This window comes from Lonchura striata, chromosome 2, assembly GCF_050655825.1.
Source record: "Lonchura striata isolate lonStrDom1 chromosome 2, ASM5065582v1, whole genome shotgun sequence".
Taxonomy (NCBI): domain Eukaryota; kingdom Metazoa; phylum Chordata; class Aves; order Passeriformes; family Estrildidae; genus Lonchura; species Lonchura striata.
This window is the reverse complement of record NC_140704.1, coordinates 133,749,875-133,806,138: the sequence shown is the minus strand read 5'-3', so window position 1 is coordinate 133,806,138 and position 56,264 is coordinate 133,749,875. Positions and strand designations below refer to the sequence as shown.

General features: G+C 39.6%; 2 protein-coding genes and 1 long non-coding RNA gene across 5 annotated transcripts; 1 reads left to right on the top strand and 2 right to left on the bottom strand.

The window, feature by feature from the left end:
- Nucleotides 1–3,108: 3,108 nt before the first annotated feature.
- Nucleotides 3,109–23,678, bottom strand: PLEKHF2 (pleckstrin homology and FYVE domain containing 2). Of its 2 annotated transcripts, none has more exons than XM_021543238.3 (2): nt 23,544–23,678; nt 3,109–6,466 (listed from the first exon to the last, which is right to left on the bottom strand). In XM_021543238.3, exon 2 carries the CDS (start codon nt 6,450–6,452, stop codon nt 5,703–5,705), a length of 750 nt encoding a protein of 249 aa, XP_021398913.1. In that variant the 5' UTR covers nt 6,453–6,466; nt 23,544–23,678; the 3' UTR covers nt 3,109–5,702. The 2 variants fall into 2 exon arrangements, with proteins under 2 accessions (XP_021398913.1, XP_021398912.1); XM_021543237.3 differs by lacking the exon at nt 23,544–23,678 and adding an exon at nt 23,150–23,403.
- Nucleotides 23,679–23,845: 167 nt separating this feature from the next.
- Nucleotides 23,846–28,303, top strand: LOC146768433 (uncharacterized). 2 transcript variants are annotated; one of them, XR_014953006.1, is made up of 3 exons: nt 23,846–24,976; nt 27,420–27,590; nt 27,926–28,303. It is a non-coding gene; the product is annotated as an uncharacterized LOC146768433 (long non-coding RNA). The 2 variants fall into 2 exon arrangements; XR_014953005.1 differs by lacking the exon at nt 27,420–27,590.
- A 9,857-nt stretch (nt 28,304–38,160) lies between these two features.
- On the bottom strand, nt 38,161–56,001 carry NDUFAF6 (NADH:ubiquinone oxidoreductase complex assembly factor 6). The gene is made up of 9 exons (XM_031504049.3): nt 55,820–56,001; nt 52,361–52,460; nt 51,326–51,448; nt 49,279–49,335; nt 47,636–47,738; nt 44,714–44,847; nt 42,812–42,913; nt 38,811–38,867; nt 38,161–38,315 (listed from the first exon to the last, which is right to left on the bottom strand). Exons 1-9 carry the CDS (start codon nt 55,999–56,001, stop codon nt 38,187–38,189), a joined length of 987 nt encoding a protein of 328 aa, XP_031359909.3. The 3' UTR covers nt 38,161–38,186.
- Nucleotides 56,002–56,264: the final 263 nt, after the last annotated feature.

Below are 56,264 nucleotides of genomic sequence, written 5' to 3'. Positions count from 1 at the left end.
AATAGACTTTTTCATGCGCTCCCTCTCATATGCTCTTGTTTCAGTGCTGTTAAGAACATTACACAACACTCTTGTTTAAAAGCCAGGTTGATCCTTCCAATCTTAAGCCCATCTATTAAAAAAATCAAGTTATTATAAGTAACTTTCAGGTCAGAAGCATATAATACTTTCACAGACCTATTACAGACTTTTTTTTTCTTTTAATAGTAACTTTAGTCTCCAGACTGCAGAACCTCTAAAGCCCATTCCCACTGAAGCTGGTTGTCTTTCCTTCTGCATCTGGCAGTAAGCACCACAGCATTTTACATGCTCTCAGTAGACTGAGAGGCCAGGTCTTTCCTGACAGTGTTTATTTTCCTCAGTGTAGCTCTTAGCTCTGTTGTCTTCCTCATTCCCAGCACAGTGTACATATCCCACAGCCTGCCGTAACACCGCAGGAGCACTCACATTGTCCTGGTCACACCGGAGAGGCAGGCTCAGCCCTCAGTCATTTAAAAGCAAGTATGATAAAGTAAGTATGCAGCAAGCCAGGTGGGGAAGGCAGGAAATTACCTATATATTTACACAGATGAAAGCAGATATCCCAACTCATTTTGGAGTTGTCATTCTGGAGACAGCATAAGCCTGGAGTGGGGCAAACAGGTACCAGAAGGAACTGACTGCTATTTCCAACAGACACAGCACATCCCCTTCCTTTGCTGCTGGACACATTTCTCAGATACTGCTGATGTTATGCAAATCTGATACAAACCCAGAGATTAGAAGTGCTCAACAGTAGCACCAGGCTCTATAAATAAAATAGGCAGCAACACAGCCTATGATTGAATTTGCATAAAGGCAACAGCTTCTGGAGACAAAAATCTGAATCATTAGTCTAGCAGCCAGATGCTAAAATGAATCAGCAGCAAGACACTCACACCTATAACAGAGCTGAACACATCTACTTTTCATCAGCAAAAACGACTACCTAAGAAAGGTCAACAAATGCTCTTGAAGATCTGACAGCTGAAAGATTTAAGTCTTTGAACTCATTAGCATTATGCCTCAGAATATCTGAATAAAATAATCTCTTGCTTTCTGCCTTAACACTTATTTAGTGTGGGGGGTATCATCTTGTCTAAACGGATTTGTAAAGGAGGCTCCTTTTAGAGAAGTTCTTACCATTTAATCCAGTTAGCTTCTGTGTAACTGAGAATGACCCTGAACAGGGCAGAGGGAGAGGCTGTGAGTGCAATCAGGCCTCCTGGCATCACCTTGGCCTTTGCTGCTGTTGCTGTTATGTGTTAGCCTTTTACACTTGCAGAAATTAACCTGAGATGGAACTTTTAAAACTACTATGTACAAGTAACTGTGAGTTTCACAAATGTAAAACTTCATCTCAAGGGACAGATTCATTGACTTAGATAGGAAAAGTTAGACACACTAAGTGACTAAGGAGCCTTCTGCTCCTTAGCATATTATTTCACTGTCAACTCAACTGATTCACTCTGTTAGTTTTTATCCTAAATGTGTCCAAGTACAGTTGAAACATCTTGGTTTTTAATCTGGGCACATGCGGTATTTCACAGACAATTAGAAGTTTACAGAGCAACTAAATTTTATTCCAAAGACTACGGTTCAAATTTCTTACTCATGAATTAGTTTCAGAGAATGTTCAGGTTGGTGCAGGACAGCAGACCCAGAACTCCCAAGCAGCTCCCAACTCCATCACGGCAAGGGAACAGAGCAGAGATTCTTCCCAGTGCTGGGAGAGACCCGATGAGTCACAGGAGCCAGCTCTGGCCAAGAGACCAACTGCAGGCACAAACAAGTAGCTCAGATTTCATCAAATGAAATGCAATAGAGAGCCAAAAGAATTTCCAATATTTACTATAATAATTTGCTATTGGAGGGGAAAGGGGCGACATCAATACTCTTTTCTGTCTGTATCTGCTAACAGAACCAGGCATGCTTCTCTCAGTTCAGGGCTTAGTGGAAAATACAAAAATCATAATACAATCCATAATCTGCTTCCACACAAACATTAACCAGCAACTATGAAAATCACCATTTCATTTGCATCAAGAGATTAGTTTAAGCGTATCCCCTGGGGGGAAAGCCTCACATAAATACAAGGTTTCTGAATGTGATTTTCATAATCTGCCTGTTAGAGGCAGGACCTTAAAAGCCCCACTGCACACTCAGCACTCATTAATCCACTCTCCCATTTTGTTAAACTTTGTTTCAACTGAGTAGCAGTGCTTGACCCTCAGATTACAGCTACAGCAAATTCAGCTGCATAAAATCTGAACAGAGAACAGCTGAATTTATCTTAATGGCAGTTTAGGTGCAAAAACTAAAACTAGTAGTGTTCAACTAAAGTCTTTAAAAGAAAGACTTTTCCCTTTCCTTTAATATTTCCAGTAAATGAACTATGAAGCACTGGTAAAGAGGAAAAAAAAAGTGAACTCAGCTAAAGCAAGCATTTCTTTCTCCAATACAGAATCTTCAATAAAGCAGAAACTGACTGCAGAGTCTTGCAAGAGACATGCACACTGTTGCTTTTATTTCACTGAATTTGGGAAAAAAAAAAAATAAAGAGGTTAAAACTACTGCTACCAAAAAGTACATAAAATACAAAGACTGCCCATATGTAATCACTATTTTATAATCTGGAGAGTGCAGAAGTTTTGGGAAAAGTACCAAGTACCTCTCCTGTTGGATACCCTAAAAAGTCTTGTCCCCAGGGGTGGTCTGACAGGGCCAAGAACAGACCTGTAGCTTTGGAGCTGGGCCACTCCAAATGCAGGGCCCCCCAGCCTCTTCCAGTGATTAGAACTGTCAGTTCCAGCAACCAACACCACTCCAGCAAAACACAAATTTTGCAATGTGCTTGGTCATACTTCTTTTAAATCATTCCTTAAATGTGTAAGTAGCTTCTAAACACATAACCACACTTATTTCAAAATTAGTCTTAAAACTCCTTCTGCAGGTTTATGCTCCCAGTTTACTGATATCTCCTAACAATGAATAAACCTGCTGTTAAACTATATGCCAATATAAAAAACCAGCTGCCCTATTTTCTCCCACCTTTGAAGGACTACAGTTAAAGAAAATTAAAACACAGGCTTGGAGCTATGCCATGTATTTGTAAATAAAATAACTTGACAGAACAAGATTACAAAGTATGAAATGAGCCCTTTCAGAATGTTTTAAGTAGAAGAGAAGTCAATGTTCAGTCCATTTTGTAAAGTTTTAAACAAATATCACTGAGGAATGGGATATTTCCATAAAACACATTTTTTAATGCTTTTTAAAAAGCTTGGACCATATACAACAATTTCAGATGAAAAATTCCACATGCACGCATTGGTTTGGTTACAGCTTCAGGGGTCAGTGCAGCACAGTGCAAGTTTCATTCACAGATAAAAAGACATATGAAGTAGGTACAAGTACATTCTCAAAATACAGATGTGATCTAACTCTCAGAAATCCTTTTCCCACCACCAAAAGATGCTGAAAAGCAAAACATACGGAAAAACAAGGGGAAAGTACACAAGGAGATGGACTCTGTAAGACAAGTTAATATTTGACAATTTATGAAAGAGGAAACAATTGGATAAGGAAGAAAACAATTGTTAGTCATTGGAAAGTATGTACAAGGGAGGTTTGGACTTTGATTCTGTAGAAAAACTGAAGCTAGCAAGTCTCTATTCCCAAAATAGAAATACCAAAAGGTACAAAAAGTAAGCACTATTAGCGCAAAATGCCTTCTCAGAATAGCCCATCTTCCCTGCTGCAGGGTCACCACTCCCTCGTCTTTCAAGGAAAAAGTATATGCAACTCTTTATTTCCACTAGGCCTTCAATATATACAATCTGGCAATTTTACAGAATCTTCCTGGTCCCAAGTCTGTATCAAAGTGTTTTTCCCTTTGTATTTATTTCCAAGTAGAGAAAATACTCCTCAGTGCTTCTAAAGAAAGCCTTATTTTGAGAAAATGTCTAGGCTAAAAATACTGATACAATTTTCACCTGAAGCAATGTCTTGCAAAGTATGAATGTAGAGTGCCTCTCCATAGATGCTAAGTGCATCTTTAGCTACCAGAAATCTCACAGAGGGATACAGCTCTGAAGTACTCTGCTAAATTTTATAAAAAAAAATCTGACTGACACTTTTCAGCATACAGAATGGGAGACTAGTGCAACATGCAGCATTGATTGTTTATTCAATAAATACTTAACCCAATTATTGCCAACCAAGGCAAACAGTGCAGAAATTGTCATTTATAGATACAAAAGTTAAACATTTTTTTGTATAAAGTCAGTTGCTACTATATCCATACAACTATTTCAAAGAGGTTTTTCTGCTTCAAAATTGAGGTTATCATTATAAAAATACAGGAACATATATTTAGGGGTTTAACATGTCTTTGCAAGTGGAAATTCTGCATTTATATGGGAACATGACACTTCTGTATTCAAGAAATTAAAGTGAACACTATGATAGAGACATTTTCTGCACTGACAATTTCATGATAGTCCTTAGATACATGTTTCTTGGTCCTGGGTACACATTTAAAATGAAGTAACTTGCATCTCACATTTATCCTGAGGTCAGCTGTGTAAAAAGGAAAGCTAGTTTTACAAGGATACTTGCAGGCTTCTTGTTCAAAATATGAGGTTATTTTTAAACAAGCCAATAAAACTCCTGGGGGAAAGAAAAACCCTAGTACTCTCACCAGTGTTTTAAGAAAAAAAATTGTGACATCTTTGGGAATTACTTCCAAAAATATGTAAGCTAGCACACCCAAATGCTGTTATCACCCAACTAGAATTTCTGTACACATTTACCAAATTTTAAACTTAGTAACTGTTCTGAAAATAAAGTCTATAAATCCCCATGAAGAATCTCCCTAAGTTTCTCATCTCAAGATCCCAACCTACAACACAACTTCTGCAAGGAAAAAGTTGCTGAAGCTTGTGGGAATCTGCAGAGTCCATAGGTGAGGACATACCATTTGGGACTCCGTCATCCACTATGGGGTGCAGTTATGACCTTGTCAAAGCTCCACTTTGTACACAGCAGTTATTTTCAATAGCACCAACAATCTCTCAGATACCAGCATTTAGGCAAGTACAGACATAAAATAGGTTTGTTTCATCCTGAATCAGCACAATTGGTACAAGGCACTGCTTGGCATAGGAAGTCATAAGTAACAGCAAAACAAGAGTTTCCAAGTTTTGTGACATTTAGGTTTGTGCATTGGATGACCTTGTAATTAATTATATATCATGGCTAGAAAAATAAGACCGTCTACAGGATTAACAAAAACATCATCATCCCGTGCATGCTCACAGTTTTCCTCCCTAGTTCTGAAAAAAACCCACCTAACATACCAATGTGAAACACTAGAAAGTATGGGTTGTCAAATTAAGAAAGTACATTCCATTCTCCAATCTTCCACAAAAGTCTAACTTAAACACAACTCAAGTAAATTAAGTTGGAAAATATTCTAATAACATTTGCACCAGTCTATCCCTGCAGAGAACAAAAACAACTATTGTCTAGAGAATTCATAGATTGAGGCACATTGCAGTTGAAGATATTCAGGCATATTTCATGGCTAGAACAGGATTTCTCTGAGGAATCTCACTAAAGACTTCCCCAAAAGCAGCTCCATATGGTTTGAAACTTGCAACACACGGAAAAACATTTGGTCCTTAATCGCTACTGTCTTCATCATCATCATCATCAGACACATCATTTAAGGATGACTTAGGTGACTGGCTGTAGGAGTCTGACCTAGCGGACTGACAAGCAGTCATCTCCCCCGTGGAAAGAAGATCATAGCAGAAGTCGCAGATTCTCACTGGCTTGGAAGACTGGCTCGGGAGCAGGAACCTCTTTTCCGAGCAAGGCCCGCACACGACAAAGCCGCACTTGCGGCAGTGGTGCCGACGGTTGACAGGCGTAAACTTGGCTTTCTGACAGCGCATGCACACGGCGGCTTCCGAGTCCGGCACCCACACAGCTGCGTGCTCATTGCTAGGGGTCTTCCCACTTTTGGAAAGCAAATCAGAAACACACTTATTTATGTGGTTCATCCACTCCGACTTCTCTGTAGCAGTGGCAGCATAAACCGCAAAAGACTTTGTTGGTGTCTTGATAAGCCACCCATTCCGTAAGTCTCCCTCATCCTGAATGGAATCAATAGTGACATTTTCCAGTGGGATTATGTGCTGTTTGTTGTACTTCTTCTTCTGGATGACAATGTTACCATAAACAAGAATGTCATTAAATAGGAAGAACTGCCTTGCTTTGGGCTTCTTCCTACACAGTTTTGTTAGGACTCCCTCTCCAATCAGAACACGGCCAGGAATAGTCAGGGGTTGTCCAGCTGCTCCAAAGCAGTTTTCCACTATACTTATTCTTCTAGTATTGGCTTCGCTGTTTGCCAAGCGATCCACCATCTTTCACAAGTATCCTAAAATCAGAAAAAGTTTGTTATTAGAAGATGACTGAATTCAACAGCAAGCAGCCTTCCTCAAGGAAGGTACCAACCCCACATTTCTTAAAATATCTAACAGGACCTGGTGGCTGAGAGGCATTGACTTGGGCTAGATTTAAATAAGTATTAACACCTAAGAATTTTTAGCAACTGATTAGTCTTTTTTCCAAAGGTAAAAATGTTCTATGCAGCTGACAGCTATCTTTATCACACAGACAGCACTGCATTTGAGAGCCTCCAACAACAAACTAGTTCCTCTCTAGTAAGGCTACTGCATCCTGGTTTAATGCTCATATTTCTCTGTAAAACCTCCTGCACCTACTCCAGATAGCAACAGGAAGTATCATTCATCATTTCAAATTCTAATGATACAAAAACATCAAGTTAACTGAGCAGCCTGGAGACCCACATTAGTTTTAACACAACAAACAAATTATATAATTGCTGTTCACATAGGAAACCACACTCCCCAATGCTAGCTCACTACTGCTCATTTTTTCCAGTATGTAAACCTCAAATCATGGGCCAAAACCATGAATCTACCTGCTGGAAACATTTTGTACAGGCCACAGCTTGCATGCCCCACAACACCTGCTTTCATGGCAAACTCTTGAGCCAGGAACAGGGAGTGAGTCACAGCTGGTGGCTCATCACCTGCTTGCTGCTGCCTTCATTTTGCAGGAGTCCCACAGTCCCTCCCTCCTCACCTACATGAACCACATCTGCATCTATCACATTCAGGCAACCTACACAGAGGATAAGCCACAGAGCTCACAATTGCTCCTGAGAAACACTAAGTGACCTGCACCAGCTCCAAGTTTAAAAAAGATTATTTTTTTATTTCAGGAAGTGCTAATGAACTGTATGGTCCAATTATAGATTAAAGCCCCATCTTGTTGCTCCCCAAGTAAAAAATAAGATATTTTTTCTTGTGTGAGATAGCTAAGGTGCCCAAGAGGGAACTAAAATTAAGAAGTCACTATAGTGATTCATAACTTGTCAAACCACTCTTTAGCCTCTTTTGCCCCAGAGTTTCCCAGGCAGAAGTCTGGCAAAGGCAAATCCTGCCAGCCTAATCCAGATCTGCTCCTTTCAAATCCCTTGTGAGTACAGCCATGAACCTGAGCTGTTGTGCTTGATGGAGCAGTGAGAAGTCTGGCAGAGGCAGGTACTGTGGACAGTTTTTCTCAGCACACAGAAGACGCTCCCCCATGCCTCACACAGGGCTGATGCTCACAACACCCTTTGCTACAAGCCACGGCTTTGAGTGAAGAGCAGAGCAGCAAACACTCCAGTGCCTTCTACCTGTCCTTCATTACATGACTCCAAGTTGGGAAGTCTTCTACATCACCTACTTCTTCTTTAATCTGCACGTCCTACCATCAATACAGCATCAGCCTACAAACAAAAGGAAACTGGGCTGAAACAAGGCTCAGACTTGATGCAGCTCAGACTCCATCACTCTGCTACAACCTGATCCAGGCAATCTTCCTCCTATGAATCAAAGCACAGATATGTCCTTACAAATCAGGGATGAAGCATCTCACCAGGCTTCATCTAAATAAGTATGTTACCTGTGATCACACACATTTTAAGTTACTGCTTTGAAAGTGTAATTTGTTTCACACTGAAGTAGTCTGACAAGTGAGCTTGCACAGATACAACTACCTTTTTTAAGCTCTGCACACATTATCTTGTATCTAAGTCTGACTCAAGACAGAAGAACCTCTGAAAAAGTTATTTCTCAGCACTGTTTTTGAATTTTCTTTACATGTATCACAGCATTAGTTACAATACATGAGTATTGTGTTAACTGGTTTCACGGTTAGGAGAATTATAAAGCTACCAAATACAAAACAATTTTGATCTGCAGAAGCTGAAGACAAATGCAAGTAAATGCCAAGTAAAAAGCAGGAAGAAGAGAATGGAAAAGAAACTAGGAGCTTCTTTATGTGTACTTGTTGCTGTCCTGGGCTCCAAAATCAAATTCAGGTGCCTGAATGCTGAAGCCCAGGATCTGGAATGACAGTTAATTGCCATTAACTGCCAAAGAACATTTCCCACTTAACAACATAAGAGAAATCAACAGCCTTTGCAAGCATCAAAACCGAACCAACAGCTCTTCAAATTTAAAAAGCAAGGCCTCAGTCACAGGGTGAGTCTAAAGTTATTTAGTAATCCCATGTACTCCATGAAGTGGGAAAGGACATCTGTCATCAGAATGAGAAGTAGACAGCCCAGAAAATACATTTTTCTGCAGGTACAAATCAATATGCACCACTTACGAACTTACACTTTTATACAAATGATCTACAAGTTACAGCAAGTTAAATGCTTTCAGTAGTCCACAGGGGAAAACACTACTCCCACCCCACCCCCACAAACACAATATTGATGGGTTCAAGCTCTTGGTGTTAAGTCACAGCCACCTGCAGGAAGCAGTCGCTGCTCCACAGCTCCAGCTCAGCCTGCGCTCCCCACCGATAAACTGCAAACTCAGTTCAAGGCCACTGCAAAAGCTTTCAAAATACAAGTCACTGGGAGAAGAAAACAAGGGCAGAAAAAACCTAAAGGTTTTAATTAACTGTTCCCTAGGACAATTTAAGAGAAAACAACTCCAACCAAGATAATTTAATAATCATCATGGCTTGAAATCAAGAGACACTGCTCCAGAACTTGCACTGAAGACTATTTTGAGCTTGTTGTGAAAATAATCACTAACTGGACCTTAAGCAAGAATCCTGGGAAAGCTAAGGACTATTACAAAAGACAAGATAAATTGTATCTCTTCTAGATTGAAACTTCTTTCTGTGATGGATAAACATTCCCACCTGCCAGTCTCAAGGCCATAAATACCAGACTGCTGCTGCCAATTCCACCTTTCCAAGGCATTAATTGTATTTTCCCACATTAACAGATTGGGCTTTTTAGAATAAGCATTCAGATATTTTTATCTTGAGTTTTTAAAGAACTAAAAATTTTAAATCCTTCTGAAATCCTATGCACACTAATGCTCACACATCTTCACTAGCCTTTTCTAAGAAAGGAAGCAAGTTCAGAAATGGACGGAAAACTACCCAAAATACATCCTGATTACAAACAATCATGAAATATGACCAAAATAGACCAGAAATACAAGAAGACATCCCTAACTGACGGGAGCTAAAGTTACAAGAAGTGCAGCTCTTCCTCTCATGAGCACATTGACCAAGGAGATTTAAATTAAATATTGTCTGGACACACGACAGAACTTTTAACCCCAAATGTCACAGTCCAAAAGCAGTTATCAATTACCAGTCTTTAAAAATTGCAATCTTTTCTTAAAGCATATTCAGAGCTATTGTAAGAGATAGCAAATTATCATGCCCTGGAACTGGGTGCCAATATCCTCCTCTCTTCCAGCTAAACTTTATTCTGAAGTTTCTATTGCTGGCCATCATGAGAAGCAGATAATGTATTACTGCCCTGAAGATGCAAGATCTCAAGACCTGAGCAGAGTGATTCCTGATTGATGGCAAATTGCTGAAAACATGCTCAAATCCTTCCTCAAGCAAGTGAGGAATAAACCAGAACTACAGGCTTCGAAATAAAAGGTTAGACAACTCTACTTAAGGGGAGAGTGTCTTACATATAGTCTCAGTTTATGGATACTGTGAAATCATTCAGATTTCTATCATATGTGACTAATTTCACACTTCTGGCACACAAACTCCTAAACTCCTAGAAGTCCTGAGGCCTTTATGCAGGGTAGATCCATTTGTGATTGATTGATGGTCCTCACAGACATCAGATTCATGTGCTGTGTCCAGACAGCAGCACAATACTAGCTGCTAATCAAAACATTACAAAACCTGCCCCCAGACAAACCAAAAGTACACAGACAGGTCACTTTATAAGAAAAGTAGCTACAAAGAGCTACTTCATAAGCAGGGTTTAGCAGCCTTTCCAAATAAATAAATCTCAACTCTCAAAATGCTGCAATACCTTTCATTTGTCCCTCACACACACACTCTTAGTACCTGTCATGATGAAAATGCTTGGCAAAGGCTTTCATTTCCATGGCATAATATGCTATATAAAGGTGACAAAATATTTCATTACACAGAACACCCCAACTTCTACAATATAAAGAACTGGTTTTGACGTTTAAGTTATTTCCCCTTTTATTCACAAGGAGCTTCTAAAGAAAGAACAATTCTGTTATCAAGATATCAAAATATGTTATCAAGATCTTCTTGCTCTTCTATTTCAATCCAGTTTTACAATTGCATCCTGTTGGTGAGAACAGCCACCTTCAATGTTATCAAACAATAGACTGAAATTTTTGAAGAACTAACAAATTATCCACTTACCTAAAACACAATCCATGCTAAGGAAGTAATGCACTTTCTACAGTTATTAACATTCCAAACTATTGCTGCAGGAAAATAATTCTATTAGGGTTGCTGTGCACTGACAAGTCACTTTCCACATAATTTTTTCTTCCTGCCACTGTATCCCAGAGACCAAACCAATGATCTCCCAGGACTCAATGCTTCTACAGATCTCATTTAAAATAGAATGTTTATTTCAGATATTAGCTCTGCTTGTGATAGTGGACAGACTAGACTGCACAGAATTGCTGCAGCTAAGGACAGACATAAGGAGTCAACCAAAAAGAATGCAACCCTGACTGACATAGTTACACCCAATACACTACCAGTACATTAGCACTGTAGCAGTTAGCATTAGCATCATAAGCAGAACCACAAATAAGAAAGGTGCTGGAGGGGAGAAATGAGATTTAAAAGATGTTATGGCACAGTGATGCAGACTGCATACATCTCAGCACAAAATCATTTCCTTACCCCAGCTCAGTGCATATGCTACCATCACAACCAGCACTCCGTTCAGGCTGTAGGACAGGCACAGAGGATGTGCAGGAGAGAGACACAACCCAAATTCCCAAGTTTCTGCAGCAAGACAGCACAACTGGCAGTGTTCCATTACTTCTGGCTTGGGCAAGAACAGATCAAGTCTAGTGTACAGTCCCTGCTAACAAATGTTAAATAATAAGCATCTAATTTTATCATTTTTCTTCAACACTGCTTCAAAGGAGAAAAATATTACTAGCCTTGTGTTTGTCAGTTCATCTATCATCATCTTTGCAAACAGCTATTAGAGGCTGTTAACAACTACATTTAACAAACTGCATTAATACAAACCAGGCAGTCTGTATTTCTCAGAGCCACGGTCTCAGGACACAGGCAGTTTATCCCCTCCTATGAATACTAATAGTAAATTGACAGCTTTAAAGAAAAAGAAGCATATTTAAGCTGCTGCAAAAAGCACAAGAGCTCAGAACTGATCACAAAGAGGTCCATCCAGTCCTAAAACTGCAGCAGGATCCTGGATGTTTCAAAGCCAGATTCAGTAACACAGGTCCAAAAAAAAGTGTCACTAACCACACCATCAGAATGGCCAAGTTAGATATAGATATGGGTGCACTGAGGCAAATGTAGGGAAGAAAAAAGAGTCAGAAACGGACGAGTACAAAAAGAAATAAAGACAGAAAATGCAGAAACAGCCTATCTAAATCAAAGCATGTTATACCTTGCCACCCAATAAACTTCTAAATAATTATCCAGTTGTCACAGAGAGCCCTTGTTCTCACACCTGCACATACATATCAACTATGCTACACCACATACATTCAAATTAAACAATTCTCCTTGTTACCTAAATGTAACATACATGCTTCATAGAAGTTTCTAAGTCTATTAATAGCAGGCAAAAGCTACAGGTTTCATCATGTTTGACTCCACAACTTGAAAGTTCTGCATAAAACAGAAATTTCAAACAGAAATTAATTTTGCTTCATTATACTTTAATCACACAACATATATGAAAGGTACAGAAAAATAAAAAAAAATTTGCAAGACAGAAACAAGTAAATTATAAACCAAAGACAGACAAGAACTATTTGCAGACCAGATATCTAATGTGCATTAAATTACTGGTTTGTAAGATGACTCATTATTTGGATCCACAGAGGAAAATATCACACTCTTCCTAAAAAGAGTTCATCAGGCAGAATCAGTCATTTAGGTAAATGGAAGTATTTTAGTAACAAGCTTCAAATAATCATTATATATTATACTATCACACCAGACTCATAAAATTTTCCTTTTGCACTTTACCTATGCAAGGAAGACAGGCTAATTTGAGTTATAGTTGTATAAACACCAACAATTAAGTTACCCAGAACCCTCATACATCCCTCACTTAAAGTTCTGTCTAAAACAGTAGTATCACTACTTTTTGTGGACAAAGCTCCAGCTATAATGGCATCTCAGTACTGTAACATAGTATGGTGACCTCTATCAGTATTATATATATTGCTCTTAAAAGCACCATTTGACATCTTGCATTACGGTCAAGTAAACTACAAGTGTAAAATTCTGAAGTGCAACCTGTTTAAGGAAACTTATCCATGTTTAATGCATTGAAAATAGTTTTAGTGTGGAAAATTGCTGAACTAAAAACATGTACTGCAGATCTGATACAAGTGAGAAGACAAATCAGCATGTTTTAAATCTTACTTCAGCATCACTAGTTACACCTCCTACCCTGCATCCTTCAGTACATCCAGAGAAGGATGATATTGACACTTGTCCTGGCTGGCAAAATTACATTTTCCATGGACTTAGATCTCATCAGCTGTAATCAGAATCCAAGCATTCATGCACAAGCCATCTTTATGGCCCTTGGCAGGGAGGGCAAAAAACAACAGCAGGATTAAACATAATATAAGAAGAGGCATTCAATTAAACTTTATTTCTGTAATTCAGCATGTAAAATAAAATACTGAGGAAAATTAGGTGTTCAGTATCCATCAACTCATTTTTTAATGTATTAGAATTTCATTCAATTATCTACAGTTACATAAATACCTCTGTAACAATTAACTGATGGCTTTTTTAGTATTAGTTATATACTTACATTATTCACCAGTTGCTTTTTATTAAATAGCAAAAGGACCAATTTGAGCCTAAAGTTAAGTCAAATAAAAATTTCACCCAGAAAAATATTATGTTGTTAGGAGATATGAGTATGACAAATGTTCTCTAAAGGTCTTATCACTGCTAAAAGCTGACATGACAGCAACAACTAAATGCCTGTCCTATGCTGGAGCTAGATGGATGCTATTTAAAACATAAGACAACAACTGTCCCTTAAAGAGAAATACAGCCTTATAACAAACAGTTCTCTTAATGATTCTCTTCAAAAAAGTATTCTCCAAACTGTTGTATTTAACAGTCTTGCTATCATTATCATAACCAGCTGGTAAACATTTAGAGGATAATCCTGATAAAATATAAAAGATGCATCAAGTATAACAAAAAGCTTAATCACAATACTGAAAAGAAAGAAGAGCAGAGATATTTAAGAGACTTTATCAAGGTAGAGATGATAGCAGGAAATGAGGCAATAAAATCCCTCTGAACTTCAGCATAGTCTTCATCCAGATAATCACTTCTGAATGACATGGTTAATGGCTGCCTTGTTCAGAAAGGTACTGATAGTGGGACAGAAACTATGACTTGATTTACAGACAAAAAAAAACCAACCAACCTTTTCCTTATGGCAATGTAAGCTGTTGAATCTTCAAACCATTTCCCACACCCTTAATAGATACTTTTATTTAACAAAGGAAAAAAAGCTGCATGATAAAACACTAAAAAAGATGATGGCAACACTAAGGCTTCTTCAGATTAGAGATGCAAAGATGCTTGCAACATATCATTCTGAACACTATAAAGAAACAGTGTAAGCAGCAACCAGCAGCACACTGGCAGGAAAGAGGGTGTTGCTGTGAACCCCTCCCAAGTCTTATTTTATGAATCTCATGATTTTTAGGATTTTCTAAATAAATGCATTTTTTTTTCTTCTCCCCATGAAGACGCATCTTCCTGCATTGTGCAAGCCTGTGGAGTAATGGCTCCAGTGTGGGGAAACAGATTAGCCAACTCACCCCCTTACTGGTATATCCAGTATGACCCAGCAATCTTAACCATTCATTTGTCTCAACCTGTTGGCCAGTGTTGTGGCATCAACCACAGAAACCATGCCGGAAATATGTTAACAGCAACCACATTACTTCAAACTGTGCAGCCTGTGAATACTCTGCCTTGACAAAGGTTTAGAAACTTCAGATTATTTCTGAGTCCAGCATATAGTCATGTCCAACTACATCATGAAAGTCATGAAAGCAAATCCATGCATTTGTCTGGCTGGATGTCATCATAAACCTGTAATTACTATAATGATCCATATGACAGCTCATACAAACTATAATTAACTGTTTTAACGCCTGCACGTGACTGTCACAAAGCAAATCCCACTAAAATTCTTCTTGAAATTACAGTGTAAAACTTTTTGTTTTAACTGGCTGACATCTTGTAAATTAGTAATTCTTTCAGCAAATTACAGTTCATTTTTGTATAATCTAATTTCTATCTTACAAGCAAGGACTGCTCTTTCACTTCAGTTGACCAGTTGTGTATAACTGCTCATATAATGTAAATACTTCTAAATGTATAACAACAACAAAAAAACTCACTTTATTATCAAACCTCCATGGCAAGTGCATTGCTTTTCAAGTTTGCATTATCAAAATCAGTTACAAATTCCTGAATTAAGACTGCCTAGAAAGGCCAATTCTATCTTCAGGACAGAAATCATTTCTAGGGACATCTTTCAAGATGTATGACCTTATATTCCCTAACCTACTCAGAAGCTCATTTGGGTACAGAAAGCAATTTTTAGCAAAAGGCGAAAATTTTGCCAAGCAGCATATGTATTAGCACCGTAAGAGCACAGCAATGCTGTTTTACTGTCCAGGTTACTCTGCTGAACAATTACCACAGTCCTTGAGCTGCTGTATGCAGGCAAAACCATCTAAGTTCTGCACATTAGCTGCTCACAAGGTTTGGTATTTAACACCATAAACCTCAGCTGGAAATAGAACACCAACATAAACTTGTAAACAACGTCCAACTCCCACATCCAGAAGAGTTATAATTCTAAGTAATCATAGAGGAGACACAAAGAAAATAAAGGCATGTGGAAGAAGGCTGTCCCACCAGACACGTCTGGCCTGTTTTAAACCTGCCCTGCATGAAGAATGAGAGGAACCACCTTGGCCATAAGGCCACGTGCAGGAACAGCAGCACCCCTGCTCCAAGCAAGAAACATGTGGCACCCATGAAAGAAACAGAATTACTGAGTTCAAAGCTGCTCCCACTATCTTCTCCTGCTTGGAGAAAACATGAAAGGAGGAACATTCTTGTAAGAGGTCCAACTTTTTAATGAAATGCAAGCAGTACTGAAGGGTTTGTACCACAGGGAAGTACGTGATCAGGAGGCCTCAATGCACCCCTAGACCAATTGGTAGGGCTTGTATTTCCCTTCTGTCCCCTGCAGCACAGCAAGTCATCCCTGAATGCCTCTTAAGGGAGAAGATACCTCACTGCAGAAGTCCAGGAGGAACATTCTTGTAAGAGGTCCAACTTTTTAATTAAGTCAGCTGCTTATTACCACTGTCAGGTTTCTATTTACAATAAACCATGGTAGCTGATACTGTTTTTGTCTTATGGCATGATAGAGACAGAGCTGCTGCTGGGAAGAAACACAAATTCTCCATCCCCTACCTGGTAGTCAGGGGTTGGAGCAAACAGAGCAGCTATCTAACTTCTCTGTGCCCTCACCCATCTCCTGATAAGCTGAGCATTTCCCAAGCACCTACACTGGCTTACCTGGCTTGAGCAGCACTTCAGGAGCTGAGATGCTGCCATATTTAGATGAAGAAATTCTTGACACTGTCCAAGATGTGAAAGAGGAGGTTGCTAGCACATGCATGTGAAATAGCTAGAATTAAAGGAATTTTTATAAAAGTAACCAACCAAAAATATATCCCAAAAAACCCCAAACCACAGCACACAACCAAGAACCCTGAAAGCTTGAATTCTGCAGAGATGAACAGGCCGGCCTGATCCACCATGAATAATGCTCAACTTTAACAAACTCATTTCTCAAAGCACAGAAAACAAGATCCAGGCAACTACAGGCACAGCAAATACTTGCAGCTGTCAGCATACTGAAACAGGGACAAGTGAAAAGGCAGATATTTTGTATACCTAAAAATTATGTATTAATAAACTACATGACACAAGTGTGCCCTTTAAAATTAATTAATAAGCAACTGACTAAAAAAGTCCAGTATTCAGATCAAGTTTTTGTTATCATGGGAAAACACCTTAGTATTTTGACTTGCCATCTGCATATATTTAGGAGCACTAAATGTGGTTTAGCTTAACTTCTGGTGCTAGCAAACTGCATCTTTCATCTTAACCAAAGCACTGGGGAGATACACAGAATTATAGTTTCAAAATTAATTTCCACTGAGCTGAAGTCCAAAAAAGCTGAAGCTCCTTCTGAAGTTTTCCACAGGTCTAAGCAGATAAAAGACATCAGAAGAAACACAGACAACAGATGAACACCTTTGAAATGTGCCTGAAGAGTCAAGGGCAGAGGACAGCAGCCTGGGATCCTGCTCCACCTCAAGAAGCTTCAGGAGACACAAACCCCATCTGCTGGGTCAGTGCCTAAAAGATCACTTGACCAGGCAGTGATACCAAACACTGGGACGTATTTTTATGTTTATAATTTAGCATTTCCCTACTCCAACTGTTGAGCTGTTTGGAGAGTCTCTCCCAAAAACGTTACTCTCCAGTTTGGCAGCAGGGACTCGCCCCTCCCTTCCAGCCCGCCTGGACAGGCGCCGGGCGTGCCCCTCCCATCTGATACACGGCTTTTCAAGGAACAGCTTAACTGGTTTTAGCCCAGTAAAAAAAAACAACAAAAGAACAAAAAAAATCAGTCAAAAGGACCTGACTAATTTCTGAGCAAGCTAGATCCTACCTCACCTTTGTCAATCCAGCATAACAAAGAGAACCCACTGCATTAACGTTTTAAATTTTAGAAAAGACCTATTTCAATTCTTTTGAGGAGAGGACACAGCATCATTAGTATAGAAAAACACAGATGCAGCTGTTCTACAAGAACTATTGCCAAATCCATCTTGCAAGCATTTTTCTGAAACGAGATTGGCTGTGTGGTTTGTTGTTGTTATGGATAATTACAGCACCCATGGAGGTAACTTGTTAATGGCTACCCAGACCATCTCACAGTCAATGGGAAAAAGAGGATTTGGTTTCCAGTGACTGAAATAAATTGTGTTTTTCAGCATGTTTCTTGCAGCAATTTTAACTGACAAGTACAGAACTTTTCCAGAAAGATCTCTATGCATCTGTAAGACACAAGTATACATTAAAAATAGCACCTCCTGGATCTTAGGGCACTTTCTTGTTTCAGCACCTGAAAGCTACCAGACCAGCTACATATTCCAAAGACCTTCAACCTTCATCAGGTTAACAGAATTTACTTTTCCTTTTTTCTCCCACAAATGCAAACCTGTAACACACCAGCCCGTTCAGTGGCTCACATATTTTATTAGGCACAAGTACTTAAACAAGATAGTGTTAAAAAAATGTTTTCTGTTTTAAGTTTCCTTCAGTTCACTTTTATTACCATTATGAGAGAAGTTACTGACTTCACTAACAGTCTAACAAGGACTAGAGGACAGGTAATAATTCACAGCATGACCAAATTAGAAGGAGTTACCAAGTAGTCAGCGCCATTAATTTTCTACAAAGTACTACAACACAAAAGGACTTTCACTTTTAGCAAGCCATGTTTTAAAAGAGAGCAAAGTTTTCCCATGGAGTTTCACAATTTACAAGCACAACAACATAACATCATTGCTATTTCATTTTTATTATATCAATTTTTTTCATCTGCATGTGCTCCTTGAATCCTGTTATAGGAAAAGAACCTGCAAAAAGAGGTTTCTTTTATCAGCTCAGTAATTTTAAGCATTTCCACAAAACTAAACAAGACAAGGCAAGTAACAACACTCTACCTTCTCTTCTCTGAGCAGGTACAATCACCTCAACTTTCTCCTGGTCCTGACCTACCTAAGCTAAGAAATTTCTACTTTAAGAGGTAACCCTAGTAATACATTATATTGTAGAAATACCTTCAGGAGGCCAGGCAGCTGATCACTGACCTAAGAGGATCAGACAGAACACTGCTGGAGCACACTTTCAATATTATAGTAGGAAAAACAGAACATACAGACATACTGAACTCCTTCAAACTCTTCACTGCTTAATTAAAAAAAGCTCCAAGTAACTTCAACCACTAGTTCACCAGTGAGAAGAGACTAAGGACAAGTATGACTGCTTGCAAGGAATCCTTTTCCTGCTATTTAAAACCACTGAAACAAGTTGCCCAAATTGGTACCAAAAATGGCTCACAACCCAGTAACCATGTGCAGAGCTGGCATCGGGAGATCCCAGAGGTGCAGGCAGCTGAAACACAGCTTAGGGCTTGGAATCAAACTGCATGAGATTTGCAGAAAGCTTGACAGCACTGAAGTGCTGCAGTCATGGACCTATCACTGCTTCCCAGCAGTATTTCAAATATATTTATCCAGCATTATTTAAAAACACATAAGCTTATATGGCAAGGGTCAAATTTTCTTTCTGAGCAAGGGATTTAAGACCTTTCTTACATCAACATCTTATGCTACCTGGTGACGCATGGATGAATGATGAAGGTCTAGAAAACCAACATCTGACAGCTATTAATAAAAGCCAAATGGAAAGCTAGAACAATGATACCATAAATAAAATTTGTTGATCTTCAGTGTAACCAGCTTTTCAAACATAACCTGTGTGTTAAAAGTGCAGTTCACTTGCCTCAATGCTGCTAACCTAGATCAGAGAGAGGGATGGAGGGGGAACTAATCACTGTCACACACAGCTTTCTGAACAGAAGTACACTGAAAATCACTCTCAGAAGTTTTACATTACCAAGTATTGACAGCTAAGGCAGGAGAAATTTAAAGCAGGAGAAGGGTAAAAACAAGGAGTTATTTCCTGAAAGAACCCCTTAATCACAGTAGCTTACTGTAGGTAATGGTCTTCCTGGGAAATGCATTCCCTGGCCCTTTTCCCTTTCACTGCTTGTTGGATGTATTTGATTTATTTTAGTTATATGGAAAGCAACTGGAGTACAGACTATATAGAGGACAACTGGAAAACTGCACAAAGGTTTGCACTGAAGTTCACCTGCATAAAGAAGATGCTGACAACCTGAATGGCTGCATGTACGGTACACTGTTAATTTGGTTAGCAAATTATGTGTACACTTTATAAATACAGAGGTTAAAAAACATGCTGTTACTTTTCCTTCTTCAGAAGGCATACTAAGCACTTAAAAGCAAAACAGTTACCTCTAGACTATATACTGGAAGCATAAGAAGCACTTAAAGATAGCTAAAGCTGCTGATACAAAGATCATATTTATCATTATTTAGCAGCCCCCTGTGTCTTTTCGTATCAGTAAAATTTCTCAAGAGGTTGCCTTTCCACACAGTAACCAACTGCTTGCATGTAATCTTATTACATTCACCCACATTCTTACAACCCACATTACACTGGGGATTGGAGGGCAGGGTGATGCAGGATCAACATTTCTGTATTTGAAATCCTTAAATTTCAACTGGTTTTTTTTTTCTTCTTTTACAGTCTGACAAATGCCAAAATCCTGCTACATTACATACACAATGCATTTAACACTGTTTTGCTGTAAAATAAAATTATGCAAAGAGAAAAAATAGAAAGTCACTCACTTTATTTTTAAAATCCTTACATTATTTACAATCACTAATAAGCAAAAAAAAAAACCAAAACCAACCAAATGACCAAAAAAAAAAAAGATATTATATCCAAAGAAGCAGTCCTCTTACCTATGAATGCAACTAAAGTCAACATGTGTGCATTTTTGACTGTGTAGCATTAAAGTGGCAGGCTGAAAAACATGCAGTACTCTTCTGTTCAATAACACTTCTGCACAGTAGTATTTATTTTCATAAAAGGAGAATCTCTGTCGTACAAGTCTCAATCAAGCCACTTCTCATGTGTACAGACTCATTTCCACTTGACTCATTCTTGCAGTCCTGAATTTGCAGGACTCTACTTGCTAATGTAATCATATCTTACAGTTCACAACAACAATAAAGCAATCTTTAGTAAACATATTCTACCACACCTATCTATAGAGTACTTTTTCATCCCCCTCAACTATAAAAACAAGTCCTCCAATGAATCATGAAAAATTATCCTACAACACCAAACTTGGCACTTGCTGCATTAGGGAGAAAGTTTTAAATACGTTTTTCTATTTCAGAAATCCACATTTGCCTGTAAGTACTCTCTTTTGGAATATCATACTTTCATCTAAATACTGAATTAAGTCAGGAAAGTAGTAAAATATACATATATAAGCATGATCTGTAACTTAAAAAAAAATTAAATGGAAAAAAGTAAGCTTGAATATTAACACAGCTTGAAATAAGTCACAAAAGCGCCTTTACCATTTGAAGCTGTACAAAACAAGGTTTCATTTCCTAGTACAAAAATCAAAAATTTTTTATTTTTACCTACCATCTTCTAAGAATCATATTATTTGTTAGTACTGGGATTTCCTTATTTGACATCGCCCATTAATAAGCCCAAAAACTGGCATGCCATTAGTCTGCTAGGACACCACTTCCAACATTTTATCTAACATACATTTTCAGAAAATGAGGTCTGCAAGTACTAAAAAATTCAACTCTGCCTTATCTATGTGCCATGCCTTGACCCTAAACTTTCACTTAAACACCTCTAGCCCTCTTTGGCGAAGACAAGCCACTAAAAATGCTGTAAGTGTATGACACCAGTGTTCGTATTCTGCCATAACGGCTCTCATGGGGCTTTTGGCAATGCTCTGTCATATCATGCCTCACCTGAAATTGCAGTTCCATCTCTTTACTGCTCTGAAGCTATCCTGCATCCACTAAGCACAATAGTGAAACTTAAAAGCCACCATACCTTTTGAGTAGAGCAAATATTTTACCAATGATAATTTTTGTAAACCAAAGCGCTTTAAGATACTATGGATAGATCTGTCACTCTGGGGACATGTCTATTTACTATGGTTAAAGCTCATCCCTTGACTTAAGGGTAACAGAACAAAGCTCTTACTGAAAAAATATTTCATCACTGCATCTAATGAAAGCTTGCTTTTCAGGTGAAAAGATGGTATTCTCTTTCTACAGAATACAACGGTGGAAACTGAACCAGCTTCTCCAGCTAAAAATTTCTACATAACAGTTTTTATTTAGTGTTTAAGGAACTTCCTCTATGTGGGCTTGTATGTAGAGCAAAACTCAGACACATCAAACGGCACACAGCTGATTTGCATTCAGAAGGAAGAATTTGGGACTCAGGCATACAACACTTCACTTTCACTGTTGTTTTCAACAAAATTGGTGGCACTAAAACACTTGGAAAAGTATTATTTAAGAAACTGAGCTAATATAAAAGACATTTTACAACACTGGGATTCCTATTACCCATTGGGATTAGTCAACAGTTTTTAGATTAGAGGCTAAAAGCAAGAGCACTGCCTTCTGAGCTAAAGAACCAATTCCATTCTGCATGCTGATGACGGCACACAAAGCAATTAATCTGCAGGATCTCAGCACCGATTACACTGCTGTCTTTTAAATACTTCCCTTCTTTCAGACAAGCATCCCTAAAATAATTCAATAGACAAGTATCAGAACTTAAGATCTGGATATTTAAGTTCTCCTTATTTCATGAGAGAAAGAGGAATTTGCAGTCTCGGTTCTGAAAGATTCCTGTGTTGTGGGTCTGCTTTTAGAGTCACTTTGCCTACTGTATTAACCTCATCTGACCTTAAGCTGTTAGGCACATTGAAGCTTCAGATATAGTGTTTCTCAAATAAGCATCAACCCTTTCAGAAACTCTTAGCACAGCCTGAGGACAGCCTGAATTAGAACTTAATGATGCTTCTGGAACCATTTGCATCAATTCAGCCAAAAGACGATTCCTGATCTCTGGTTAAGGATATAAAAGGTCCTCTTGGCTATCAACAACCATTGCACTGATGCTTTATGTCAAAACTCGAGTTACAGCTATTTCCCTCAGTAGGGACAAAGCCGATGCCAGGACGTGCTGCTCAGCAGAATCACCCATCGCTTTCTCGCCGCGATGAGCAGTTTTGCCATTTATAAACATGAGTGCCTATGAACAAAGTATTCCGAATGAGGCGAGAGGAAAAACATGCGGCTGTCTTTTCTCGAGCTACTTTCAGAAAACAGTTTACGGGCCATACGTATCTCTGGCAGACCTGTTACACTCCCCTCAAAATAGGTGAATTTCATAGAGGAAAACAAATAGCACCTTATGCTCGCAGCCGCACGGCTCGCGGTTCCGCTGTTTTTTCACAACAGTGCCAACACTTTTCGGGCGCCCCGCTCCGAGAGCGACACGGAGCCCCGCCGGGCCGCCAAGGCTCGGGGCAGCGCGGCCCCAGCCCGCCGGGGCAGGAAGCGCCCTCCGCCCGCCCGCCCGCCCGTCCGCCCGTCCCGCCGCCTCACGGCGCCCCGGCGGAGTCACGAGTCCAGGAGTTTCGGGCACTTACGTAACGCCGCGGGGCCGCCGCCGTTGTTGTTTCTCCCCTTTCCCAAAGACGAACTCGTTGCCGAGAGCCCCCAACTCTCTCAGTGCCCTGGGACAAGCTAGCGCCCGCGGCCGACACTTCCCTCCCCGGGTCCTGCCCGCCCCGCCGCCTGCCTCCCTGCCGGCGGGACGCGGCGCTGCCCCAGCCCCGGGCGGGACAGCGGAGCCCAGCGCCGCCTCCCGCCGGGGCGCTCCTTCCTCCCGGGCAGCCCCCGGCTCCCAACATGGCCGCGAGAGAGCGGCCGGAGTCCCGGCCGAGGAGGGCTCCGCGAGGAAAGTTTCCCTCTCGCTGCCCGGCCGGCCCCGACCCAAGCCATCCCCGAGCGCCCAGAACGCGGCCGGACAGCGCTGCTCACCCGGCACACCCCGCTCCGGCTGCCGCCTGCCCTCCCCGCCGCACGGCGCGGTCATACACCCCACGCCGTGGGACGGGCTCCGGGACACCGCCCGGCGGGGCGGGGCCGCCGCCATCTTGGGCGGGAAGGAAGAGCGGCTCGGCCCCGGCCCGGCCCGGCCCGCGGGCGGCGCCTCGTGGGAGCGGGAGGCTGCCGGCTCCCGACCGACCTCCTGCGGATGTTTGAGAGACGTTCTTTGTGGGCGATCGCGGGTCTGTGTGCGCGCCCGTGGCTCTAAGTAAGCTCGCCCAGAGGTAATTCAGGATGGGCACGTTTTTAAGCACTTCTCTCTACGCAGCACATGGAAGGGAATTAGTGACATGTTTCAGTCTGAGGAGTTGTTCGTCAGCCTAGAAGGGTTTCCACCAGAAACGCTGTCAACACAAGGAGCCCCTTCCACCTTCTGTGTCAGAGTTTTTTGTGTGTACACATTGAGTCATCCAGAGCAGTATTTTTCAAATCTAGCCGGCTGCTCGGCAGCTCACCTGGTCCTCCAGGATTTCCAGCCGATGATGGATGCTGTCAGAGGGGAAGGGTGGCTGGGAAGGTTCTGAAGAGCGTGGAGCAAGAAGAGATAAAAGGGTACAGCACCATTAACTTCGATGGTGTTGCTCTGATACTAAAGTCTGCACTGGAAAATGTCCCAATGGGCTGCCTTTTTTTTTTTTTTTTTTTTTTCTCCCCAAGAAAATTTCACTTACATGCTATATGGCAGTTTCATTTTTCAAATTTCACATTATTGAGCAATACCATGTCTGGCTTTTCTGCAGATTAAAAATAGGTAGTGGGGCTTTCCAGTAGAAATCATGAAACTGCTGAACTTTCAGCTGAATTTTCTTCCCCAGCTCAGACAGGGACACAGGCAAGAGCCACATCACTGAGCTGCATTTCTCCTGCTGCAGAAGAGGCACACAGAAAGGGAGCAAGGAGCAGGACATGGAGCTCTGAGCACCCTACAGCATGACAATCTAGTCTTCCAGTTTTCCCTCAAATCCATCCAGTGCGTCAGCCTGAGCTGTCATGTAATTACTCTTAATGCACTGATTTATATAAGGTGTGGGCCAAGCCGTTTAACATGAGTTTTTTGGAAACAGGTGCTTGTGGCTTAAGCCACAAATCTCAGATTGCATGCAGCAGGGTGTATTAGGCCAGTGCTTCATATGTAAAGAATTCGGGCACAGCCAATATATAAATTGGCCACAAGTGTCTTCATTTTCAACTGTTGTCAGTTGCAGAGAGATCTTCACACCAGAGGATCTTTTATGTATGGGCTGGCCTGGTTCTTGTGAACCAAAAAGAAAATTGCTGTGAACCTTTCTCTTTGTGTTGTAAACTTCTGTAGATTTAACTTGTCATCTAAATCAATTTTCTTGGCATCAGAAGCAGCTTTGTGGGTAATTAACTTTTCTTTCATGCTTACAAATAATTTTATAACACCCAGTTGAATTAAGATGCAGCAGAAAGTTGGATACAGGCAAAGTGAAGCAGTCCTAGTGTTTCTGTCTGCGTATCTGTGTTTTAATTCTCTTCCTGAAGTGCAAACTGACATTGTTTTCTGAAAGGTTTACAAAGTGTAACAGCAGTGAGATGCTCTTTCTACCATGTATAGTAATGGAAAATCAGCACAAGACCTTAACTCCGGTTAAGAGAATAAGTAACCTGTTGTCTGAGGAAAGCTGGAAACTAAATGTTATCATGCAAAGCAAATTTAGTGCTGTGAAAGCCTGCCATAATTTTTTTCTGTTAACTTCCTATATCTTCAGAATTCTTTTTTTACTCTATTTAGCAAGAGGGGAAAATAAATATGAAAACGGTCCGTTTGCAAATCCGCAAACACTTCTTCCTAAGTATGTATAAAAAAAGTAAACACTTGACCTAATTTTTAAGTAGTTTTGAAAAACTTGGCTAAATGCCAGTAATTCTTGTTGTGTGTTCACTATATCGAAATGTCATTACAGATCATGTGTGTCAGTTTCAATGGAGTTTTTTGTATTTATCTATCTTTGCTCTTACATGTCAAATTTGTATCTTAGTACTGCAGAAGCAATCTTGCAAAAAACTAACTGCATAGAGAAGATGCATGGAAGGAAAAGGATGGGAGATCATGGGGTGTTCTACTGGAAGAAGTAGACACTAATGTATTTTACTATTTCACATAGAGTGATTATTTGTAATTTTAATTTAACTGAAAAAAAACTTATTCCAAAGCATAGCTTGTCTAAAATGACATTTATTTCTGCTCTCTAATTATAATCTTACTGTCAGTTATGCCAGAGCTGTGCTTTAAGTGTGGAGGAAATACCTTCTTCAGAAAATATGAAATAGCAGTGATACGCTGCAGCACTTGTCTTATACTGTGCTTCCTCAATTGCCTTATGATTTTTGAATGGACACTGTTTGCACACAGCTTGCATTTTCACTTCAAATCTTCACAGGGATCACATGAAAATTGAAGTAAATCTGTCTGATGTTGAGCTAATGCAAATAGTTGTTTCAGTAAGATTTTTACTTCAACATATCAGTGAGACATTTACACTATTTATGAAAGCTTCCAATAATGGACTATCTACAACTCCCTTGGCTTACAGGTTTCTCTCAAGCAATTTGAAAATTGCTGTGAACCTTTCCTTTGTGCTGACATTGAAATTCTGATGGAACATTATTGAGGTTGTAGCTTTGTTTAATATACAAAAATGCTCCAAAATTTTCAGCACTGTTGAATGGGGGTTTTTTTAGCAGTAGTAAAACATAGTTTTAAGAAAATTAAAAAGCAGTATTTTAAGAAATGATGAAAACCAGCATATATGTAGGTTCAGAGATTTACTGTCAAGTGAGATTATTCTTTAAAGGTGGCTTGCCTTTAAAAGCTGCAGTTGGAGATTTTTTTTCCTTTAGAGTTTCATATACAATGAATTACCTACTGGTAGTCAACTGTAGTTTGCTTCATGGAAGCCCACTTGTCTCTCCCACAAACTGTTTTGTTTTTTTTTTCAAATGCTCAAGAATCAGTTTAAAAATTGACAGAACTTGCAATTAGAACCTTGCAGTCTTTGTTGTGCTTGAGCTAAAATAAGAATCTGTCCACTTCTTACAGAGGAGTAACAGCCGAGTTCTGTGTTACAAAATGAAATTCCTAGAGATTTAATTAACATTATATATTTTTGGTCAGCAAAATTCAGTCATGTTATATTCAAATGGGACTTTAAATGCTTTGCTTTCAGTAACTTCAGAAAGTATTACAAACAATGAAAAGAAAATCTTTGTCTTTTGCTTCTTTATGAAATGAAATATATTTTGAAGCAGCAGCATCTTGGTTCTTCTAATAGATGGTAATGCAGAATACCTTTCCAGCTTTAGGTTACTTCTTTAGTACCTGCAAAGGGAGACCAAACCCAGAAATTTAAAGCTATTTAAAGGACAATTAAATGCTTTATTCTCAAATCTTGCCTTTTGTGAAAATGAGAATGAATATGCAGAACAGGTGATTTCTAAGTTATCCTGGTCTCAGCTTCTGCACTGGAAGTTTGTTTGGCTCCACTGTGTTGTACCCACCCCTCTTGGTATGTCACAGCTTTTGGATGTGTCCCTCTGGGATGTTACTATCTTTTCTCAATGTTTTGTACATATACATTATCCTCTTTATTAATTTCATTTGCTGCCTTGTTGAATTGTGTAGGAGCCCTTTTTGACTTTTCTCACACTTTAGCTGTTACTGCTGTGTTTGTTATCCATGAAGTGTTTCGCTAAGGAGAGCTGTGTTGTTTAGGGATGGGGGTTATAATAGACACTTTTCCATTAAGATTTTTTCTTGTGTGATTTTTTTTTTTTTAATTGCAGAGACTTCCTATTCTATGGTACACCAGGGACTGGAAAGACTCTGGTAGCTTGTGCAGCTGCTAATGAATGTAGCCAGGGTAACAGGGGAGTAATCTTTTTTATGAGAAATGGTGTCAACTGCCTGAGTGAATGGGTAGGAGAATGTGAATGAAAGTTTCATTCATTATTTGAGTAAGTAAGATTGAAACATGCCACATGTTCTGTCTGAGTTGTAACTAATTTTCTGTGGTCAAGAAGAAATTCTTTTTCATGTTTTGTCAGGTCCTTCCACTGAAATGGGACTGTCGGTGTTTCCTTTTCCAGCGGGGTCTTGGGGGTCTGGAAATCTTGGGATGTATTGGGAAATATTAATAATGCAAACAAGAATATTTTGCAAAGCACCACCATCCCCCTCAAAAAAACTCCAAACTAACCAGTTCCAGTGGTCTTGTAACCATGTTTTTCATGTATTTTCCCTTACAAACAGTGCTGTTTTCCTGATATCAGTGTTCCTGTTTTCTTTGTAGGCCTACCAGATGTGACCTTCAGTTCCTGGATGAGATCGATGTTCTTGCTCCCATACACACCAGCAAACAAAACCAGGTTCATAGGTGGTTAATGTCTTGTCATCAAGACATGTCCCAAGACACGTCATCAGGAAGGTGCTTGATCTTTGTGAAAAGAAGACCACAACCTACTTAACTTGCTGTGACACCTTCGTTGAACCTGAGAAGTAGTAATTCAGTGCTAGTGAATTTCAGATTATTTTTAAATGAGAATTGAAAACAATTCACTAAGCTTGAAATCAGCCTAAGCTCTGTATTGTATTATCTGTATTTAATGTCTTAAAATGAGGCTTTTGCAAATCAGCATCTTTTCATTAAAAGCTTGTCCTTTTTGAGGGATTGGTGGAAATGGTTATGTGGAACTGAAGAAAATTTACTAAACCAGTGAATGAAAATCGTATTTTTCTTTTACCTCAGTTGTTGGAATACTTCTGGCACTAACGGATGGCTTTGCCAGCGGAAAGGTTGTGGTAATGAGATCCCATTCTGGCAGAGCCATTTCAGGATGGAGGATGACACTCATGGAGGAGCCACCACCATTGCAATGGTTGCATTGCCTTGGTGTTGGGTCCATTCTTGCTTGCATGCTCAAACTCTTTGCAGAAATCAGAAGCAAATCAGTGCCTCCTGCTGCACACCCTATTCCTGCAGCGGTACCATACAGGACTTCCTGCTGAGCCCCACCTTTGTGTCTTCCAGGAGCTCACCTGCAAATTTTCTTCAACTTCCGGATTTCTCATTCCCACAATATCTTCCATAAAGATCTGCACCCAACCCAGCTTTCCCACACCAGCACTCTGTGTCTCTTGGGGACTCGGCACCTGCTCCAGGGGGCATGCCTGGAGTAACAAGGGTGGTCTGAGTTAGGGGGTGTCCCTGCAGCCTCCTTATGGCTCCAGTCCCATCCTGTCATCCTCAGGCAGCACTTGAGAGGACACTAGACTAAAACTAGCACTAGAAGCTGGAAATTAGATCAAGGTGCTCCAGCCCCAGCTGTCCCTGGACAGGGACAATTCCCGTCCTCCCTGTCCACAAGAAGAGACAGTGCATGGTGTTAAAAAGCCATGGAATGGTCCTGGAGTGACTGGGAGAGACTGAAGGCAACCAGGGAGACACAAGGTGACACAGGAGCTTCTACAAGAATGTTGATTCCAACCCAGGGACTCTGGAATCCCCTGCTACATCCCAACCTACTGCCATCCCCTCCTATACACACCCCTTTGGGGACCAAACCCTGGCAAGCTTATCCCAGCACTCTGTGCCTGCTCAGCCAGCATTCCTGAGAATTCCTCCCCCCACTCAACCACTTCCACCCAGTTCCACCACTGTGTCCCTGCCTTAATCAGTAAATGCTGGACTGATGCCAGAGGGATGTGTGTTTCCTGGGTGTCCCCATGCACTGGCTATGTGTCCCTTGGTGTTAAGTCCAGTCAGAACACACCCATGTTTTGATGGGTTTGTGTCTTCTATGGATCTGCTTGTCCGAAACTAAAAATCTTCAGTAATAGAAGGACTGATGAATGAGAATTAAGTATTTTTTAAATCATCTGTCATTCTGTAAAGTGACAAGATTTCACCTGTTGATCATCTCTTTTTATTTGCTCTTCTTTCATTTTTTTCCCCATGTTTGTGGTTTTGGCTCTTTTCCAGTTCTCTTCCATTTCCTCTGCTTTGCTGCCTGTGCTGCTGCTCCTTTTTCTTTTTCTTGCTGCCTTGACTCTCCAGCACTGGCACTGCTACTCTGCCTTCTAGCTTGACTCTCCAAAGGCTGAGGCTACAATTATCTGCACACACACAATAAATTAATTCAAAGTCACCCTTTCCCCATTTTTTTTCCTCCCAAATTTGGTCTGGGTTCCTTTTTTTGCCTCTGCATATGCTTACACCAAAACTTCTTTCAGCTGCTGACATGTCTGATAACATGTCAAAGGTTCTGCTTGAAGGTAGGACAGCTGCTGCTTTGTGAGTGTTGGACACACCAGGAGGGTCAGTCTGCTTCTACTTCCTTCTAGCCTATGATCTACCACATCTATTGATGGATTTCAATTGGTATATACTGGCCTCTACTGGTACCTGACACCCATTTTTAATGTTTATTGTCCCAATCTGGGCGCTCACTGACTGCACTGTGTGTTACTGAGGATGACTCTGACTGATCAGAACACTGACAATAGAAATGTTATAGAAGCTCAAGAGGAAGACTTCAGCATTTATGTGTCTTTTATATTCCCGATCTGCAAATTTGCTCACTGAAAAGGTCCTTTTGTCTTTTCAGCAGAGAGGGATGTTCATTGGATTGGAGGAAACACTGTTCAATAATTAGAATCATTGTTGATAAATTAGTTTTTAGCCAAACTAAGGAAGTGAACATGGGTGAACATGATCTGGAATTGAGAGCATGAAGTTCAATAGTGCCAGAAATGTTCAGCAGTGCCAGAAGTTTCTGGTGCACAACAATACTGTCTGGTTTGGGGATTTCACTGCTGTTACCTTGAAAATGTTGAGTTGGCTGGATCTGATGTTTCAACCAGTCTCTTTTCCACTCTCTAGAACAGTGAAGAGCCACCAATCTCCAGGTTAAAGAATAAACCACATTTCAGAGTACTCCAAATTAAACAGAACACTGACATTTTAGAACCCTAAATCTCTCTCTGTAGTCACACCACCAGAAGAAGGTGGAGGCAACAATTTTCTTTCTGCAGATGGTCACTAGATGTAAGAAAATAGGTCAGACTAGAAAAAAAAAAAATTTTGACATCTATAAATGAACTTTCCTTGCTGTTACTGTTGTTGGCTTGAACTTGCAGGTTCAATTGCAGGAAAATATTACATGCTCGCAACACCTCACCAATTTGTTGGTTGAGGATCCTTGGAAAATCATACAGGGACCACTGACAGTGGCATCTTTGCCTCACCTCTGCAGCTCAAACACCTTATCATCTACTCACACTTCAATGGAGGCTTTTTGGATTTCTAACCCTTCCCTGCCTGTCTTCAGAAGACCTTTGCTTAAATAAATGGTCCGAGTTCAATGGGTTCATATTTTCTATCACATTACCTCAGCCACTAACTTCTCTCTGTGTGAAGTTACTGGCTAGAAGAGAAGTCAGGAATTCAAGCCAGTAAATGGTATAAAATGGTCCATCAAGAGGAGACTACTGTGAGAGGGTGGGAGATGGGATGTATTTATTACTTGCTAAAACTGCAGACATTTAAAAATGAATTTATCATTCATGTTATTTGCATTTAGTTTACAGTCCTGGAAAAGTGTTATTATCATAGAGGTTACAGGTACGGCTGGCTCCTATGCTTCAAAGGCTCTAGGAATTCATGATCTCTCTCAATGCCATCTACATATTTTTGGGGGATAAAACCCATCAGGACCCAGAACCATGAAAAAAAGATGTCCTTTTTCTGTGTTGGTAACTGCAAGTCTGACAGCAGGCTCAGCAGGGACCAGCAACTGAAGGGGCCTGGATCTGACCTAAGCAGAAAATGTAAAGGAACTTTTCAGCTAACATATTTGATACATCTAAAGATTGGCAATAAAGACCATCACTCCAAGCAAAAACTTCACGGTAAAACTGTGAACTTCTTAGTTTATTAATTTGAACATTAATAATGTTTAAATTACCATATAGCCAATCTGTAAGTAGCTTCTAAGTAAATTCTGCTAAATTCCTTTTCCCTGATTTGGGAGAAAGTGAGGAAAATATTTTGAGAGGAAATCTCTTCAACTGGTGTTTAATACTTCATGCAGCTCAACGGACATGGGATGGGTTTTAATTATCAATTCTTCCACACAACTGCAGTCATATAAAGGTGTCCAGGAGACAAGCACTGACCCATTTTTCTGGCCACATGTGTGTACTCTCTCACACACACGGAACACCATTCTTGCAGCATGCAATATTCTCAAGATATCACAGTGCATGCATTATTCTCTAAGTATCACCATTTATATAGACTAGTTTCATGTAAGTGCACCACATCTAGTCATTAAACAACTAGCTTTTAGTAAAAAATAATAAGAATAAAAAAGCAAAGAGCATCACAAAGAATATTTCCATGAAGAAAATACTGTGAAACAAACATGGGATTTTTACTACTCTTGTGATTTTTGCCCAGTAGGTAAACCCTACAAGGTAAAACAATACAAAGCATACAGAATTAGCTAAAACTAAACACAAAAATCAAACAGACAATTTTCTGTGTTTCTAAGTAATAATAAAGTAGTTAATGTGAAAGAAAGGACAAAGTTAGCAGTTCAGGTGAGTAAAGAAAGTATAAATAACTCAAACCTTTTTTTGCATGCAGCCATTTGAAAACTTTGAAAAGACCACAGCATGCCAAAAGCAAGGGCTTGTGACTTAAATGTGCATTTGTTTTGTTTTTTTGTTTTATTTTTCTGATGTTTTGTTTTCCTCTGAATTACACTGGCTTTCTAATAGGAGTGTTTGATTTGTTTGCTATTACTGCAAGAAGTTATATCAATTCAGTTTATGATCAGAGGCCAAAAATCCTTTCAGGAACAAGTCAAGCTAGTCTGTCTGCAAAGACAAACCACCAAAAAAACCTAAAATTCCTGTTCAACAAGTCCAAAAAGATACACAGTTCTGCAGGTCTGGTGTCAATTGTTTCCAATTCCTTTATTTCTACAATATATGTGAGATTCTGAACTTCAACTGAAAAGAACTATCACTGTGTTTCCATTATGCCGTAGCCAAGTGCAGAAAAATAAACCAAATTAAGTGGATTTTTTCCTTATTACTTTGTCTCATCCTTCACCATGATTTTGCATGGTCTGCTGATAGCAGAGAGCCAGACAAGTGCCAAGAGCCTGACTCAACTGTCACATCTTGTCACACATCAACACCATTTCTGTTGGGTGCCAAATTTCCTGAAAGGCATTTAGGACTTAGTAAGAAGATATCATTACAGTACAGGAGGAGATGAGTGTCTGACATGGGGCAGTTGGTGAGTTCATTGGAAAGAAGCACCTGGAAAACATGAGCAAAATCACCATGGGGCAAAAGGAAAATAGAGGATGGACATGGTTTTTTTTTTTTCTTTAGAGTGAACCAGTATGAGTATTTTATGTAACTGTGCCAGAAGTGCAGATTTAAACTGAAAGACTGCAGGTCCAGGTTAACACTGGCCCTGAATGAGTCTTCAAAGGAGAAAGGAGAGATGCCAGTCAGAGGCTGAGGAAAAGAAAGTAAATAAATGACGGAGGAAAAAAGGCAGAAGAGATGTCTGTGCTTTGATAAGGGTGGCATGAGAAGGAACAGAAAAATTGCTTTCAAAGATTTTCTTATTATTTCATACAGTTTAATGAGGTTTTTATCCCAGGAAAATGAGAAGGGCATGACTCCAGCAAGCATGACCAAGTCTAGTTCTCATCTGGAAGCTCAGATAACAGTCACATTCACAACTTAAGGATACTATTAAATTTTTCCCCTCTTTTCCCTTAGGTATACCTTACTTTGCTGATACCAAAGTTAGGTACCCACTCCCATTATAGAATCATCCATGGAAGCAATTCTAGAAGACTATTTTCTGCAGCAACAGGCAGTACTGTAGCATATTATGAACACAAATTGATGGCAACTGCCTGTGAGAAATAAAAACTGACTGCAATGCATGCTCAAATGCATGCAAAACAGTTTAATCACCAACCCCTCCACTTCTTGCACATCTCATCTCAAGTTTCTGTGCACCTCAGGTGTCAAATCTGACCTGGGGCCCTCAGGCATGAAGGAAAGTGACAGAGAGTGATGATGCTCAAAGATTCCTACAACACCTGTGTGAGGTAGCAAAACTCTCAGGATATATCAAACTATTTTACAGTACCTGTAATAAACACTATTTTCTCATCAATCTTAGACAGCATCCAGTTAAACACTGTATGTTGCCAGGGGGAAAATTCCTTGGAAAATAAGGAAAAAAATAGTTCCCTTCTTCAAACTCAGTAGGCTGGATACCCTGAGGGCTGCTGGTCTTACTGTTAAAGACTGTGGCATTAAGTATCTCTGCTTTTTCCTCATCACATGTTATAGATGGGCTTTTGGAAGCTGGTCACTGAACTAATTTTGAAATTAAGGGTTTTTTTGTTTTGCTTATGAAACACTAAGTTTCTACGAAAGACTTTCCTGCAATGATTTTTTCAGAGGTTATTAAGCTCGAATTGTCCACAAGAAAATAATATGGGAAGGGAGCTTTAGCTGTGGAAGCTGGTTTGTTGTTTTTTGGGTTTTTTTTTTCCTGAGAGCTACTTCTTGGTGTAGAAGTGGTTCGTTACCTGCTGTTAGCTGAGTCAGGAGAATTACAGAATAAATTTGCCTCAACAAGTCAGAATTTTCTTCTTAGCTCAATATAAATGGTTCAGATAACTGTGTTCGTCCTTCTTTTCCCAGGAAAATTCAGTTTGCATCCTCCTATTATATTCATGTGAAAAACCATTAAAATGTCAAAGACAACTGAAAAATGGGTCAAAAAATGAAAGAAAGTGATTCTTGTGGCTAAGTCTCCTTCCAGAAATAAGAGTATCACATCTCCTAAACTGTCACACCTAAGCAAGGAGAGGGAAATGTCAGCTTGTAAAGAGCTCAAACTTCTGAAGATACAGGTTGAAATAGCAAGTGAAAGTCAAACTGGACCTTTAGTTCCTTTTGTCTTCCCAAGGCCAGTTACAGTATTTATTAGGTTTTTGCTTTCTTGAATCCATTGTTACTTCTGTTGTGCCTTGCCCAAATCAGCAGTTTCTTGCATAATGCTGCTGCCCCTCTAGTTATGTCGGCCAAACTCATGTTTTTCAGCAGCTGCTGGCTTTTTTTATTCTGTAGTTTGGTTTTCAAACAGTACCTAATTGAAAAATAGTCTCTTGGCTTTCATTTATTCTTTGAGTAGCTTCCCAGTAATAAACAGTGTAAGGTAAAAAAGTTCACTTCAAGCAGTGTGGACCCAGAGTCACATGTGAAATAGAATAATTATGTCCTAAAGTTTGCAATGCAAAATGTTTTTCCTCACCTAAATTACTTGGAGTTCTACCATACAGTGCTGTAATGGCAACATGACATTTTTCCCTAGTGCATGTTTTTTTTTTTTATCCAAGCTTCTCATTTTTATGGAGCTGTGACTTTTGCCAGAAAGTAAAAGTCAAGCATTTCCTAGTGAAAAAATGGTAACAGTTCTCTCTGTTTTTTCAGAGACATACCTATACTTCACTGATACTGTATTCCGAATAACGAGAAATATTAACTTAAGACATTGGTGTCACTGCAGATTTGTGGGTACACCCTATGGCTCATGCAAGATATTCTCAGGTGGAAGGAGAATCATGTGACAGGAAAGCAAAGAAAATTTACACATCAGGAGCATTTTTTGATTACCCTGAGCTTAGAGTAAGTCAGATTTAAATTTTGTTGATACTAAAGTGGGATGCTTTCTTGATACTTGTACAGTTGCAAATTCACTTGGTTGTTAACTGATGCCTATACAAACAATAATGGGAGGGATATTTAGCTTATTAAATAATTCAACCTGTAATGGACTATGACTCGTTTCCACAGCTGGTGTAGACAGTTCCTCTTGCTTTTAGTGAACTAAATTTTAGGAGACTAGTTTCTGTTCCTAATTTTTAATGTAAAAGGGCTCTTTACAATTTAAAATAGCCCACTGACAACCTCCTAATAATGTTGGTTATTAATGTCTTAGCAGTTTTTATGATGGATTGGGGTGGGGTTGTTTTGGTTTGCTGTTTGCGTGTTTTTATATATAGGAACCAGAAAAGGACTGATTTCAGCAGTGATAACTTCAAACCTTCAAGTTTAGTGACCTGAAGTTCATCCTGGACAAAATACTAATACTTGCTTTTATCAAATTCTTTCAAATCCAGTGTTAGAATTGTGCATACATGGAGTTGCAGTGTTACAAGGTTACTTCAGTCCCCCGCAGGAAAGAAGCTGCCATCCTAGGCTACAGCTGGGGATGTAGTCAAGAACGGGCCTAACTACAGCTTTGCATAGATTGGAGAAGGTTGGAGAAGGACCTGCCATCAGAGAATATTGCTATGAGGAAAATTTGGGAAACTACTGTGTTGAAGAGCTGGAGAATGGTCAAGGCAGAGGAGGCTGCTGTTTACCTGCCATGATGAGAACAGAACTTATACAGAATCACAGAACCATTTAGGTTGGAAAAGACCTCTGAGATTGAGTCAAATCTTTGACTGATCTCCACCTTGTAAACTAAAACCATAGCACTAAGTGCCACATCCAGTCATTTCTTGAACACTTCCAGGGATGGTAACGCCACCACTTCCCTGGGCAGCCTGTTCCAATGTTTAATGATGCTTTCCATGAAGAAATCCCTCCCAATGTCCAGCCTAAACCTCCCCTGGCAAAGCTTGAAGCTGTGTCCTCTTATCTTGTTGCTAGCTGCCTGGGAGAAGACTTTATAGGAGAGCGATTCCTTTGAGAGGACAGACAGGTCTGCCTCAACTGTCCTGACTCAACACATTCGGAACAAAACATGACTAAGTGCAGAAAGAGGCATTTGTAATGCTTGCTCCAGATCACAAAAATGAACAGAGGGAATGTGCAGCTGGCCTGGTAGCAGCAACAGAGCCTAAGCCTTTGCTCTTCATTTGGCACAAAGAGCTGCAGTGCCGGCATAGGAATTAAACATTTTCTTTTCACCAGACCTCTTTGCCACATTCAGAAACACCAGTGATAAGATACTGCAGCTGATCTGAAAAGTGGGCAGAACCTGTAAAGATTTTACCTTAAGAAAACAGCCAGTATGCTCCCAATCCATACTGATTCTTCTTGGTTTGTATCACCTTGATTATTCCACCTCCAGTAATACAGAAACCACGATCCTGAGCTGAACTAATTCAAAGAGAAATGTCTTACTTAGGAATAAAAAACTGCAGATTAACCAAGATCTGTATCACAAACCAACTTCAGACATGTAAAGCAAAATCACCAAATGAAGAACTTAATGACAGGTTCCTAAGATTTCTACCATGCTGAGAGTTTGTGATAAAAAAAGCCACAAATCTTGTTCGCAGAAATTCATTATGTAGCATTTTACACAAAAATACAGGATGTTGTTATACAGCCATGCATCTGGGGTGATTCACCCTGATTTAAAGGGAAAAAAAAATTCTCTAGGAAAAGCAGCTATTTACTAGAACAAGGATGAGGACAGAACAAACTACTGTATTTGTGCAACTGAATCAAGCTGAATGTTAGGAAGCATTAGTTTACCATAAAACAAACAGAAATCCTAAGAGATGATGAGTACAAAGCTACTAGTAATTTCCCATGAAAAAACCCAGACCAGTATCTTTAGAGAGAGAGAGAGGACTAAAATTACCTGAAACGTTCAGGAATGTTTTCACAGTACCAAAGAAAAGGAATTCAGGGAAGCCACACAGGAGTATGTCCTGAGAGATTTGCTGAATACTGAACAACGGGACAGTCAAACCCACTGCAATGACAGCTGTGGGCAACACCAGAGACGAGGCCAGGAGGAAGACACAGCCAAACCAGGAGCAGAGTGAAAACACCACAGATACATGTATTTTGTTTGATCCATGCTAATCCATACATTTTTATGTATGGGCTCTCTTCCTTGGTTGCAAAGCTATCCTCCCACTACCTCTAGGCACTTCAATGCACAGTTAAATAATTTCTGCTAAAGCTTTTCCTGACAGTTTTCTTGCATTCAAATATACATGCTCATCCTTCCAACTTTGAAGCATCACCACTACTTGCACGAAGCCTGCTCCTTGCACTAAATAGAACTACTTAGCTGATTTATAGGGCATTTGCTGTAACTGCTTTTGGGCACTAACAAAGCAGTCTTTTTTCAATTTCCTTTCCTCAGCAAAGAATCAGAACTGTCAGAGGTATCCATTAGCACAGTGTTTGTCCAAGAATTCTGTCATACTGCTGTTATTACAGGAAAGACTAGAAAAGCAATCTCAGACAAGGACATATGACTTGGCAGACAAGTGAAAAAGAGATATCAGCCTAATATTCCAAGAAGAAACTTAGCTGCCAGCAAGCTGACAGCTACAGTTCATGTGCATCTGCTGTTTCCCTGGAACTGCATTTTGCAGAAGTGTAAAGTCAGACACTTTGCAATTCTAGCAAGTTGAGACATTAAAGAAAAAAACTCAGCACTCTGAATCCATATTAAAATAACCAAATAAACTTTAATATGTTTTTTTCCAAGATCTAATATACAAATACAATGGTAATAATGTACTCTTCTTTTGTAAGCTTGGATGAAATATATTGAAGTCCACTTTCCGCATGTTATATAAATAATTATCTAAAGCAACCTAGAAAAGAAGAATAAAGCTTAATACACATGGTGTACACAAGTAATTGAGTTTAAAAAGCAGTATGAGAAATTGCAAAAAAGGCTTGACAGTTTCATTGTGGTATTAAATTGTAGTGTAATCATCACATCATTCCAAGCATATAAAAAGTCAAGTTTTGTGAAGAGAAGCATTATCTTTTAGTAGATCAAACACCAAATTATGAAAATAGACAGGATTTGGGGCTCTTGCATTAGAACAGCAATCTGTGAATAAATAGACATCTTGGGTGGGATGATGTAGTTAAAAGACAATGTTTGAGAATGTTTAGAAGTGTTGATCAAAACTGTAAGGTTCTACAGTCAGGCACACGATTTCTATGAGTTTACGGAATTGCATCCTCCCAAAATAGGACACATGAAGTGGTTGTTCACCATGCTTAATTTGAATACTCTTCACAAATGTATTAGCCCAGTAGTAAGTCCATCACTTAAAGAGTGCATATATCACACCCACCGTACAGAAAAAAGCAGGATACGCCTTCACAGGAACTTTCTTACTGAAAGATCTAGCCTAAAAGTAAATAGGGTAAGGTGGGAGGGAAAAACAAAACACAAAAAAAAGTACTTATCAGAAGAATTTAACATTTCTGATTAAATATCAAGTACTACATATAATGCTTAGAGGCAACACACTGTATTACTAGCATTATCCCTTTTTATTTTGACATCCTGAAACTGTTACATTTCATTCCATGACAGCTGTGTACAAAAGTAGTTACACAACAGTATGTAATACTGGGAGAGGCCTACAAAAATACTTACATGATTTGACAGACCACAAGACTGCATACTATAAACCAAGGTAAATTAGCATGCCTTGTTCCAACAAAGTACCAAGTTGCATCTGGTTTAGTAAATACAGTTTAACTTTTTTTTTTTTTTTTTCCCAATAGACAGAAATGATGGAAAACCAGAAATGCATTTTTCTGAGTGCATCTTTTTTGGTTCAACGTTGCCATCAGTCCCAGGAGTCTAGTTGTAAATGCTTTGGTTACATATCCGAGACATCGAAATTATCTCAGTTGTTCAGTATCTAAATATGAAAATCTAAAGCATGGCTGCATCAAATCTTCAGTTTAAACTCATATTCAAGTCAATACATCTAACAAAGTTGAAAAAGTCTTCCTGTAATGCCTGTCTATTAAAAAAAATCCCTTCTTGTGTTGCCTTTTCTTACAGCCTAAAACAAACTAACTCTCTATAAATACTGGTAAGAATGTTTGAGTTTGTAAAGTTTAGTTTTTCACAGACCTTTCCAGACAACAGAGAAAATAAGTCTGAAACTTTAGGAGGAAAAAATTATCAGTCTTTTCAGAAGAAAAATTATTTTAAAATGTTGAGATATAATAATACCTGTGTGTGTATATCTAGTTCTAAAATAGAAAAATATTCTTCCCTGATCAAATGTTCTGCCCTTCTATTATTAATTGCAAGATTAAACAATAAAGTAGTTTATATTGACCTTCTCAACCCAGAATGGGTTACATGTCATTCAGAAAGCATTTTATCTCCCTTGATAAACTGAGTCCCATAATGATGTAGGACAAGAGACAAATGCAAAAAGCCAAAAGGGAGCCCCTTCTTCACAAGAGGAATAGGAGAAGAGGTGCTGAAGAAAAAGAGGGAGAATGTAAATGTATTTGTAGGCTTTCAAAGGGAACGCTTTTGGGGACCAACAGAACATTTTGTTATATGTTGTTTTGTATATGCTTTTATGCTGACAAAGCACACAATTCCTAAGGAAAACTGCAATTTTCATTATCATATTTTGCCACCTGCTGGTCAGCAGTTGCAGTGTCAGGAAGACTTGACCATACTCCAGAAACTTTTTTCTCAAGATAAAGGGCCACACGAGTACAATATGCTTCATGTGGCATAGCTGGGACTCTATTCAGCATTTCAGATTTAGGCATCTTCTGGCTGTGAAATGGGGGTGGTAATTGTTACCCTCATCCTCTAAAATAAATGGTTTGTGTAACAAATGCTGAGATAGCTGAAACCTCTCTGCAGATTTGAACTTTACCCTACCCTATAATCCCAACTAAAACAAAGGAAAAGTGGTTGTGAAGAACCTCAGGCAAAACAAAATGGTGATTTTATACAGCAGAACAGATGCATTTAAAGGCACCAGCCCATTAGATTCACCTAAGGTCCTGAAAAACCCAGCAAATGCTGCAAGCAAAAGCCCATTTCAACCATTAGGCAGAAAGTACCCTTGTCCTTGCATTAACAGACACCATCTGATTATGAAGGAGGCCAATACTCTGTTCCTGCTGCCAGCTATGGCCAGTTCAAGTGGTTTGAACACTCTACAGTTCCTGTACTGTCAACAATTCACTGATGATGGGAGACTAGAAGCAAGTATTCAGAGAGGAATTTTTTAAAATTTTAATTAAGATGATATAACCCACCCATTAAAAAACATACAAATGGGGGAGAAAAATGGGAGGAGTGCCAGGATCAACATTCAGTTGAATAAAATGCTAATGCTGCCCTAATATGGATTTATACTTTTCTCTTTAGTCTCCAATTACATCATCACATTGCATACTTTCCACAGGACCCTCCCAGTGCATAACTTGGGCAGGGCTCTAGGAATGAAGTGGGAAGAAAGGAGGCCTGTTCTCTACAGAAGTTGGTAGGCTCAGGGTGGGAACCAGGGAACCAATGCACTATGAATTATCAAATTACCTGAAAGGTTCTGAAGAACCAAATTTTCTTCCTGCTTCTATCCCAAAGTTTCCATACAATACCAGCAACCAAATTTAAACATGTGGACCAAAAATACACATTACTCATTTTCCATGCCTTCCATCCCTAATATGAGGCATTTCAGGCCATACACTTGGCATTTTTCTTAGCCAAAAGGCAATGGGTTTTATGCAGTGTACATTATGGGTTGAAAGGTGGAGAATTTAAAAAAAATTCTAAATATTTCAGCTTGAACAAAGATTATTGACGGTTTTGATGTTGTATATTGTATTGTCTCTGTTCCCTGCTTCTAAATGGAATAAACAGTTTTCTTGGGCATGTGACCACAAAAACTGAGACATCAGGTTAAACAACATGAACAGGAATGCCTTAAATGTGAATTCTAATTAGTATATGAAAAATAAAGCTGGAGGGTACAAAGGATCATAGAATGGTTTAGGTTGGAAAGGATCATCTGTTCCAACCCTTCTGCCATGGGCAGGGACACTTCCCACTACACCAGGCTGCTCAAATCCCCATCCAACCTGCCCTTGGACACTTCCAGGGATAGGGCATCTACAGCTTCTGGGGGCAACCTGTGCCAGTGTCTCACCACCCTCACAGGAAAGAATTTCTTCCTAATATTTGATCTAAACCTGCTGTTTAGAAAAAGAACAGTTTAAAGCCATTTCCCCTTATCCTTAATGCCCTTGTAAAAAGTCACTCTCTGGCTTTGCTGTAAGCTCCCTTTAGGTACTGGAGGACTATTAGAACATATACACATTATTAACATAAAACAAAACATTAACCAGCTCAGTAGGCACTGACTGAACAAACCAGGGATGCCACATTTGACTTCCAGAAAAAAGATGAAGGGCTCTCCTACAGGTAATGCTGTAATTGAGGATTATATTAATAGTGCAAATGCAGAGATAAATCTGGCATTTATTTACTCTGAAGTGCTATCTTTCCAGACCACGTTGACTGGAATACTGGATGCTATAATCAAAGTGTAAATGTACTTGTAGACATAGGAAACTCTTTGTAGTGCTTTGTTTTCCACCTAGAGGAAGACAAAGCCTTGCCAATAAAACATTCTTCTGCTTTTGTACTGTGCACTAGGCAAGCATCTCATAATGCAGCTAGAATAAAAGCATGAAAGAAAAAAATAGAATAGGACTCTGCAGTTCTTCAGGGTTCATCATCCACTGCTCCAACCAAACAGACTTTCCTAATTCACTTGGCTGCATGACAGAAAATAAATAAACAGAAAGCACCTTTCTCAACATAGCTTTGGGCATGGCTGGTCATGTCAGGGAATGACTCCCCCCTCCCACACACGAACCAGCAGTTAAAGGCAACATGCTCTGTTTTCCTGACAGCTATTCCACATTGCTGTAAAATACCATATGCAATGTTCTTTCTATGGTGCTCATCCCATGCTGGCACATAGCTGCATTTATAAATGTCTACTTGAAGTTTCTCTTCCGGTAATAATTATTTTAGACAACATTTATATATATGAAATTGGATCTGGCTGTGAGTAAACTGTCTCCTGTACATAAAGATAATATTAATACAGAAGTAGTTGTAATAGTTGAATCTTTAGTGTGGTGGGATTTTTTTTAATGTAAACTCTCAAAATAATAAAAGGCAAAATATTTGAAATTAAGTATGCAGCTTTAAGTCTTCTAACAACAAATGCTTTGTGAAGACTAGCACCAATTGTGTTTACTTAGATAAATAAAAGGAAAGGAATCTCACATGTTGTAGATGAATATGGGCCTGGCTGGCGACGTCATAAATTACATCTCTCACGTTTTTCTCTTGCTTGCCTCTTATGAAATCCTCTTGTGAAACTCCATGCTAGACACAGGAAGAAAAACCAAAATCAAAAAAGAGAAAAAATCCTCTAAAAATATACTTTCCATATTTGCTTCTCAAAAACCTGTCCCAGCAATGAAGCTAAGGGCTAAAGACTAAAAAAAGCCTAAGTGTTCTACCACTGCTCTCTCATTTTTTAATTCCCTTTCTTTTGGTCAGACACTTTGAAAAAAAAATCAAGACAACAAAGAGAACAGTTGGTACAGAATATCTGCACAAGTTCATTTCCTAAAATTTTGTCGTCAGTAAGATAACAATGTCAGATTTCAAAGCTTGGGGGATTTAGATCAGTTTAGATAGACAATTTTTTAAAACCGTAATTCAAGAATCAATATTAAGCAGAAGAAAGCCAGTAACAGCTACCACAGAAGCCATAGTGACATTTGAATCTTGCGATTGGTGTGCACATCCCAAGCTCACAAAAAAACCAAACCAACAACAAACTAACCAACAAACCATCAAACAGACATCTCCAAAAACCAACCAACCAACCCCAGAACCATGAGACAAGAGCCCTTCCAACCCCAAAGAGCCAACTCCAAAGTTATTATTCTACTACAGTGACCAATGTTAAGACAAAATATGGCATATTCAGAATTTCACCAGTTGTCCACTCCTCTCAACAACACTCAGGCATGTGAGAGCTGTATGAAGGTGGGCAGAAAGGCTTCGCAGGAGGTACAGACTCAGAACTCCACACTTCTTGCCAGCAGCTGAAATGCTTACAAGACTGCACAGAAGGGATACAAGCTGTTTTTACAGTTTCACTGCAGAAACAGTGGCAAGTGGAAGTGCCTTTCCATGGCAAGGAATGACTGGATTTTCAGGCTATATTTGAAAAGCTGAAAACTTGGAAGGCCTCCCATAACATGCAGTCCCAGAATGGCTGAGAGTGCAATTCCTTTCTGCAGTCTTATAACCCTGACCTATATTAATATATACATTTTTTGCAGTTACCTACATTACTAATCTTCCAATCCAAACTTGTAACTGTACTGAAATTTTACACAGAAAATATTAACACAACCACCTTAGGCATCACCATAATTACATACATTTTGGTTAAGTTGAAAAAGAACAGCATTAACATTTAAAAATAAAGACTGGAAATTAAGGACTAACAGCTGAGATGCCTACAGATTAACCCATGAAACATTAATGAAAAATTCTGAGCTTTAATCCCATTTTACATAAACTGAAAGATCTGCTAAATTGCAGTGCAAATTTGATGTACGCTTTAAATTGGAGGGCTATATCATCTCCTACAGAAATGTATGGAATATAAGCCTTTAACTGTAAAATATGGAACAGAAAAAAACCCACAAACCACCAGCACATTATGATAAGGTAATAAAGAGAAGCACAAGAAGATTGTTCAAAGTAAAATTTCTCACAGTGCTTCCTTTATAGTGATAGGAAAAGAAAAAAAAGGAAAAAACCCACACCCAACCCCAAAACACAAACCCCCAGGACCCATTCTGTACATGCATTTTTATACATTACTGGAAAAATTCCTGAAACCTAAAATATTAGTACATTTAATAATAACAAAAGAACCTTAAAGGGAAATCTAGAGTTTCTTGAAGTTTCTTGAAGATCACTCCCCTCACTTACCAAAAGATATAAAACCATGACAATTAGCGGGGCACAGCAGAATGAGTAAAAAAAAGAAAAAACATACCATTTATTTCTGGCATAATAAATCAGGATCTCATACCTAGCCTTGAGAAACAGAGTTAGAAAAACTACACTGTTCCATTTCAGACTATTTGCTTCTCTTACCAACATACAAATGTCCATGGGAAGAAAGACCTTCTGTCTTGTACAGTGATATGGAGTTGCTCTTAAACAGGTAACTATGCCTTGTGCTTTCCCAATGTGACTGGCTGCATGGTCAGCATGGATGTCCCTCACACCTAAAATTACAGAAACCATGTTTAGAAACATGCAGTCAGGCCTTTTGAAAGGTACAGTCTTTTCTGAAGCCTATGTCAGTCATACTTTAGGAAAGCTATGTGCATTGGTCCATGATAGAACTCTCCATGTGCATAAACTACCTTGAGATCTCATCTCAGAGGTGCAAAACAGCAGGAAAATTAATTCATTTCCACATCCAGGAGCAAGATGTCTCTTGTTGCAGTATCTGCAAATGGTAGACTTAGCACAGCAGCACCTATTCAGATATAACACACTGGTACACAAACTTACTTTCAGTAGCATATCCTCTCCCAGGATAACAACATTTCAAGAACTGCTTTTCCTGCCAGAAAAAGTGTGAGATTACAGTGTGGTTTCATGATTAGCTGCAGCTAATTCATCAGTGTAGTGAAGTCAAAGAGAATGCTCCTATGCTTCACCCCCCAAACCCATATTTCTGCCCCCTCCCTTGTGCTGTCAGGAGCAATGAGGCAAACTGAATCAGATCACCAGAACAACAGAAAACTAATGTTAGTTACTGCACAGTCACATAACTGTGAGAACTGAAAGAAGGAGATGAGTGAGCCAGAGTAGCACCATCGCTCTTTGTGGAAAGACCATACAAGCTTGGCTTGGGCTCATTATAAAGCTGAATGGGGATAAAATGAAAATTTAAATTAAAATTTATAAAAACTCTTAACAGAAGCATCATTCTACAAAGTAAAAAAATGAGGATACAGCAATTATAGATCAGTAAGCCTAACCGACATCTGGAAGTAACACTGGGGGTACCAGATTCACTGCAGAAGCCTGTCTGGGTCTTCACTGGGTCTCGGAATCCTCTGTGAAAGAGTGACTATATCCACACTGCAGGGACTGATTTTGGCAACGGCAGCAGAAAGCTAAGTCTGGCTTGGAGGAATCAATGGCTATTATTTACTAACTACTTAGATAATTAGTTAGAGAGCACAAATATTAGTATTTTTAAATTACAGGAGTTGAGGGGAAGTATCAGGACTTCAGACAACAGTATTACCAGCCAAAATGAGCTTGACAAAAGAAATAAGCTGAAATCAGCAAGAATAAAAACAGCACTAGTACTGGGAGAGTATACACTGGGAGAGATACAACAGGAGACTGGTCAGGAATAAGAGTCTAAAAAGCACAAGAAATTTAGCAAACATGACCTGAATGAAACCAGGTCCACCTAGTATGGAAAACACTGCTGATGGGCAACACCAAGAAAGGGGCTGTATTTGATTTGTTTCTCAATTTGTGAGGAAAAATAAATAACAAAAGTTAACTGTTTAATATACAGTGAAGGAGACTTTTGCTTAGGTATTTTGTTACATCTGTATTTTTAAGAGAAGTTAAATATGACAATAGAACACTTAGAATATCCAGAGTCTCCACACAGATTTTCAAAGACTGTTTTATCTGATTTGCACAAAGAGTGAGTGATCCAAGCATGACTGAACTTATTCAGGATTTCTCAGAATGGAAGACACTGACATTTCTCATACTCCTACATTTCTCCAGTAAGAGGTTCAGAAAGGCATTTGCAACATTTCACTGATTTCCTACTGAGGAAGCAAACATCAGATATTAAGAAATAAGTTCCTCAATTCTTCCAAAGAATGTACTCACCATCTCTCTGTTTTTACTTCTCTTTTTTCTATTTTTAACTTTTAACATCAGTATTTGCCTTTGATCAGATTAGTCTGATAAGCCAGAGGAACATACTGCTACTACAATACCAAACACTAAATAATAATAATATTTTTCATCCTTTTTTTCAATCAGAGCTCATATTAGGAATACTTCCATAATGCAACAGACACCTACATGAAAACTACCCTTTTCTTCACTACAAATGAACAGTTCTATGGGTATTCTCAGTTCAGTCAAAGAGAAAGGAGAGTTTCTAGCCAGGCTAGAGCCTTGGGAAGAGTTGCAAAGGAATGTAAATATTTCTCTCTCTTGTTGTTCACATTGTTTATAGATATATTCTGCCACCATGCGTCATTCACGGCACACCAATTGTGTGAGATGTTTTTAAGACCAATGAAATCAGTCTGCATGATGCTCTCTATAAAAGAGTGATGTATTTGGAATAACGTAGTTAGTGTTCACATCATCTAGCCCTCTGAACTGGAGTTTCATTCCTGTCCTGCCTCAACAGTGACTCAGTTCTTTCCCAATCTGTGGTTCTTACATTAGACATGACACAGACAGTAGATCTTGATCACATGGACCATCTTTGTTGCATTTTGTCCTAGCTCTTCAATTATTGATACTTAACCTACTTCTAGGAAGAGGAGAGCATTCAGACCCAAATTTACAACACCACCAACGGAAGTTTATAGGTTGGGAAGTTAACTGTTTCAAGATAATCAGTGTCCATCACTGCAATATAGAACAACAGCTGCAGGATATTTACAGCACTTTGTATTCTGAGAAGTAGGACAATCGAAACACAGTGAAGAGCTGAATCTTCCACATTCGGTAAGAGGAGCAAGAACAGAGAAAACAAAGCAACAAAGAACAGCAGGAACTGCACTTCAATAAGCTCTGCACTGAGCAGCTTCCAAGGAAAGCACAGAGAGAGCTGCAGTACAATTCCACATTTATGGTTCAGCATTCAAAAGATACTGAAGTTCCACCTAGGACAACTTTTACTGCAATTAAACTCCAGTGGGAAAAGAAAGGGCTTTTTGAAATATCAATAAATATTGTACTTGCACTAATGAGGCTGCAGCAAAACCTAGAAAGAGGGAAAACACCTACCCAGAGTTTCCAAGGTGAGGTACAAGAGAGCACTCTGAGTGTTCTCAGCATATGTTTCGAGCTCCTGGATGTTACGGTACGCTCTATCATCTAAATTCTTCTCCTGGAATATAAACACGGAGCTTCAGTAGAACACAAACATAACTGCTGTTCATGCAGGCTTATTGCTACAGTCATGTCAATCCAGTGCACCACCAAAAACAAAAAAGGACAAAATTGAGAGACAGAGAGAGAGTATAAACTAGGATAGAAGCAGTCATTAAAGCATATAGCAAGTCTAACAAATAACTATGCTCAACTGCAGCCAAGGAGCAAATACATCTTTCTGCAATAATATGAAATTAGAGTTCTCCATAAAAAAAGAAACAGCAAAACCAAAACATTATATGGTATTCTTACATTATAGGGTTGTCAATTTGAATATTTAATTTGCATGTGAAGCAGACAGAAATTTAGATAAATAGGAATGTATTTTTTAAAAACATAAATCTATAAAATGCACAGAAGTGTTATTCATGTGAAAATCTGTAAATTCACAGAATCATAGAGTGGTTTGGGTTGGAAGGGACTTTAAAGATCATCTAGCTCCAAGTTCTCTGCCATGGACATGGACACCTTCTACCAGACCAGGTTGCTCAGAGGCCCACCCAACCTCTGAACACCTCTTTGTTGTCCATCCCCACAGTAAACAATTTCTTTCTCAGATCTAATCTAAACCTACCCTTTTTCATCCCAAGGCCATTCTCCCTTGTCCTATCACTACATACCCTTATCGAAAGTACCTCTCCAGCTCTTGTAAGCCCCTTCTAGAAGGTCTCCCCAGTGCCTTCTCTTCCCCAAATCTCTTGGCCTCTCTTCACAGGAGAGGTGTTCCAGCCCTCTGAACAACTTAGTGGTGCTAATAAATAATACACCCAAAATAATCAAATACACCCAAAACCATAACATCCTCCAGCACTCCTCCTGTCCTAGCAGTTTCTGTTGAAACATACCACTCTTAAAGACTAAAAAAGTCTTAACATTAAGAAAGTCTGAAGTCTTTCATAGTAATGACCCTCTGCAAGTAACTGACCATCAATTTGCTCAATTTATAGCTTCACGAGACACTTACTTCAGCAGCAAAATTAGCTTATGAGATTCCTGCACTCTGCTTTTCATTCTTATCCTTGTGTCAGAGTTTGTAGCAACATTACTGCACCAGTGATGTTCTTAACCTTGTTTTTTTCCCAGGAAAAAAGGTGGCTATTTTAAACTTCATGTGATTTGATTGCTCCAGTTTACACCACTGCTTAGAAAAAACTCCACAGCCATGATAAGGAGTAGCATGAAAGTGTGGCAGAAGGGTTCAGATAGGTCATTTAATATTTAAGATTTTATATACACATGAACTACCAAACTACTTCAACTTAATACAAAAATAAACAAAGGATTCTATTAGCCATTTTGGCAGAAAGAATAGAAACTATGAAGAGCAGCATCAAGGAAGAATTTTTTAAAATATAGCAGTATCATTTTTCAAGAGAAATACTACTGTCAGGAAAATTACATAAGCTTTTGTTTTACATGCAAACCTACAAAAATAAGGAAAAGAAAATCCAAATATGACTAAAGCCAGAATCAGACTCTGAAGGGTAAATACTTACTCTTTCATCTATGATCTTCATGAACCACATTTTAGTCAAGTTATGCCTCTTGACAGCCTGAAAATTATCAAATAAAACCTCCACGTTAATGTATACAAAGTGATAGTAGTACTGTATTCTGAAGGCTGAAATACATTTTAGGTATTTAATACAAGAATTGTATTCACTGGTTTAAGCCAAAGTGGCAAGTCAGTGGAAAATTAGACTCTTCTTCAAATACAAAATTTTTCAACTGGCATTTACTGCAAGCTGCTGCATACAGAAAATGAAATACCAGACATTGCGCCAGCAAACTAAAAGCATTTCTTTAAAAATGTTTATGAAATTAATTTATTCTTGGAGTCATATGTTCCCACAAAATATTTGCAGATAACTATGTTCACTTTCCAAAAAGAACAGAGTTTCCTCCAGAGCCTAGCAATAAAAATATTTCCCCTGTAAATTCTCAAAAAAATGTCAGTACAACATACCAATACATATGTAAAGACAGAATGCTAACAAAGCAATACAATTAATATTATGGGTTTGTTTAAAAAAATAACATACAGCATCTCATATTCACACATTCTTCTTTTGGTTCTTGTCTTATATTTGACTTCCTTCCTGTGCCACTTTATTCTATCATCTTACCTTCAATCCTCTGAATTCCACATTTTGAATTTTTTAGAAAACGTTTTCAGAAAGACTACAATCACATGTAAAAACATCTATAAACAAAATTTATGGAGCAGATTTCTCACAATTTAGTCCTTATTGCTCACTTTCAACTTCTTCTTCACATCCATCATATTAGTAAATATTTTTCAAGATTTGACAAGACCAGATCTTGTTGATTCTATAAATTCTGCTTGAGACAGTACTCAATATATGAAAAGGCAAATTTTAAATTATAACTACAAATGTCAGTTTTTAGTCTCACTTGTTCATTTCCAGTATCATTTTTTAAATTAAAACCTTGAAATACTAAAAGGTCAAGACTTCAAGGACCAAACTCAACCATGCTAAATTACCCAATTTGTACATTACATCCATTCAAACATGGATCCTCATTTCTCCGAAGTTTGAAAACACTGGCTTCTTCCACAGAAATAAACAGAGAATTAGGTCTCACTTTTCATACATTCAAAATAAACAGAAAAGATCACACATAATACAGTTGCTGTGTAAGTTTTTATTAAAGTCACCAAGAGCTGAGCTATTAATAATTCTAGAAATACTATTAAAGGCTATTTATCTACTAGTGCATAAAAATTTGGAACCCAAATACAAGTATTCTGGGATATACAAAACTTCAGGAACACATTTAAATATCATAACTTAAATTTATTCTGGGAAAGCCACACTGTCCTCATATAAACTCAACAGCAACAAAGGAATATACATAGAATATGCTGTGCAAAGACACATTAATTCTATTAACAGTTCTGCAATGCTTGTGAGTTCAGGTGTCTTTCTAAATCCTTTTTTCTAAGAATTGCAATGACATTCTTAGACATTTGTGAAGTCATGGGCTTCAAATAGGTCACTCTTGGGGTATTTGCTGTAATATGGAAATAAAACCCCATCTGGACTGCAAAAGTCACCAAGTCACATTGAATCGTTAGTTCGCTCCAGTGCTCTGCAGTGCTCAGAGCTATCAGAGCTCCTAAAAATACTTCCTGAATTATTTTTCATCATCTTATTTTGCAAGCAGTTTTGTTTGGATGGTATTATATTGGTCTTCCTTTATAGAAATTATACCTGCAGTGAAATCTCACCAAAGACCATTCTTCTTCCACTTCAAAACCAATTTTCTGTTCTGTCAGAAAGGAGTACATCTGACAGTCTTAGCTACTGGAGAGGGTTGCAATTGGTATCCCACAATCAGAATGACTTCTATCTGAATACTCTGCTGGTTTTGGCTGGGATAGAGTTAATTTTCTTCACAGCACTTTTATGGCACTGTGTTCTGGAAAAAGTGTTGTTGGTTAGAATGGATACAGCACAGCACACACAAAACACTGACATTACTTAAAGCCAATTTTAGGACAAGAAAGGCATATTTTACCCTCCACAGTTCTGTAGCAACAGGCTGATGTGGTGGGTTATCGCTGTATATGTCCTCCACAGCATCCCTCCAGAACTGCATCCGCATCAAACCTGTCGTCTTCTGAGTTATGGAGTCTTTAATCTGGAAAGAATACATCTGGAGTGAAATTCAGTGTCTTTAGGACACTTAGTCTATCTATGCTGAAAGGACAGACACAGTATACAGGCAAACTCGGCAGAGAAAGAGCTCACTTCTGAATTGACATTTATTCCTCATAAAGCTTAGGAACACTACATAGAGTAAATGCAAAATCTTCACCACAACCCAATTTAAAAACCCACAGAGATTAAGTGCTGGGCAACCCTCACTTTAGCTTTCTTCCCTGAAGGAATAAAAGCAGTGGTGACAGCAGCGAGGGAGGGCACACCATGGGTTGCCACAAGCATAGCCTACAGAAGCTGGTCAGGGGTTTTGCCTGGTCAGCTCATTTTCTGGATCACTCCATTCTGGCAAGCACTGCCAACTTTCCTGGTTGCACTGGCAGTTTCTGGCCACCTCGCAAATCTGAGAGACTGCAGCCACTCCTATATCACAACTCTCTAATAACACACTGCCCTCTCCTGCATCCTTTTCATCACCTCGCTTCTGCCAACAAAGACTTGGTCCTGATTATAGCATCCTATTTTTTGACCAACCTTCTACAGTTAGGATTTAGCTACACTTTACCCATTAACTGCACATGAAACCAGGATTTAGATGCAATCACGTAACAGTATCAAGAACCACTGCCTCTTTGCTATAACTCAATTTTAAAATGCATAAAGAAAAAAGTAATAAAAAATTATACACATACACAAAATAATAGGGCAGGCTGGGTAATTTCCATGGGCCATTCAAAACTGGAGGTTTTATTTATTCATATCCTTTGACTCTATAAAAGTTAACCTTGGCAAAACACCACCAACTACAGAAAGAGTACTTACAAGTGTAATTTAGAATATCAAAATTGTTATTTTAAATTTCCAGAGTTCACAAATGTATTTTAATACCTGCCTGAGCCAGTTCCACATTAAAGGCTCTCAAGGCAAAAGCAGAAGTTCGAGATTCCACAGGCAACAGCAGAGAACACAAAAACCCTTCATAGTCACGCTTCCTATAAAAGAATCAAAATGCACATTTGTTATTTATAGCTCTAAGTCAATTGGATGTGCTATTCCTTAGCACTAAACTCCTGAAAGGTCACAATAAGTTCTAGCTCAAAACTCCGACTTTGCAAAAGTAGCAGCTTCTAGGCTTGTTTTAAAGACCAACTCCAAGTGAGAGGGCAGGCTGTCTGAACTCTCAGTGCACCTCTGAAATCCACATCTCAAAGATATCTGGCTACAGGCACGAGCAAGGCTGTGGCAGAACTGCAAATAGAATCCAGATTGTCCGACTTGCAGATTTCTGTTCCAAACACGAAACCACATTTCTTTAAAATTCTGTGCTTTGGAGCTTGGCAGAATTGTGCTTGCTTAACCAGTAAGTTTTTGTTTACTGGCAACTATATTCAAAGCATAAAACCTCTGGAGTTGGCAGTTTCACTGCAGATAACTCCTTGCCAACCTGGAGTGATGTGCCTTTGTTTGGCCACATGGGTGTGCCACAAAATTAAAAACACAATGCTCAGAATCATGAACTACAAAATCACTCCAGGTAACAAAAACACCTGACCACCTCTGAAAAGCTCAACTGCTTGTTTTGAACATTTTTGTGTACTTTCTGATAAGCCTGAAACCTGATTCTTCCTTAGAACAAGATGAACTCCCAAGTTTGGCCTGGAGAGTGGAGAAGCAGGTGTCAAGGAAAACACATGTACTCATTTCCATTAAGTTTGCTGTTCTTGCATGTACTCATATTTATTTTGAATATGATCTTAAAATAGAAAGACAAACTAAACCCAAGGGTTATTATGGTTGCTACTTTTAGCATTAAACAAAAAGGAAATTAAGTTTAACAGAGATGCTTAACCCTACAATACACAGCAGCTGAAAACTAGCAAATGCTTTGTTTCCATAAACTGTTGTCAGACTCTTTTAGACCTTGATGCAAATACAGAAATATCAACCAAAAAATGTACATTTTTGAGCTGTAGTAGGCTTTAAAGAACACCTTCATATTACAGAACAGATACACTAAACCTCCCTCAGTTAAGACACTTTTTGAAAAGTACTATCAGCTCAAAACCTAGTATTTTTTTCAAGACTAATTGTAGAAATATCCATTACTGTCCACCCTAGACAAAGCTGCATGGTTTACAGCCACATTTTCCCAGTTCCAATCTATGTTGTTCACACAACCCAGAACCACCTCTACTTTCAGAAAGGAAACAAAGAAATACGCTACACGAAGTACACAGCAACACAACAGAGAAAATTGTCTTCCCTCTGGTAATGCTGTTGACATGGTGGGGTTTTGGTTGGTTTTTTTCAATTATTCCAGGCTTAAAAATTTAAGTGCAGCAAATCCATTAAGCCTCAGTAAAATAAAATTGATATGGCTGTAGATCACATTCCACCCCAACCTTCTTCATGTATCAGTGTAAGGAATGTAGAAAGGAGGGAATGACCTTAAGTCAAGTATTAAGTTTTTTTGATTAATAATTGACTTTTTTCAAATAAGTATGAGCTTAAATATGAACCCACAGACAGAAGAAAAATTAGTAATGGTAAAAACTGAACTTTCCATATAATGAATTTCTAATAAAGCTATCAATCCACAAGCTTGTCTTTGAGACCAGGCATCCTTGACAGTAAAAGACATAAAATATATAAAATACCTATAAGGAAAACATTTTTTAAGTCAAATAGCTTGAAGTTAATTTAGTTATTTAACAGAAAAAAGAAGACTGAAGAGAAAGGGCATCTTCCATATTGCAAAAACAAAGATACATTATTAAAGCACAACTCAGTTGTATTTCCTAATGTGTTGGACTATTAAATTCAGAACTAGGGAGTTGCTGACACTGGCATAGCCCCAAGTGTTTTATTTCTGTTTGAATAACAATTCCTTCCACTTATTTTTTATAGTTATTATTTCCATGCAATAGCTGAACTACTGGGAACAGCAGCTTCAATTAAATAATGCCAAAAGCATAACCACCTTTCATTTTACTATTCTTAATTCTTATGCATTTTTCTAATTAGTCCTTTTATCATTTAACAAAAATACATAGAAAAAAGTTTTAATTCAACCATCTCATTGGAACCTAACTATTCTGTTCACAATTGCTTGTTACTGGAAACATTTCACCTGCAGATAAGATTTACCTGTATATTAGGTGTACACACAGCCTCTGGTCTCCTAAGTATCAGGGAAACAACTCCTGTGTAGAATGACTAGGAAAACAAAGCTGTATTCTGAAAACCATGAAAAATGCAATATGCCTATCCATTCTGGTGCATATGTACAGGTCAGCTTCTTGGTGCTATACTGAACATTTAAGATTGTCCCATTTCTTTCCCTTGGTTTTCCTACCTCAGACATTACTGAAGACCACACACAACGTTCTGTCTTTTTACAAGCACCAGTTTAGAGAAGATAATCTTGTTCCACTCTTTCTATGCACACATGGAACCCTTCTCCCAGCTTTTGTCAATCATCTGGAACAACAGTATCCAAAGAGAAGTTACCTAGGTCTTTACTAAGAGCCTTGTTTAACATCTTACTTTACAAAGAACTGAATTCCTGGGAACTCCAAAGCAGCCAAGGGGGCGGCCCTACACATTGTTTACGGCCCAGAATCCAAGAACAAAAAGTGCCCTGACCTGGAAGTGCCTGACTGCACTCCTGCTCCTCTAGGAGCATTTTGGGTTTGACAAAAAAAAAAGGGGATGTTTTGGAAACACAGCCTTCCTCTTGCGTTTAGGGTAGAGAAGGTACTGAGCTGCTCCAGCTGTGAGATGTCCTTCGGCCCGTTTTTCCTAGGAGCACTCAGAGAAGCATGGCTAGTTCTCAGTAGCCAAGATCTGAAAACACCCAATGTCTTTAAACATCCATGGGTGATTCCGCTCTCCAGAAGGCCGACAGAAGGAAACAAGACCGTTCAGCGCTCCTGGAGAAGCGCAGCCACGCGGGGCGGGAGCTGCCCGGGAAGGCGGCGGAGCGCCCCTCCGGGCACATTCAGCACCGCCCTGGCCGCGCTCCTGTGTAACCTGCACTGGCATCTCCAAAGGCCCCTTCCAACACAAACTAACCGGTGACTCTGTGTGCATGCATCATCCATGCAGCCCAAAATCCGCGCCTGGTTTCCATGCTCCCGACACGCCGCGGTCTCGCCGGCCCGCCGCCGCCGGCCACACGGGCTATTTCGGGGCCAGGAGAGCCCGAGGGCGGCCTGGGCAATCCCAGCCATCCTTCCCGGGAACTCGTCAGCGTTCCCGTCGGGTGGGAAGCGCTGCCGCGCTTTCCCAGGCCGGACTCGCCGCCCCGCTCTGCAGCCCGCGCCCGCAGCCCCCCGCGGCGGGCACTCACCGCACCAGCTCGGCGCAGTACTGCACCGCTCCTCCGGCCGCCGGGCCGCTCCAGCCCGCCGCCGGGCCGCTCCAGCCCGCCGCCGCCCTGCCGCCGGGCGCGGGCGGCCGCGGCAGGCGCCGGCCGAGCGCGGCGCGGCGCAGCGCGGCCCGCGCCATGCTGCCCGCCATGCTGCCCGCCATGGCCACGGCCGCCGGCAGGGGGCGCGCGGCCCCGGGCGCGCCTCGGGCTGCAGCGCCGCCCGGCCCCTCGGAGCGGGACCGGGGGCGGCGGCAGTGCCTGAGCGAGCCGGCGCCTGCCCGGGCGGCCGCGAAGGCCAGTGCCATCCTGGCACGTATCAGCAGTGGCGGGGCCAGCAGGACCAGGGCAGTGAGAGCATTGGGCTGTGGTGAGGCCGCGCCTCAAGCGCTGTGTGCAGTTCTTGGCCCCTCACCGTTACATTGCG

Excerpts from the sequence above, each read along its gene's own strand:
- NDUFAF6 (XM_031504049.3), bottom strand. The coding sequence starts at position 56,001 with ATGGCGGGCAGCATGGCGGGCAGCATGGCGCGGGCCGCGCTGCGCCGC. Across the intron at positions 42,914-44,713 it reads CCATGGACATTTGTATGTTG|CATGGAGTTTCACAAGAGGA; the intron begins GTAAGAGAAGCA and ends TCCTGTGTCTAG. Across the intron at positions 38,316-38,810 it reads ATCCTGCTTTTTTCTGTACG|GTTGCTTTAGATAATTATTT; the intron begins GTGGGTGTGATA and ends CTTCTTTTCTAG.
- PLEKHF2 (XM_021543238.3), bottom strand. The coding sequence starts at position 6,452 with ATGGTGGATCGCTTGGCAAACAGCGAAGCCAATACTAGAAGAATAAGT.